Source organism: Xyrauchen texanus, chromosome 1 (genome assembly GCF_025860055.1).
Source record: "Xyrauchen texanus isolate HMW12.3.18 chromosome 1, RBS_HiC_50CHRs, whole genome shotgun sequence".
Classification (NCBI taxonomy): domain Eukaryota; kingdom Metazoa; phylum Chordata; class Actinopteri; order Cypriniformes; family Catostomidae; genus Xyrauchen; species Xyrauchen texanus.
Genome location: NC_068276.1, coordinates 61,577,045 through 61,649,133, shown reverse-complemented (window position 1 = coordinate 61,649,133; position 72,089 = coordinate 61,577,045). Strand labels below are relative to the sequence as shown.

At 40.2% G+C, this 72,089-nt stretch overlaps 2 protein-coding genes and 1 long non-coding RNA gene across 3 annotated transcripts; 2 read left to right on the top strand and 1 right to left on the bottom strand.

The window, feature by feature from the left end:
* The first annotated feature begins 34,193 nt into the window (after positions 1-34,193).
* On the top strand, positions 34,194-42,137 carry LOC127645699 (probable serine/threonine-protein kinase PknB). Its single transcript, XM_052129372.1, has 9 exons — positions 34,194-34,299; positions 37,841-37,965; positions 38,079-38,166; positions 38,494-38,609; positions 38,989-39,072; positions 39,153-39,220; positions 39,299-39,382; positions 39,568-39,622; positions 41,097-42,137. Exons 1-9 carry the CDS (start codon positions 34,194-34,196, stop codon positions 42,135-42,137), a joined length of 1,767 nt encoding a protein of 588 aa, XP_051985332.1.
* Positions 42,138-46,341: 4,204 nt separating this feature from the next.
* Positions 46,342-51,565, top strand: LOC127645689 (uncharacterized). The gene is made up of 4 exons (XM_052129366.1): positions 46,342-46,546; positions 48,755-48,958; positions 49,836-50,552; positions 51,411-51,565. Exons 2-4 carry the CDS (start codon positions 48,838-48,840, stop codon positions 51,563-51,565), a joined length of 993 nt encoding a protein of 330 aa, XP_051985326.1. The 5' UTR covers positions 46,342-46,546; positions 48,755-48,837.
* Positions 51,566-52,072: 507 nt separating this feature from the next.
* On the bottom strand, positions 52,073-63,425 carry LOC127650198 (uncharacterized). The gene is made up of 12 exons (XR_007971400.1): positions 63,195-63,425; positions 55,404-55,557; positions 55,009-55,228; positions 54,789-54,915; positions 54,335-54,626; positions 54,116-54,206; positions 53,917-54,033; positions 53,721-53,796; positions 53,370-53,621; positions 52,823-53,092; positions 52,391-52,537; positions 52,073-52,287 (listed from the first exon to the last, which is right to left on the bottom strand). It is a non-coding gene; the product is annotated as an uncharacterized LOC127650198 (long non-coding RNA).
* Between the last annotated feature and the right edge of the window lie 8,664 nt (positions 63,426-72,089).

Here is a 72,089-nt window from a genome sequence, read left to right as displayed (position 1 = left end):
GGGAACGCGAGCCTGACCGTGCTCATCAAAGCACGCCAACTGGGAGCGCAACACTCATGGGTAGTGCTTCACAACTTACACAGGCAGATCCCTCGAGAGCTGCCTGTGCGTGCTGCGCTCCCAAACAGTTCACACACAAATCGTGCGTGTCCCTACCCGTAATAAAACGAGGGCAGGGGTGCACGCACTTCTTGAACTGCTTGGTGGCCATAATTCTTTTAAATAGGACAAACAACACCAAATAAGACAAACAATATACATAGAGCGTTGCTGAAGAGCTGAAAGCTAATGTGTATGTGTGCCGGCGTCACTTTTATGCATCCGGTTATGCCGTCACATGTTACGTCATGACGCAACACCAATCAAGATTGGAATAGTTTCATTCATACTTCAGAGGCGCACGCTAAGGAGCGTTCCCCAAAGAGTCGTTTTCAACGACGCAGTGCGAGTTCCCTCGGAAGGGAACGTGGTCGTAGACAGGCAGAGTAAGAACACAGGAGATTAAGTAGCAGGTTGATAATTAAACGCTCAGTAATGCAGCCGGGGCAAACAAGACTTCGCAGTGAAGGCACAGACACTACGATAATAGGAAACAGCTGCGTGCAATCGAGCCAGGTATGTGGGGTTATGGGAAGTGTGGTAGAGGTTAGAACTCGGGTGAATTAGATCTCCGGTGGCCGGTTGAGGAGGCGCCTTCACCGGCGTGCGTGACACATAATCACATAGTCTAATTACAATTTGAATGTTCTAATATTAAGCTAAAATATTTTGCTTCATCTTTGTTATTTCAATACTGCACAAGTGTTTTCTGTGTGAAAATGTAAAACAAAATGTCCATGTCAATTCTCGAACTTGAATCATATGAGGATTTTCTTTCCCTCCAATTATCAACGAGGAATATATAAAATATTTAGAGCATTAAAAATCAGGCAGTTGAACCATGTTTTACACCTGTCCTGATGTAATGCAAGAAACACGAGTAAGAGGTAAAACATGTATTAAGCATGTATGTGTCAAGCAATAATAACCTGATAACAGGATTCTATCATGCAATATTCCTGTTTATTTTTTATTTATTTTTTCCAGTACTATCACTTTCAGTCAGTCACATGGTTTACAGGCCATGAAGCGCAAGTCTGGTAAACAGCACTATATGACTGCTGAAAATACTATAAATCCAGTAAGATTGGACTGTAATCACACATATTTATGATTACTGGTATTCAAAGTGTTTATTTAAAGAGAGTGCATATTCCTAGAATATGTAGCCTGTATAAAATGTAATCTTATGAATGTTTGTTGAGCATATAGATTATGTGTGTGCAATATTTTACTATTCTGTTATATTATTCCAACATCAATGAACATAGATACACAGAGTTTGTGTCCACAATTATTGTCTTATTTCTGTATATTGTAATAAATTGAGTTGTACCAAGGAGGTGAGTGAACCTACTTTTTGGAAGTCTATTATGATATCCATTTCTATATTATGGCTTCATTTCTAATCTTATTATTTTGGTGCCTCTGTGACTTTAATTGGATCATGCCTAATGTTTTTATTTCATTTTTTAATAAAATATATGTGGTATTTTACTGTTTGTTTTTTGTTTTTTTCATAATTTTTCCAGGTAGACTAATGCTTAAAGGAATAGTTCACCCAAAAATGAAAATTTGTTGATAATTTACTCACCCTCAGGCTTTCCAAGATGTATCTGAGTTTCTTTCTTCATCTAAATAGAATTTAAGATTTTTAGTATTTAATTTCAGGTCTCCTCCTTTAAACAATGCAAGTTAATTTTTTTGGATTGTCCAAAATGCACATTTACGGTGTATATGCAAAATAATCCACACAACTCCATATGATTTTTAACTACAAATGTTCACTCCCGTACATCTCTGTGACGCGCACTCATGAGAGGGATGACGTACCACAAACCATCAGATTCATCCTCAAAGATCATCTGCAAGATACATAATATTTTATGTTTCAACCACAGTTGGCAATAGAGAGGCAACAATTATGTAGTGCAGCTTTAAATTGAATATTCAATAAAAACATTTTTTAAAAATCAGTTAAATTACAAGATTTACACATTCTCTGCATGTACTGTAATTAACATCAGTACATCACTGACTGTAGATCAAGATTTTTTACTTGAAATTGAGAAGAAAATATTGTACTGAAAGCAGACTGTAAAAATACCCCAAACCACTTGAAGAACAGTTCTTGTAAACGATGAACCCCCTCTGCCTTAATGTGTATAACACACTGTCACAAACATTGAGAGCGCCTCATCCCCCTCCAGCAGTCGGAGATCAGATTCGCTGGAGTATTGATCATAGACTACATTTCCCATAAGCCCACATACCTAGGTCTGATTGCTCCACAGCTGTTCCCTGTTTCCCCTCCACTATTTAATGAACTCTGTAACTCACACACTTTGTGAAGTCTGGTTTTGCTCCGGCTACAATTCCAAGCGTTTACCCTGTTTATCATCCTGTCTTTCGTGTACCGACCCAGCTTTGTTCCTTTACCTTGTTTGTTTGCCGCCTGCCCTATATTACTACTGCCAGTTCTAGTTTATTGAGAGACTCGCATTACTAACACTGTTGGCTGACGTCATTGGACTTCCTGTTGCTGACGGCACAGCCCGCATGCACGCTGCACGAGAGTTTGTTTGTGGCCTGCTTAGCACTGCTTATTCTCATACGTTCAACGTTATAGTCATCGTTCATAGTTATCCTTTGTCATTTTATCGCGTCGTTCATTGTTATATCCTTTGTCATTTTACCGCGTTTCAGATTCTTCCGCTTTTTCTCCCATTTCATTTGCGTGTATTTTACCGGTTGCTGCTGACACCTAGCTAGAGTCTGTGTTTGTAGCCTTTAATCCTTAAACATCTGCCATTTTTAAGCACGCATCAGGTCTTCCCATATTATTCTCTTATCGGGATTCAACTGCGCGCATATTCCACCTGCATCCGCGTTCTATTTTTATCGTGATTAAACTGCGTGTATTTTTTCAGCGCGCACCCGTTTTTTCTCCTCTGCAGTACACAGATTGTTGCATCGATCTCAAAGCACCGCTTACCAAGAACAACCACCACCAACAACAAACAATTTTGTGAGGGATTCAAATCAACCTCAAAACCCTCACCGCTCAGGAACAACGAACAATTTGCGGTAAGTCATGGCATCGGCTCATGTTATTTGTTCATGCATTGCATGTCACATGTTTAAAATGGCCTCCTCCATCAGCAGTGAGGGATTCACTTGTGATAAATGTAAGGAATTAGTCAGGCTGACGGAGAAGGTTAATGAGTTAGAGACTCGCATCCGAACGCTAGTAGAGGTCAGTGAGAAAGAGAAGCCGGTAGATACTGTTTTGGATGCGGGCAGTACAGAGAGCAACACACACACTTTGGTTCCGGCTATAGAGCCCCTGCAGCATGGCATTTGGGTGACGTCTCGGCGGCATACTCATTCAGCAAAGAGACACCACTCTCCCGCTCCGGTTAGGGTTTCCAATAAATTCTCCCCACTCAGTGATACACCCACTGAGAATCATATTGAAAGAGCCCTTGTTATCGGTGATTCTATTGTAAGGAACGTGGAAATAGAGACTCCAGCCACTATTGTTAATTGCATTTCGGGGGCCAGAGCGTCTGACATCAAATCAAATTTACAAGTGCTGGCTAATGCTAAACGTAGATTTTCTAAAATTGTTATCCACGTCGGCACTAACGATGTCCGGCTTCGCCAGTCAGAGATCACTAAAGATAATGTTAAAGAGGTGTGCAAATTTGCAAAAACGATGTCAGACACTGTAATATGCTCTGGTCCCCTCCATGCTCGTCGTGGAGACGAGGTTTATAGTAGATTAGTGTCACTGAATGGCTGGATGTCTGAGTGGTGTCTGCAGAATAAAATAGGATTTATAGACAATTGGAGGAGTTTTTGGGGTAGACCTGACCTGCTAAAGATAGACGGACTCCATCCCTCCAGGGAAGGTGCCGCTCTCCTCTCTAGTAATTTGGCTCATAGACTTAATAATGATATTAATTGACTAAATGGGGCCCAGGTCAGGAAGCAGACAAACTGGTTAATCTGAACGTCTGCTAGCTGCCTTGAGACGTCACACAGGTCACATAAACTACAACACATAGAGACTGTATCACCTAGATATCTCATAGAGACTGTGTCTGTTCCCCGAACTACCAAACACAATACCCTCACTAAATCATTTAGAAAAAAATTGATTAAGGTCAAACTTGAACAAAACAAACAAATTAAAAATAAACATCATATAAAAATAGGGCTACTAAACATTAGATCTCTTGCTACCAAAGCACTAATTGTCAATGAAATGATTACAGATCATAGATTGGATGCGCTCTGTTTGACTGAAACCTGGCTTAAACCGGATGAATATATTAGTTTAAATGAATCTACTCCCCCAGGTTATTGTTATAAACATGAACCTCGTCTGAAGGGTCGAGGAGGAGGTGTTGCTACAATTTACAGTGTAGTTTTTGGTGTTATAAATGTAAGACTTTTGAACTAATAATGCTTAATGTGACACCGTCAAATATAAATAAAAAATCTCTGTCGTCCTTTAGCCTTGCTACAGTGTATAGATCACCCGGGCCTTATTCAGATTTCCTTAGTGAATTTGCACATTTTTTATCAGATCTTGTAGTTACTGTAGATAGAGCCTTAATTGTTGGTGACTTCAACATTCACATAGATAATGAAAATGATACATTGGGATTAGCATTTATCGATATTTTCAACTCTCTTGGAGTCAGACAAAATGTAACAGGACCAACTCATCGCCATATCATACGCTAGATTTAATTCTTTCATATGGAGTTGATGTTGATAATATAGAAATTCTGCAGCAGAGCAATGACATCTCGGATCATTACCTCGTCTCTTGCATGCTGCAATCAGCTAATGTTACTCAATCTACACCACGCTATCGTTCAGGTAGAACTATTCTTTCGACCACTAAAGATAGCTTCACTAATACTCTTCCAGATCTATCTCATATACTCAATAAACCCCAAAGCCCAGAAGAACTTGATGAAATAAAAAAAATTTAAATGCAATCTTCTCTAGCACTCTTGATGTTGTCGCCCCACTTCGATTAAAGAAATAAGCCCTGCACCATGCTACAATGATCACACTCATGCTCTCAAGAGAGCAGCTCGGAAAATGGAGCGCATGTGGAAAAATAAAAAATTAGAAGTATTTCAGGGTGCATGGAAGGATAGTGTCTGTAGCTACAAACAGCACTCAAAGCTGCCAGGTCAGCATATTTTAGTAAACTCATAGAAAATAACCACAACAATCCTAGATGTTTATTCAGTACTGTGGCTAAATTGGTTAGGAATAAAGCCTCAACCGAACCAGATATTACGTCACAGCTCAAGAGTAATGACTTCATGAATTTCTTTACAGATAAAATTGAAATAATCAGAAATAAAATTGGAATTATGCAATCATCTGTCATAGCACCTCAGAAAACAGTGTCGAATAATTTCCCTCATGTGCAACTTCAATCCTTCGCTATCATAGGTCATGAAGAGCTAACAAAACTTATCGAAACATCAAAAGCCACAACTTGTTTGTTAGATCCTATACCAACTAAGCTCTTAAAAGAGGTATCTCCTGTAATATCAGAACCTCTTCTTAATATCATTAACTCCTCGCTATGCTTAGGACATGTCCCAAGAAACTTTAAAATGGCAATTATCAAACCGCTAATTAAGAAGCCACAACTTGATCCTGGAGAACTTGCTAATTATAGACCGATTTCAAATCTCCCGTTTATGTCAAAAATACTAGAAAAGGTAGTATCCTCCCAAATATGTTCATTTCTACAGAGAAATAGTATATATGAAGAATTTCAATCAGGATTTAGGCCTTATCCCAGTACAGAGACTGCACTTATCAGAGTTACAAATGACTTGCTCTTATCATCTGATCGCGGCTGCATTTCTCTTCTAGTGCTTTTAGATCTTAGTGCTGCATTCGACACGATAGATCACGACATTCTCTTGAATAGGCTGGAGAATTATGTTGGAATTTGTGGAGTGGCATTAGCATGGTTTAGGTCATATTTAGCAGACCGCTACCACTTTGTCTATGTAAATGAGGAATTGTCAAACCAAACAAAAGTAAAATATGGAGTGCCACAGGGATCAGTTTTAGGGCCTCTGCTTTTCTCCATGTATATGCTTCCCCTGGGAGATATTATCAGGAATCGTGGAATAAGTTTCCACTGCTATTCTGACGATACACAACTTTATATTTCTTCAAAACCTGATGAGATTTCACAATTCTCAAAATTAGCAGTGTATCAATGAAATAAAAAATTGGATGGCCAGAAATTTCCTTCTACTTAATTCTGACAAAACAGAGGTTCTAATTATTGGACTAAAAAACTCTAAAAATAAGCCACTAAAATATAATTTGACTCTAGATGGGTGTACTGTTACATCATCTTCAACAGCGAAGAACTTGGGTGTTATATTTGATACCAATCTGTCCTTTGAAAATCAAATTACAAATGTTTGTAGAACAGCATTCTTCCACCTAAGAAATATTGCTAAATTAAGGCATACGCTCTCGGTTGCTGATGCCAAAAAACTAATTAATGCGTTCATGACCTCAAGACTAGATTATTGTAATGCATTACTGGGAGGATGTCCAGCAAGATCAATAAATAAACTTCAATTGGTTTGAAATGCAGCAGCCAGAGTGCTGACGAGAACCAAGAATTATGATCATATTAGCCCCATTTTATCATCGTTACGTTGGCTACCTGTTAAATTCCGTATTGATTTTAAAATTCTGTTAACTACGTACAAAGCTTTGAATAGTCTAGCTCCGCAGTACTTAAGTGATCTTCTAACACGCTATATTCCAACACGTTCATTAAGATCGCAAAATTCTGGCCTATTAATAGTTCCTAGAATATCAATCCACTAAAGGAGGAAGATCCTTTTCATATTTGGCTCCTAAACTATGGAATAGTCTCCCAAACACTGTTCGAGATGCAGACACACTCTCTCAGTTTAAGTCTAGACTAAAGACTCATCTATTTAGCCAGGCATACACCTAATTTATCCACCAACCCACAATTAGGCTGCTTTAGTTTGGTCTGCCGGAACCAGAAACCAGAAACATTGAGCATGATCTCTAACTCTGCAATAAATTAAATGGCATCTACGCTTACATCTTTTTATTTGTTTCCCTGTCTCAACCTCGGGACTCCTATCCTGAGGTCACCAGAACCGGCTGGATCCAGCACCATTCCTGCTTCATGTTGGACTCCACTGCTACATATCGCAGAATGATGATGACTAAATGCAGCGGGTGCCAGCCAAACATCACTTCAATCTATTATGACGGACTTCAGAGGATAAAATGATGCCAACTCCAACATGCATCACCTCGGTCTAATTATGGACTACGATCTTGAAATGAAATGCTATTGATTAATGAAACTATTGCCAACAAAAGCCTTCATCAGCCAATTAACAAGGACAATTGCATCTATGTGAACTTCTGCAATTAATCAAGATTGACTTCAAAGACTTTGGTCATTAATCTTACAGTTCAAACACAATCGATGTTTAATAATTTTAAACCATGATTTTACCTATACATAATTAATATTTACATCACATTCATAATGTTAGCCAGAGGGGAACTGGCCCCCACAGTGAGTCTGGTTTCTCCCAAGGTTATTTTTCTCCATTAATCTACATCTTATGGAGTTTTGTGTTCCTTGCCACAGTCGCCTACAGCTTGCTCACTGGGGTTATTAATACAATTATCATTTAATTATTTTTAAACACTATTAAAAATCGTATTTTATCTAAATTACACAATGATGATTAATCGAATTTATAGACATTACAGTTTTTATCATCTATTAATGCTGATATTCTGTAAAGCTGCTTTGAAACGATGTGTGTTGTGAAAGGCGCTATACAAATAAAATTGACTTGACTTGACTTTGCTGCCTGCCCCGATCTTCTGCCTGCTCTCACGCTGATTCTGCCTGCCTCCTACATACCTGTTTACCTGTGCTTGACCATTGCCTGTACGACTACTGTGTGTTCTATTAAACACTGCTTATGGATCCCAACCAGCCTGTGTCCTCGTTACAGAAGACTTCGCCAAACACCGTGAACAGTTTCTGGCTCTCCGCCAGGGCAACCGCATGGCGGCGGACTACGCACTCTCCTTTCGTACCCTTGCAGCACAAACCGGCTGGGTCGAATCCACCCACAAACTTCTCTTTCGTCAAGGATTAAATGCAGAACTCCAATCCGAACTGGCCTGCCGTGATGAGGGTGTGCCACTCGATCAATTCATCGCTCTGGCAATCCGCGTAGACAACCACATTCGTTCCAGACGCCCGGGCCGTTGGGTCCCGCCTTCCTCTACAGTGTTCCCATCGAACGACACAGCGGAACCCATGCAGGTCGATCGCACACACCTTTCTCCCGAAGAAAGAGAACGCCGCTTCTCCAATCGCCTCTGCCTCTACTGCGGTAAGGCTGGACATCAACGCGCCAACTGCCCGACGCGCCCGTCACAAGTGCCACGCCCCGGGGTAAGTCTATTGATTTCCTCTACGTTAACTGGAACCTGCCTCGAAGTACCCGTTAAGCTCACCTACCTTTCGACCAGTACAGACACTCATGCTCTGATAGACTCCGGGGCGGCGGGCAATTTCATTGATGAGAGTTTCTGTGAAAGGTACCAAATTCCCCTGACCGCTTGTAATCCTCCCTTGACAGTGGCGGCGCTAGATGGTCGGCCTCTGGGATCCGGCAGAGTGTGCTTCACCACCGGCGACATCACCCTGCAGGTGGGCGTACTACACTCTGAAACAATATGCTTCTTCATCATCAACTCCCCTCACAACCCCGTAATTCTTGGGTTTCCCTGGCTCCGAACACACAACCCACAAATTTCTTGGCAGGAAGGGCAAATCTCTCAGTGGGGTCCAGTCTGTTCCACTCAATGTCTGCGAGTCGTTCGACCTATCACCGTGGGAGCTACCCACGCTAGAAAAAACCCTGACACACCCCCGCGATACCCCATGCATACACCGATCTCAGTGAGGCTTTCAGCAAGAAGGCTGCACTACTTCCACCCCACCGCTCCAGCGATTGTGCTATTGAGCTCAAGCCCGGCTCTACACCTCCTGTTGGCAGAATTTACCCCTTGTCTGAGCCAGAGTCGCTCGCCATGAAATCCTACATTGAGGAGGAACTAGCCAAGGGCTTTATCCGTCCCTCCACTTCTCCAGCGGCAGCAGGGTTTTTCTTCGTCAACAAAGATGGCTCTCTGCGTCCTTGTATTGACTATCATGGCCTGAACGATGTCACCATAAAGTTCCGGTACCCTCTACCACTCGTTCCCTCTGCCCTAGAACAACTGAGATCGGCAAAGTTTTACACCATGCTGGACTTACGAAGTGCCTATAATTTGATTCGCATTCGGGAGGGGGACGAGTGGAAGACCGCGTTTTCTACCACCTGTGGCCACTATGAATATTTGGTCATGCCGTTCGGCCTTTCCAACAGCCCCTCAGTGTTCCAATCCTACATCAACGATGTCTTCCGGGACATGCTCAATAGGTGTCTGATCGTTTACATCGATGACATCCTGATTTACTCCGACTCCCTTGAAGAACACATTGCCCAAGTCAGAACGGTGCTGAAACGCCTGATCCAACGCCAACTATACGCCAAGGCTGAAAAGTGTGAATTTCACCTAAGAGCAGTTGCCTTCCTCGGCTACGTCATCAGCCCGGAGGGGGTGGCCATGGATAGCAGCAAAGTCCAAGCCGTGCTAAACTGGCCTCAACCTAATATGGTTAAGGAGCTCCAACGTTTCCTGGGATTTGCCAACTTTTATCGGAGGTTTATCAGGAACTTCGACACCATCGCCTCACTGCTCTGGTAAAAAGGGGACAGACCAAACTTCATTGGTCCTCCGATTCTCTTCAAGCCTTCAACTTAACTCCCTTCAAATGTATCCTGGGATACCAGCCTCCCCTGTTTCCTTGGTCCGGCAAACCTTCGGAGGTCCCCGCAGTAAACGACTGGCTTCAACGCAGTGAGGTGTGGTCCTGGTATGGGACCAGGCCCACATCCACCTACAACAGGCAGTGAATCGCTCCAAGGAACAAGCTGACCGTCATCGTCGCCCTGGTCCCAACTACGCTCCTGGCCAATGGGTCTGGCTCTCCACCCAGGATCTCAGTCTTCACCTCCCCTGCAAAAAACTCTGTCCTAGGTATGTGGGTCCCTTTAAGATTCTCAGACATATTAACCCAGTTTCTTTTCGTTTACAACTTCCCACTATCACATTTCTCTCACTTTTCATGTCTCCCTGCTCAAACCGGCTGATGGTCCGAGGGCTGAGGAGGAGGTGTGTTCCAGGCCCCCTCCCTTGATTGTGGGCAGCGAGGAAGCTTTCTTGGTGCGGACCTTACTAGACTCCAGACGACACCGGGGTCAGATCCAATACCTGGTGGATTGGGAGGGGTACGGTCTGGAGGAAAGATCCTGGGTAAATACTAATGACATACTCGATCCCAATCTCATCGCAGAGTTCCACCGGACCAATGCGGAGAGACCGGCCCCTCGACCCCGGGGGAGACCTGACTTGACTTTGCTGGGGGGGGGGAGGGGGGTGGTCTGTCACGAACATTGAGAGCGCCTCCCCCTCCAGCCATCGGAGATCAGATTCGCCGGAGTATTGATGATAGACTACATTTCCCATAAGCGCACATACCTAGGTCTGATTGCTCCACAGCTGTTCCCTGTTTCCCCTCCACTATTTAATGAACTCTGTAACTCACACACTTTCCGAAGTCTTGTTTTGCTCCGGCTACAATTCCAAGCGTTTACCCTGTTTATCATCCTGTCTTTCGTGTAGCGACCCAGCTTTGTTCCTTTACCTTGTTTGTTTGCCTACTGCCAGTTCTAGTTTATTGATCGTTTGCTGCCTGCCCCGATCTTCTGCCTGCCTCCTACATACCTGTTTACCTGTGCTTGACCATTGCCTGTACGACTACTGTGTGTTCTATTAAATACTGCTTATGGATCCCAACCAGCCTGTGTCCTCGTTACACACACATCATAAGTGAATGCTTACTACTGATTTGCTCATCAGATTGCATATTTTGTGGAGAATATATCATTTATCATTCATCAATATTTCTATTTCATTACATTCTAATGAATGTTTACTGAGCTCTTTGCCACCAAGTAAACTAGAGTGGACTTGTCTGTGCATCACCAATTTAATTGTATGTATTTATAACACATAATGAATTAATTACTGTCACTAACATATTGTAAAACAGTGGTCAAATATTGAAGCTAGCATCTGAAGACCTTTAAAATATTTTACACTTTGTCAAGATTAAAATTATTTATAAAGGTTTTAATGGTAATCGTGCAGTAAATGTAAACGAAGCATTCCTTTCTCTGTGCTCCAGTGCAAGTTGTAGTTGACAGGAAAATACAGCAATATTAAAGATGCACTTGGCTTCTCTATGGCAGATGTTCTACACCTTTTGGACTCCAAGGCCCCCCATTGTCTGATCAAATATCCGAAGGCCAAATTATCACAAGAACCAATGAAACAAAGACAATGACAAGAACTTCAAAACACAAGACATGCTGGGAACAATAAACATACATGGCAACTACTATTGATCATCAGGGTAGTCATGACACCTGCATATCACGTGTTGAAACAAAGAAGTCCCCGGATACACCATCACTTTTACACCATCACTGTTACATAAACCCTTTGCTTCTGAAAACCCCAAGTAACCAAAACTCAATATCTGCTCCATATCTTCAAAATCTGTAATGTTTGACTTGCTTTATTGGTGAAATAATCCAATGTTATTTCTCAGATATCTACAAGAAAAATCAGGATAAACAAACCATGGCAAAATATGTTATGGATTATTAATGAAGAAGTGTTATAGATCACCACGAGCATAAATGAACTGGGCTCATTTGTGATAGACAGTGTCACTCACATTATGAGTTAGGATGAGCGAGACCATGAATGCCAAAAACTGCACAGGGTGGATTAGACTTGTGTTGGGACCCCCCAAAAATTTGATTGTATATGGAAATAAGCCTAAAACAGCAACCCACAAGTGCCCATAATTACTTACAACTTAATGGGGGAAAAAACAAGGACTTGGCAACTGTGCCTGTCAGTTGCAGAATATACAGTAGCCAAACATGTGATCGCAGCGTTAGTCGAGGACCACTGTAGTCATTTATGTGTTCGGTAAGAGTTCAGACAATTCAACATAAAGTAAATAAACTTTTACACAACATCAGCATGAACTATAATATACTTACATATTTTATACATTAGTATACCAAATGCTGTTCATTAAATGTCACGCGTTCATGGATGTAATTAAACATGAGGACTGAACAATAAAACAAACAAATACATCCAGGGACAAAAACACAATGTTATTTAATGTATCATACAGTTACACAGAAGTGAAGTGAAACTGAGATGACCAAAGTATTGAACACAGAAGCAAACACTTATTAGTGCTCATGGGCTCTGAGTCCAGTCTCTGTATTTTAAATGTGCTGACTCAGAGGTTAGAATAACTGTTGCCAAACTTTCTGAAGACCAAGCAGGAATCCAGGCATAATTCCCAATGCTTGATTCCTGCAAACCACGTGACTTACTGAAAGTGAAAGTCAAGCCATGTTAGATGCCTATAAAAATGCAGCATATCCCGTTCTGTCAGTTGGAGGGCTTGGATGTGTTCAGGCGGTGCTCTGTTTCATCACAAGGAAATCAATGTCACAGGGTCATTTTTAGCTTGCTGTTTGTTTTTTTATTTTTACATCACACAAAAAATGTCATACTCTTAAATATGATTTTATTTTATTTAAAAAAACTTATTTTTTTTATTATAGAAATTTAAGGAAAGTGTGACTTTCATACTCCAGGTAAGACTATTAGTTATTATTATTATTATTTAATTTAGCAATTTATTTGCTTGTGAATTTATTTTCATTCTACAATGACCTTCACAAATGAAAACTTTCACAGATATTTAATGTCAAGTTTCAGCACACATTAAATGGCATTTATTTTGATTTTTCATCTGAACATTTTCATTTATGAGATTAATTCCATCCGAACAGTTTTGAGGCAATATTTTATTAATTATTGGACAATGGTGATGCAATTTTTTGTATATTAAAAGGTTGTTAAAGAGGAATTTGTGGACACAATAATAAGATATAACTTAGCCTAGTTGTGCGTAATTGGGCTCGAAGTCACAATTTACGCACTACTAAATATTTGACCATTGCAGCATTAAACTTGGGTAGGACGTAACCCTACTTATAAACTAAATATTTACAGAAGACTCCGAGCAGGTGTAACTGATGGAGTAAAAAAGCAGACGGATATTTTATGACATAAATGAGCTCATGTTTTACATGACAGGCATCAATCATTTCGATATACAGTAGATCAATAGAGAGATTACATGACCAATCTCCCAACAGCAATAACTAGCGTGTACTTTACTGATTATGCTCCTAAATGTAATATCAGTAATCACCAGGTGATGGCTCTTACCCCTTCCTCTCTCCCCAGTGACAGACACAGGACCGCATTCCTCTCCACAGTAATGTTGTGACATTAACAATTTTAGCCAGCAGGTGGCTGCAAAAGACCATTTTTTTGTGTGTAATATGAGTCAGGTGTTTAGTGAGTCAGCATCAATTAGTGTACTGAGTAGGGAACACTTGACATTGCCTTGATTAATGCATTTGGGGAGTGCCTTCTTCCATGACCTAGTTGAAACCTCTCTACGATAAAGCCAGTATGGAGTTTAAACCCTGCCTGTTTTGGTGCGAAGCTGTCTGATATTAAAGCAGTTGCGCAAACACCATTTTCTCAGAATTTCGTCCTTTAAGAAAATCAATTCATCTCTTGTATAGAAGCCCTCCACCATTCAGCAGAATCCCATTATGAAAAGTTGTAAAAGTATTTTTTAAAATTTTGATTCATCATTAAACAGTATGCCAAAATGTTTGTAGTGGGCGGGGCCACTATTAGTTAAATGTTATAACCAGTGGTATATAGTAACGAAGTACAAATCGTTTGGTTACGTATGTAACCTCCGTTCCCCGAGGGAGGGAACGACACGTTGTGTCGGAGAAGAGACACTAGGGGTCTCTCTTGAGCACCGATATTCACCTCTGACCTATTAAAAAGGGCCAATGAGAGTTGGCAGTCAGTATTTGCATACCCCGCCCCGCATACGGGTATTTAAGTGGGGCAAATACGGAAGTTTAGTCAGGATTTTTCTGAGGAGCCGGAAATGGTCCAGCCACAACAGTGGCTCGGTTCAGCGACATGGCGGAGGAAAGACACAACGTGTCGTTCCCTCCCTCGGAAAACGGAGGTTACATACGTAACCAAACGTTCCCCTTCTGTCGTTCTCTCCACGTTGTGTCGGAGAAGCGACACTAGGGGACCCATTCCAATCTTGCCATGTGCTGAACCATGTACGTGAACCGCCGATACGGAGGCGGGCAGGGATTCATCCAGTGCCGCGCATCGTCTGTACCGGGCTGCACGTACCCTTCCCCAATGCCACATAAGAACATCGGAATCCTTCTAGTTACCCTGGGAGGGGAACAAAGCGATGTTTGCCAATATGGGAATGGGCCAGCCTGGCTGGGCCTCTTTTCTCTCTATGTTTGTCGCATAGAGCAATCACGGCCGGGGCCCTTACATGCATATAGGGAAGGGGGTCTTACCCAGACCCTGCGGAGACCACGCCTGCCCTTTTTCTTGGGGAGGAAAAGTGGTAGACGGCCGTCTTCGTGGCTCGTGTGGAAAGTATGGTGCGATGGTAGATCCAGCCTCGAAAGGGGGGATTTGCTACAGCACGGCGACCGGGGCAGCTGTAACTGCCTAAGGGAGACACGGGGGTCCGCTCGTAAGGGGACAGAACCGTGGAATTACAGCACAGGGGGCGTCCGAGCAGGAGGCCTTCTTTTACCTGTGGAGCACCTATACCAGTACAGGGTAGCCATCAGGGTACCCGCAGTGGCTTGGGTCGGCGAGTTCCTCTGCTGAACCACGGACCCGGAGGGCTAGGGAGGAATCGACCTGGGGCCTGACTCGGAGTGGGGCGCTTCCTGGGAAGAAGGCGCACTACTTTACCTTGACATCAGGAAAAGGGTGCTGGGCGCAAGCGATCCACCCGGCCGGTCGGTCTACATGTTACCGAGTTCTACGGGCTTAGACCTGACAAAACACGAGACGGAGGTTGTAAAACCTCGCGAAGGTGTTGGGTGTTGCCCAACCCGCGGCTCTACAGATGTCTGCTAGGGAGGTGCCCCTGGCCAGTGCCCACGAGGACGCAACACCTCTTGTTGAGTGAGCTCGGACCCGTAAGGGTAGGGGCACGGCCTGGGTGTGATAAGCCAGTGTGATGGCGTTGACAACCCAGTGGGCGAGCCTCTGTTTGGAGACGGCATTCCCTTTCTGCCGTCCCCCAAAGCAGACAAAGAGCTGCTCAGAGCGTCAGGTGCTCTGTGTGTGGTCGAGGTAAATGCGCAGGGTGCGCACTGGACATAGCAACGAAAGGGCTGGGTCTGCCTCCTCCCGGGGCAGCGCTTGCAGGTTCACCACCTGATCTCAGAATGGTGTGGTAGGAATCCTTGGGCACATAGCCCGGTCGCGGTCTTAGGATCACAGACGTATCTGCCGGACCGAACTCCAGGCAAGTGTCGCTGACAGAGAATGCTTGCAGGTCCCCGACCCTCTTGATAGAGGCGAGCACGATCAGCAGGGCCGTCTTAAGAGAGAGGGCCCTGAGTCCAATTGATTCGAGCGGCTCGAAGGGAGGTCTCTGGAGTCCTGCCAAGACTACCGAGAGATCCCAGGAGGGAACTAGGCCTGGCCGGGAGGGATTCAACCTCCGGGCGCCTCTCAGGAAACTGAGGATCAGGTCACAACTCACCCAAAGACTTGCCATCTACAGGATCTTGGTGGGCGGCAATAGCGGCAACATACACCTTGAGGGTGGACGGGGACAGCCTCCTGTCCAGCCTCTCCTGTAGGAACAGAAGCACAGACCTAATCGCGCATCTCTGCGGGTCTTCAGCTCGGGAAGAACACCAATCTGCGAACAAGCGCCACTTTAAAGCGTAAAGGTGCCTGGTAGAGGGGGCTCTGGCTTGGTTGATAGTATTCACAACGGTCGCCGGTAAGCCGGCTAGCTCTTCCGCGTCCCGTCCAGGGACCAGACGTGGAGGTTCCAGAGGTCTGGGCACGGGTGCCAGAGCATGCCCCGTCCCTGAGAGAGGAGGTCCTTTCTCAGAGGAATTCGCCAGGGAGGAGCTGTCGCGAGAAGCCTGAGTTCCGAGAACCAAGTCCGAGTGGGCAAGTAGGGGGCCACCAACATGACTTGCTCCTCGTCCTCCCTGACCTTGCACAGCATCGGTGCAAGAAGGCTCACTGGGGGAAATGCGTACTTGCGCAGCCCCGAGGGCCAGCTGTGTGCCAGCGCGTCTGTCCTGAGGGGAGCCTCTGTTAGGGCGTACCAGAGCGGGCAGTGGGAGGTTTCCTGGGAGGCAAACAGGTCTACCTGGGCCTTGCCAAACCGTTCCCAAATCAGCTGGACCGACTGGGGGTGAAGCCTCCACTCCCCACCGGGAAGGCGTTGTCGTGATAGCGCATCCGCTACGACATTGAGCTTGCCGGGGATGTGAGTGGCGCGCAGCGACTTGAGTCGCTGCTGGCTCCATAGGAGGAGACGGCGGGCGAGTTGTGACATGTGGCGGGAGCGCATGCCGCCTTGGCGATTTATGTACGCCACCACAGCGGTGCTGTCCGATCTCACGAGGACATTTTTGTCCCGAACTAACGGAAGGAACTTCCTGAGGGCAAGAAGGACGGTCAGCAACTCCAGGCAGTTGATGTGCCAACGCAGCGGGGCCACTTTCCAACGGCCCGCTGCTGCGTGCCCGCTGCACACGGCACCCCACCCCGACCGGGAGGCGTCGGTTGTGACCAAAACGCGTCGGGACACCTGCTGCAGGGGCACCCCTGCCCGTAGAAAGCAGAGGTCTGTCCAGGATCGGAGTGTTTTGAGGCAGGCGGGGGTGATCCTTACCCGATGCGTGCCGTGGTGCCATGCTCGTCTCGGGACTCGAGTCTGGAGCCAGTGCTGGAGTGGTCTCATATGCATAAACCCCAGTTGACCTGACGCCCCAAGCGGCTGAGGTGCCAGAGCACCTGGTCTCTGTGTGTGCATAGTAACTCTCGAGAGTGTGCTAGGATAAGCCAGTCGTCGAGGTAGCTGAGAATGCGGATGCCGGCTACTCGTAGCGGGGCAAGGGCCGCCTCTGCGACCTTCGTGAAGACGCGAGGGGACAGAGACAGGCCGAAGGGGAGGACTTTGTACTGAAACGCCTGGCCGTCGAACGCGAACCGTAGGAAGGGTCGGTGTCGTGGCAGAATTGAGACGTGGAAGTACGCGTCCTTCTGGTCTACCGCTGCGAACCAATCTAGATGCTGAATGCCAGCCAGAATATTTCTCTGCGTGAGCATTTTGAACGGGAGTTTTAACAGGGCCCGATTGAAAACTCGCAGGTCCAGGATTGGTCGTAAGCCACCGCCTTTCTTGGGTACAATGAAGTAAGGGCTGTAGAAACCCTTCTTCATTTCGGTTGGAAGGACGGGCTCTACCGCACCCTTGGCTAAGAGGGTCGCGATTTCCGTGCGCAGGGAACTGGCATGCTCGCCGTGTACTGCAGAAAAGCGGACGCCCCTGAAGGGGGGCGGGAGCCGGGCAAACTGAATTGCGTAACCGAGTCGAATGGTCCGGTGCAGCCAACGTGATGTGTTGGGAACCGAAATCCACGCTTCTCAGCTCTGCGCTAGGGGCACCAAAGGGACGAGTATTTGGGACGTACCCGGCGGGGCCTCGCAGCGGGGCGGAACAGGTAATTCAGCGTCGGGCGGCTTCGTTGCGGCCTGAGGCTGAGGTGCTGAGAATAGACTCAAAGCACTTACCTTGCTCCGCGTGCCCGGCAGGGGGCGGGTTCGTGACTGAGGAGGAGGTCTGATGTTGGCGTCCTCTGGACTCGTCTGAACCGGCCGGCCGGGGGACAGTCGTGGGCAGGCGGAAGGCGGGATAGCCGCGTCAGGTGTACCGGGACTGTCGTGATCTGAAAGCACATTGCCGTGAGAATGGCATTTGCGGGCCAGGTGACCCAGAGGCAAAGGAAATAGCTCTTTTATTGAGAATGTGGGTACCAAATTCCCCGTCAGGGGGTGTGGTAAATGAAAAAACAAAGGATTCTCCTCCACCGGGGGACGGAGCGGTCTTAGCTAACGTCTTCGGCTCTGGGTCGGCTGTTTCAGGAACGCTTGGGAGCCTTCTGGGTCCTAGAAGGGGTTCGTGAGACAGGGGGCGTGCGCCGCCTGCGGAATGCTCGACACTGGGGCTGAGAGCTGGGCCCGGGTTGAGGCGGAGCAGGAGCTGGTTTCTTCGCAGGGGGACGCCCTCGGCGAGCAGACGGGGCAGGGCCCGTAGCGGCAGGTCTGCGGCGGGGCATGATGTGCGAGATGGCCTCCGTCTGCTTCTTCACCGCGGAGAACTGTTAGGCAAAGTACTGTACTTAAGGGCTCGCTGACCGTGGCAGGCGTGAACTGGGGAGCGGAAGCCTTTCCTCTCCTCCTCCTCCTCCTCCTCCAGGCGGACGAAGCTGGCCGAGGACTGGCTTGTTGGCCAAGGACTGCGTGGGGAGCCCAGAGGCGGGAGCCGGGAGCGAGAGAGGTGGTTCCCAGGCAGCGAGTTCCTTCACCACGAGACCCACATACTGCTGCCAGGTGTAGTCTCCGGTCTCTGGCAATTCCCACCATCGGTGTTTTGGTAGTCCGAACCGGTACGCTACCTTCAGGGCCTCGTCATTCCAGCCGCCGTAACTGGCCACGGCAGAAAAAAAGTGGGTGAACTCCTGAACTGATAAGTGAGCTCTTTAAGGAATGCCGCTAGATCCATATTTGGTCGATCGTTCTGTAACGTAAGTAGGAGGAGGCAGACGAGGAATGAGGATCTAAACGCGGGTTTTTATTGATCAACGTGAAAACAAATCAGACAGGAACAAAGGAAACGTCCACGAGGGGAAAATGAAACCAAAACATGAAAACATCCAAAGGGTACAAAAACTGGGTAAACTAGGCAAGACATCCACAAACAACGATCGACAATGACTTGGGAACAAACAGGGTTTAAATACACAGGGAGAGTGATGATCAAACGACAAACAGGTGAGAACAATGATTGAGTGCTGGCAGTGATGAGGGCCGGGAATTGTGGGAAATGTAGTTCATTACAGGTGACAAGAGAAACACGGGGCAGACAACAGGGGATCGTAACAATAGCAAAGGGTGAATATAATTAAAAAATGACTCCTATATATTTTTATTAGCACTGTCCCAACTTTTTGTATTTTGAGTTTGTAAACACACCAATTTGACTTTAATTGTGTTAATATTATTAGGGACTTCATATTAAAATCAAATATTGTCAGTTGGACTGTGATATTATAAACATTTCACATCACTCATTGCACTCTTTAGTTCAGGGCCGGCCCAAACCTTTATGGGTCCCTAAGGAGAATTTGATTTGGGGGGTCCCTCAGTGCCATCAGTACAATTGACTATTGTCAATGCTTGATTATTTGCACACTATAAATATAACACACCCATTATCAATATTATTAGTTGTAGCTGTGTTGCTTACAACATACAAGTGTGTGCCTGTTATGTTTTTACCCTTCTACGGTTTTTATTTGTAACAGTAGCAAACCCAAAGTGAGTGGTCAGTTGTTAATTTGCACTTTAATATTCAAAGTCTTACAGTACTAAGTGGCATACTTTATGTGGAGTACTGAAAAGTAGCAAAATAAACCAGCAGACAGTTAAGTTAACCACTTAAATTGCTTATGGTTAAAAAAAAATTAGCAACATGCAAAAGTGCAGAACAATCAGCTACAAATAAAATAACTTAAGATAAACAGTATTATATTAATAATTATAAATATTAATCTCAGGATATTCTACAGTAAACTTACTGAGCAAATACAAAGGCTGCTATTCTATTAACTTACCTGCCACATCTGCTGAGGTTGAAACAGACATGGAAGAAACAGTAGGATCAGTGGATGCAGGTGCTGGTAAGTGATCCTCACCTGCAGAGGATGGACCTGATCAAAGATGAAAATAATAATAATTATAATAATAATAAAAGCTAGCCATGTTAGATGTCATATTAGAAGGTAATACAACGGTCTGTCAAAAAAACAAAAAGATCTCACAAAAGGCATGTTTTATCCACATAAATATATTGATTTGGGTTTGTTGAAGACTCACCTGCTGTATCATCACCAGCTGTAGCACTGGCACTTGGGGCAGGTGGCGTTGGTTGTGCCCCATCTCATATTTCAACAGTGCTACTAGGGAAGTTTCATGAGAGTACATAGTTGACGGAACAGAATGTTATTTTAACAACATAAATTGTTATACACAGCAGAAAGCCATCAGTACACCTAAAACAACAACTCTTAATATATTACAAGCTAATTGAGGCATAATGATATTGGAATATGATAGCAAAGATCCAGAAATAGTAGACTAAATGGTAGACTAATGTAAACAATTTTAAGATGTTATCAGTAACCAAGTTTATGGAACAGAAGCTTATTTTTATTATAAAAATATATACCCAAGAACAAGTTTTTTTACATAGAAAACAAAAACTTTCATCTAAAACTAGCTAAGTAATATGTTGTATTATAATATATTAATATGTCAAGGCTATTTAAGGATGATTAATAAAATGTGAGCTTTCCAAAAAAAAGAAGAAATGGTATATAGGCTATGTTAACTAACTAGCTCGCTAACTTTAGCTAGCAACATCGCCTAGCTACTTAACATACCTTTATCTTGCTGTTTTTTTTCTCTTCCTCGGTTTTATTCTTTTTACTTTTCTCTGCACCAGAGATATTTTTTTGCTGCAATGCTGCCTCTTCAATCAACTTCAATCATCATAGTTGTAATAAAGGAGCAGGAGTGGTATTAGTATCCATTTGCAGATTTATTGTAAACAACAGAGGATATATATATAGCAAGAAACCGATGGAGTGCGTACTCCAGGTAGGGAAGGAGGTATTGCCCCAAGTGAAGGAGTTCAAGTACCTCGGGGTCTTGTTCACGAGTGAGGGGACAATGGAGCGGGAGGTTGGCCGGAGAATCGGGCAGCGGGACGGTATTGCACTCAGCTCTATCGCACCGTTATCACGAAAAGAGAGCTGAGCCGAAAGGCAAAGCTCTCGATCTACCGGTCAATTTTTGTTCTTACCCTCACCTATGGTCATGAAGGCTGGGTCATGACCGAAAGAACTAGGTCGCGAGTACAAGCGGCCGAAATGGGCTTCCTCAGAAGGGTGGCGGGCTTCTCCCTTAGAGATAGGGTGAGGAGCTCAGTCATCCATGAGGAGCTCGGAGTAGAGCCGCTGCTACTTTGCGTCGAAAGGAGTCAGTTGAGGTGGTTTGGGCATCTGGTAAGGATGCCACCTGGCCGCCTCCCTAGGGAGGTGTTTCAGGCACGTCCAGCTGGGAGGAGGCCTCGGGGAAGACCCAGGATTAGGTGGAGAGATTACATCTCCAAACTGGCCTGGGAACGCCTCGGGTCCCCCAGTCAGAGCTGGTTAATGTGGCTCGGGATAGGGAAGTTTGGGGCCCCTGCTGGAGCAGCTGCCCCTCGACCCGACCTCGGATAAGCGGTTGAAGATGGATGGATGGATATATATAGATATATATATATATATATATATATATATATATATATATATATATATATATATATATATATCAGTCCAGGGTAATAATCCAAAACAGTAGAAACATGCAAAGGTCAGTACACAGGGAATTCAGTCCAAAGGGATTTATAATCCAATATCGGAAAACAGGCAAGAAATCGAAGCAGAGAGTGATCAGTGCAATAAGTAAATAAAATCCGAATCGTGAGGCCAAATAAACAGAATCCAAAACACAGCAGTGTCAAACACAGAAGATGTACACTCACCTAAAGGATTATTAGGAACACCTGTTCAATTTCTCATTAATGCAATTATCTAATCAACCAATCACATAGCCGTTGCTTCAATGCATTTAGGGGTGTGGTTCTGGTCAAGACAATCTCCTGAACTCCAAACTGAATGTCAGAATGGGAAAGAAAGGTGATTTAAGCAATTTTGAGCGTGGCATGGTTGTTGGTGCCAGACGGGCCAGTCTGAGTATTTCACAATCTGCTCAGTTACTGGGATTTTCACGCACAACCATTTCTAGGGTTTACAAAGAATGGTGTGAAAAGGGAAAAACATCCAGTATGCGGCAGTCCTGTGGGCGAAAATGCCTTGTTGATGCTAGAGGTCAGAGGAGAATGGGCCGACTGATTCAAGCTGATAGAAGAGCAACTTTGACTGAAATAACCACTCGTTACAACCGAGGTATGCAGCAAAGCATTTGTGAAGCCACAACACGCACAACCTTGAGGCGGATGGCTACAACAGCAGAAGACCCCACCGGGTACCCATCCTCTGATGGCTACTTCCAGTAGGATAATGCACCATGTCACAAAGCTAGAATCATTTCAAATTGGTTTCTTGAACATGACAATGAGTTCACTGTACTAAAATGGCCCCTACAGTCACCAGATCTCAACCCAATAGAGCATCTTTGGGATGTGGTGGAACGGGAGTTTCGTGCCCTGGATGTGCATCCCACAAATCTCCATCAACTGCAAGATGCTATCCTATCAATATGGGCCAACATTTCTAAAGAACGCTTTCAGCACCTTGTTGAATCAATGCCACGTAGAATTAAGGCAGTTCTGAAGGCGAAAGGGGGTCAAACACAGTATTAGTATGGTGTTCCTAATAATCCTTTAGGTGAGTGTAAGTCATATAATAAATGCCAGGGGCAGAACAATACTTTGCACTGATCCTATAGTTTTCAGTGCTTAAATAGTCCACAAGTGATTAAACTAAGGAAAAGCAGGTGTAACAGTTTTAGAATTTGGGTGAAAGAGCCCTTTGGTAACATTCAGGAGAAGCGACTCATTCCAAGGGTGTAACAGAGCATCCCCCCCCCCCTTCTGTGAGCGGCTCCTGACACGAGGAAGCTGTCTGCGAGCAGGATGATCTCGGTGGAATTCCATGATGAGGGTTGTGTCCAGGATATCCTCGGTGGTGACCCAAGAACACTCCTCCAGTCCATAACCCTCCCAGTCCACCAAATATTGCAAAACACGACCCTGACATCTTGAGTCTAGAAGCTTGTGAACATCTGAACACCTCCTCACCGTCAATCATCAGGGGGTGGTCTCTGGTCATGAGTCAAGTCATTCACCCTCGGACCACCAGCAGTTTTAAGCAAGGACACATGAAACGTAGAAGATTAAGCCGAGAGGCGAGAGCTGAAGTCTATAGGAAACTGGAGTAATCTGTTTTATAATTTTGAATGGACCAACATATCTTGGACTCAGTTTTTTACATGGCAGACAAAGATCCCGAGTAGAGAGCCAAACCCATTGTCCAGGTTGGTAATCAGGGTTTGGTCGACGATGGCGATCAGCCTGTAACTTTTTATGACGTACAGCCCTGAACGTGAAGTAAATCCCATACGGCCTCACTGCGATGCATCCAGGAACATCTGAAGGTTCACCAGCCCATGGAAATATTAGAGGTTGAAAACCTAGAATACATTTAAAGGGAGCTGTGCCAATAGAAGTTTTGTGAAGGGAATTCTGGGCATACTCTTCACAAGGTAGATACCAACTCCATTCAGACTGATTGAGATATTCTATCTTACCATTTGACTGAGGGTGATACCCAGAAGTGAGACTCACATTGACATTTAACTGTTTTAAAAAAGCCCTCCATAAGTGGGATGTGAATTGTGAACCTTGGTCCGAATCAATGTCCTCAGGTAGTCCATACTATCTGAATTCTAATTCGAATAGTAACTCAGCAGTTTCGAGAGCAGTGGGTAACTTGGGTAGGGGAATCAAGCGGCAGGCCATGGAAAAATTATCAACCGGACTATTGAGCGCACCTGAATTTAAGCCGCACCTACTGAATTTAAAAAAAAATATTATTTTGAACATAAATAAGCCGCACATGTCTATAAGCCGCAGGTGCCTACCAGTACATTGAAACAAATTAACTTTACACAGGCTTTAACGAAACACGGCTTGTAACAAAAATAAATAGGCTTTAACGAAACATGGCTTGTAACAAAAACTAAAAAATTAGCAGTAAACAGTAGCCTACCAAGAAAGTCACTGGTCACTATCTTCCTCCTCCTGTGCACTGAAACCACTGAAGTCATCTCCTTCGGTGTCGGAGTTGAATAGCGTGAAGTGCGTTTTTTCATGCCCAGTTGTTTTCAGCCTGACGGATGATTCGCCTTTCCTGTTGACAGTCAGAGTGAGAGGCAGGTCAAACGTCAGAGGAACCTCATCCATATTTATGATGTTGTGCGGGCCAATGGAATGCTCCGCTATCTTTGCATCTGTGAATTTCCAGAAGTTTGAAACTTTTTCCTCGTAGTCGGGAGGGAGCTGCTGACACAGACTCGTCCGTACCCTGATGGACAGGCCTTTACGTCTCATAAATCTGAGACACCACGATGGTCCAACTCTAAAATCCTCAAACTTCATTGAGGTGGCGATTGTTTTGGCTTTCAGTCAGATCTGCACAGTTGAAACACCTCGGCCGTCTGCGCTCTGTGTGTTGACCCAGTCTTTCTTCCCTCTGAAAGCTTTAGTTGTCTTTTTGCACTGAGTAAATTCATCACGCTGCTGTTTCCAACGTCTTATCATCGACTCATTAAGACCAAGCTCCCGTGCAGCAGCTCTATTTCCTTTTCCAACAGCCAGATCAATTGCCTTCAACTTGAAAGCTGCATCATATGCATTTCTCCGTGTCTTTGCCATGATGAGGGTGACAAAATGACTACCATAATCAGAATGATGGGAAGTTTGAGCTTGCTCGATTTAATCTAAACATTAAACAAAAAAGTTGTTTGACCTTAACCCGTTCAGCAATTTCATTGGTCTAATGAAAGCTTCATGCCGCCAAAATACTGAGCACGTCACAGAATATTATTATTTTTTATATAAAATTTGAAAGCGGGAAAAATACATATATTAGCCACGTCATTGTTTAAGCTGCGAGGTTCAAAGCGTGGGAAAAATGTTGCGGCTTATAGTCCGGAAATTACGGTAGATGATTTTGAGATAGCGCATATCTCACAGCTGCAGAAGAAGGTACTTGTATCCTGCACCAGAGTGTTCCACCAAAACTGATTTTGAAGATGTTTGATGGCAGCCTGAATGCCAGGATGGCTGGAACACAGGGAATAATGAACCCAGTGTATCACACAAGGTCGTAAGACCACTGGTACATAGATCTTGTGAGGAGGACAATCGTTTGGAGGTGGGTGTGTGGTATTGGCTCAAGAAATCTCCTCCATGATCTCCTATCGAACAGGATCAACCATGATTGAGGATGGAAGAATCATCTCTCTGGTATGATGTTCGTTGATTTTCTCATGAACTCGAGAAAGTGCATCTAATTTAAAATGCATCTTACCTAGGACGGTAAGAAATGCAGAAATCAAATCTAGTGAAAAATAATGCCCACCTAGCTTTGCGAGGGTTCAGTCTTTTGGCTGCACGGTTTTATTCCAGGTTTAATTGATTGAGGTTTAATTCTTCATCTCTGCAGGCTAACTCTGATTGCAATGCAGTACTGAGTCCTTGATGGAACAGAAGTTTCAGCGAGTCATCCCCCCAATTTATTATATTATACCCCCATCTATTATTATAGAGTGCGAAATGACAAGGCGTAGTCGGCAGCGGAATGTCATCCCTGTTTTAATGTTAACAACATCTCACCAGCATATTTTCCTCCCTCAGGATGTTCAAACAGTTCTCTGAATCATTTTTGAAAGCGTGTAAAAGAGTAAAGGAGATCAGGTTCTCTTTTCCACACAGCTGTAGCCCAGTTTAGTGCTCGACCAGTTAGAGCAGACTTAACTAAGAAACCTTGGCCTCTTCTGAGGGCTGATGTGGTTGTCCATAATTTTAATATATATATATATATATATATATATATATATATATATATATATATATAAATCAAGCTGTCATTTCATGTGCTCTTGGGGGCCCCTGGTGCAAAAAAAAAAACAAAATATAAATGTATACATTTTGTCTCTAAAGTAAGTAATGTTTTGCGTGTGCTCTCTATAAAACATTGTTATTATTTAACAGTGTTCAGACATCTTTTTACTATAACCAAAATGTGACGAGAGTGAAAAAAGAACAATTTTATTTTTCATTGCTGCCTAAAACATTAGATAAAAAAATATTATTATCTATTATTTTTATTATTAGAGGAGCGAGGAAACGAGGATGCAACATGTAGGAAATGAGAAGCACACTTTCTGATTGCTGTCTTTGGAAAGCAAGATTTAAAAAAAAGAATAAAGAGACTGTGTGCTGAAAGGGATGATGCAGTTTAATTCAGTTGAGAAGTCTCACAAAGGTTTGCAAAACAGCTAAATTACAACATTATATCACCAAAAAACACAACTGTATGATCTTTTAGTTTAGTCGTTTAAATGATCTTCAAATTTATCAACAAACAAAACAAGATGCATCTTTCAAATTACCCTTAGAAGTGCGGACTGGAAAATGGTACAACAGTGCAATGTGCAGTACTGTACAGTCATCACACTATCCTATATTGTCTAGATACATATACAAGCAAATTATAAAACCTCTGACACTGCCATGAGGTTCTCTGTCAATTCTGAGAGTAGAACGTCAATACACTAATGATACTATAAGAACTGGACAATAAATGTATAATAAATATGATAAAATGCACTATTATATGCTGTAATGTACACTTCTGAAAGAGACACTGCCTCCCTCTAAAACTTTATTCTCTGGAGTTGCTGTTTGACAAATACTTGAGCAAAATGAGCTGTTTACAAACTAAATTATATTATATTTTATAATATTTGTATTACATTTATTTTATTTGTATTTGATTCTAAAGTAATATGTACCAATAATTTCACAGATGAACGAAAGTATTTTATTCCAATATTCAGTTTTATAATTTTATTTCATTAGTTTATTTTAAGTTCTGTTTTTAAGATATTTTTGTTGTCCCAACAGCATCAAAATGAGTAATTCGGAACAAAAGTCTCCTGATGAGCGCAGAGCAGGTGAGAATAACACACACCCATGATCAGTCATATTACACTGCACTTGTTGTTTATAATATATTTGCCATTAATTGTGATTCAGTAAAATGAATTGACTCAAGTTGAAGAATCTTTGATGTACAGTCAGAACACTTTATTTTCTCAGTCCATATGAACAACTAAATGGGCTGCTGCTGGGTTTCCATAATTATATGCTCATTTTGGGATATTGCATAAAAAACTGCTGGATGGAAACACCGAGATGCAAATACAATCTCCAAAATGCTCATAAACCCAACCAGCAGACCAATCATCCCATCTGAAATGTCGCTCTGGTCATCCTGAAATAATGGTGTCTAGAAAATGTAAAGCCTGTTTAGAGTTTGCAGAGCAAATAATTCAGATACAAACTTGAACTGCGGTGAAGAGCAGATTTATAGTATAGATCCACATAAGAATCAACTCACACACATAGAATCAACACACACACATAGAATCAACACACACACATAGAATCAACACACACACACATAGAATCAACACACACACATAGAATCAACACACACACATAGAATCAACACACACACATAGAATCAACTCACACACATAGAATCAACACACACACATAGAATCAACTCACACACACATAGAATCAACTCACACACATAAGAATCAACTCACACACATAGAATCAACACACACACATAGAATCAACTCACACACATAGAATCAACTCACACACATAGAATCAACTCACACACATAGAATCAACACACACACATAGAATCAACACACACACATAGAATCAACTCACACACATATAATCAACACACACACACATAGAATCAACTCACACACATAGAATCAACTCACACACACATAGAATCAACTCACACACACATAGAATCAACTCACACACACATAGAATCAACACACACACATAGAATCAACTCACACACATAGAATCAACTCACACAGATAGAATCAACTCACACACATAGAATCAACACACACACATAGAATCAACACACACACATAGAATCAACACACACACATAGAATCAACACACACACATAGAATCAACACACACACATAGAATCAACACACACACATAGAATCAACACACACACACATAGAATCAACTCACACACATAGAATCAACACACACACATAGAATCAACACACACACATAGAATCAACTCACACACATAGAATCAACACACACACATAGAATCAACACACACACATAGAATCAACACACACACATAGAATCAACACACACACATAGAATCAACACACACACATAGAATCAACACACACACATAGAATCAACACACACACATAGAATCAACTCACACACATAGAATCAACACACACACACATAGAATCAACTCACACACATAGAATCAACTCACACACATAGAATCAACACACACACATAGAATCAACTCACACACATAGAATCAACACACACACATAGAATCAACACACACACATAGAATCAACACACACACATAGAATCAACACACACACATAGAATCAACACACACACATAGAATCAACTCACACACATAGAATCAACACACACACACATAGAATCAACTCACACACATAGAATCAACTCACACACACATAGAATCAACTCACACACACATAGAATCAACTCACACACATAGAATCAACACACACACATAGAATCAACACACACACATAGAATCAACTCACACACATAGAATCAACACACACACATAGAATCAACACACACACATAGAATCAACACACACACATAGAATCAACACACACACATAGAATCAACACACACACATAGAATCAACACACACACATAGAATCAACTCACACACATAGAATCAACACACACACACATAGAATCAACTCACACACATAGAATCAACTCACACACATAGAATCAACACACACACATAGAATCAACTCACACACATAGAATCAACACACACACATAGAATCAACACACACACATAGAATCAACACACACACATAGAATCAACACACACACATAGAATCAACTCACACACATAGAATCAACACACACACACATAGAATCAACTCACACACATAGAATCAACTCACACACACATAGAATCAACTCACACACACATAGAATCAACTCACACACACATAGAATCAACTCACACACACATAGAATCAACACACACACATAGAATCAACTCACACACATAGAATCAACTCACACACACATAGAATCAACACACACACATAGAATCAACACACACACATAGAATCAACTCACACACACAGAGAATCAACTCACACACATAAGAATCAACACACACACATAGAATCAACTCACACACACATAGAATCAACACACACACATAGAATCAACACACACACACATAAGAATCAACTCACACACATAGAATCAACACACACACACATAGAATCAACTCACACACAGAGAATCAACTCACACACATAGAATCAACACACACACACATAGAATCAACTCACACACAGAGAATCAACTCACACACATAGAATCAACTCACACACACATAGAATCAACACACACACATAGAATCAACACACACACACATAAGAATCAACTCACACACATAGAATCAACACACACACACAGAGAATCAACTCACACACATAAGAATCAACACACACACATAGAATCAACTCACACACACATAGAATCAACACACACACATAGAATCAACACACACACACATAAGAATCAACTCACACACATAGAATCAACACACACACACACATAGAATCAACTCACACACATAGAATCAACTCACACACATAGAATCAACACACACACATAGAATCAACTCACACACATAGAATCAACACACACACATAGAATCAACACACACACACATAAGAATCAACACACACACATAGAATCAACACACACACATAAGAATCAACACACACACAGAGAATCAACTCACACACATAAGAATCAACACACACACATAAGAATCAACACACACACAGAGAATCAACTCACACACATAAGAATCAACTCACACACATAAGAATCAACACACACACATAGAATCAACACACACACACATAAGAATCAACACACACACATAGAATCAACTCACACACAGAGAATCAACTCACACACATAGAATCAACTCACACACATAGAATCAACTCACACACATAGAATCAACACACACACATAAGAATCAACACACACACAGAGAATCAACTCACACACATAAGAATCAACTCACACACATAAGAATCAACACACACACATAGAATCAACACACACACACATAAGAATCAACACACACACATAGAATCAACACACACACATAGAATCAACTCACACACATAGAATCAACTCACACACATAGAATCAACACACACACATAAGAATCAACACACACACATAGAATCAACTCACACACATAGAATCAACACACACACATAAGAATCAACACACACACAGAGAATCAACTCACACACATAAGAATCAACTCACACACATAAGAATCAACACACACACATAGAATCAACACACACACACATAGAATCAACACACACACACATAAGAATCAACACACACACATAGAATCAACTCACACACACATAGAATCAACACACACACATCGAATCAACTCACACACACATAGAATCAACTCACACACACATAGAATCAACACACACACACATAAGAATCAACACACACACATAGAATCAACTCACACACACATAGAATCAACTCACACACACATAGAATCAACACACACACATAGAATCAACACACACACATAGAATCAACTCACACACATAGAATCAACACACACACATAGAATCAACACACACACATAGAATCAACACACACACATAGAATCAACTCACACACACATAGAATCAACACACACACATAGAATCAACACACACACATAGAATCAACTCACACACATAGAATCAACACACACACATAGAATCAACTCACACACATAGAATCAACACACACACATAGAATCAACTCACACACATAGAATCAACACACACACATAGAATCAACTCACACACATAGAATCAACTCACACACATAGAATCAACACACACACATAGAATCAACTCACACACATAGAATCAACACACACACATAGAATCAACTCACACACATAGAATCAACTCACACACATAAAATCAACACACACACATAGAATCAACACACACACATAGAATCAACTCACACACATAGAATCAACACACACACATAGAATCAACTCACACACATAAGAATCAACTCACACACATAGAATCAACACACACACAGAGAATCAACTCACACACATAGAATCAACACACACACACATAGAATCAACACACACACATAGAATCAACACACACACATAGAATCAACTCACACACATAGAATCAACACACACACATAGAATCAACTCACACACATAGAATCAACACACACACATAGAATCAACTCACACACATAGAATCAACACACACACATAGAATCAACACACACACATAGAATCAACTCACACACATAGAATCAACACACACACATAGAATCAACTCACACACATAGAATCAACACACACACATAGAATCAACACACACACATAGAATCAACTCACACACATAGAATCAACTCACACACATAAAATCAACACACACACATAGAATCAACACACACACATAGAATCAACTCACACACATAGAATCAACACACACACATAGAATCAACTCACACACATAAGAATCAACACACACACACATAGAATCAACACACACACATAGAATCAACTCACACACATAGAATCAACACACACACATAGAATCAACACACACACATAGAATCAACTCACACACATAGAATCAACACACACACATAGAATCAACACACACACATAGAATCAACTCACACACATAGAATCAACACACACACATAGAATCAACTCACACACATAGAATCAACTCACACACATAGAATCAACTCACACACATAGAATCAACTCACACACATAGAATCAACACACACACATAGAATCAACACACACACATAGAATCAACACACACACATAGAATCAACTCACACACATAGAATCAACTCACACACATAGAATCAACACACACACATAGAATCAACTCACACACACATAGAATCAACACACACACATAGAATCAACTCACACACACATAGAATCAACACACACACATAGAATCAACACACACACATAGAATCAACACACACACCTAGAATCAACTCACACACATAGAATCAACTCACACACATAGAATCAACACACACACATAGAATCAACTCACACACATAGAATCAACTCACACACATAGAATCAACACACACACATAGAATCAACTCACACACATAAGAATCAACACACACACATAGAATCAACTCACACACACATAGAATCAACACACACACATAGAATCAACTCACACACACATAGAATCAACACACACACATAGAATCAACTCACACACATAGAATCAACTCACACACATAGAATCAACAGACACACATAGAATCAACACACACACATAGAATCAGCACACACACATAGAATCAACACACACACATAGTGCTCCCAGAACTTTGAAGCTCTGTCACTGCCAGACATGAGTTCTTCCAGAATGTTTTGTGTGTGTGCTCTAAACCGCAAATACTTTGTGGCCGGGCTGGGTCGTGATCTTACACACCCGGTCCCGTATTACTAGCCTAATTAAGCCTCCGAGGGATAAAGGTCGACTGCAGAGGATTGTGCGGGAGAGAGAGATCATTTATGGACATGTTTTATTTTATCATTACAGTTTTACCAACTGCTTACACACATTTTTAAAACTAAGTCTCCTTTTTTCAAAACTCTACACACAATTCTCAAAACTGCACACACAAAATGCAAAATGCCTCACATCTCCTTCAAAATGCAACACTGCATTCAAAATGCCATAAACACATGTCAGAATGAAGCATTTGCATCAAATGGCAAACACTTCTTTCATAATAAACTTTTGCATATACCATGTAAACACTGCTGTTCCAAATCTAAAGCTCTTTGGTCTTTCATAGGCTTATATCTACATTTCAATACAATGTTCTACAGTGAAAGTAATCTGCTGAGAGGAGTAACAAGTACACCGGAAACGCCAATGCAATGTAGAAACAGAAAATATTTATTAGGCCAAACATTACTGTTGTATACATTAGCATACAACAAAACTATAAACATTTACGTAAACCAAAAGTATATTCTTTACAGTAGAATAGAGTAAATTGTGTGTGGGGTCCCGGTCCAGGATTTGGCAGGGGGGGAGGGGGGGTGCAGTCCCCAGTGCTAAGCTTCATCTCTTCTCCGAGCTGGGTCTGGCCACAATACTTCGTCCACATCACAAGATACGTTTTCTCTTGCCAAACATCGAGGGAAGTATCTCCTAGCATGGCGTATCCAACCTTGGACAGAGGAAACCTCTATGTCCCCACATGCGTCCTCCATTGCCTGGAGAAGCGGCATGCAGGCATAGGGTTGGCGATCATACACTTTCCAGCGCCAGGCTGAGAAGAATTCCTCTATGGGATTTAGAAAAGGTGAATATGGAGGTAGGTACAAAACTACAAATTGTGGATGCGTGGCAAACCACTTTTGGACCAGAACAGCCCGGTGAAAACTAACATTGTCCCACACAACCACAAATCTATCTGGATCAGGGACAAGCATTGTGTAAATTGCATCCAGAAAAGTGAGTATATGGCCGGTGTTGTACGGACCCAGTGTGGCATTGTGAAGGAGGACCCCGTTTTGAGTGATGGCAGCACACATGGTTATATTACCCCCACGCTGTCCAGGGACATTGGTAATTGCCCTCTGTCCTATTACATTTCGTCCACGGCGCCTGGTTTTGGTGAGGTTGAAGCCAACCTCATCCACATAAATAAATTAATGGCGAATTACATGGGCATCCATCTCCAATACTCTCTGTAACGGACAAAAAATATACAGATGAGTAAATATGGTATGTCTGAAGTACTGGAAGTAGTGTTGCATACATACCTCTACACAGTCATGTCGCAGATTCTTGACTCTGTCAGAGTTTCTCTCAAATGGCACCTTGTAAAGTTGTTTCATCGTCACTTGGTGCCGTTGGAGGATGCGTTGTATGGTCGACAGGCTTACAGCATTGATGTTGTTGAATATGGTGTCATTATTCAAGATATGCTCTCTTATCTCTCGAATCCTAATTGCATTGTTGGCCAAAACCATATTTATAATTGCAGTCTCTTGTACATTTGAAAACAAGCATCCTCGTCCTCCATGATGTCTTTGCCTTTCCACTCTGTACAGAATTCAAACAGTATGTGTTCAGCATAGGAACTGTAAATCATTTACAAAAAAAAAATGTAGTACAGCATGATAACCAACATCATTCATTCAATGCAGTGCAGTAAATGGATGGCTTAGAGTTACAAATGTTTATGCAATACTATGCAGTCATACGTATTTTACAGTACATTACTGTAATGCTAAAATAGTCATTAGATAGTTGCATACCTGTTCTCATTTCTGAAGGTTCGAATTATAGACGGCACTGTAAATCGACTCAAGTTGGTCTCTCTCATGGTCAAACCGTGGTTGATTACATGATCAACAAGTGTTGCCCTAATCTCATCAGAGATGGCTCTCCTTCCTTCTCTTATTTGCCCTCTTCCTCCTCTTCCCCTTCCTCTTCCCCTTCCTCTTCCTCCTCCTCCTCCTCCTCCTCTTCCCCTTCCTCTTCCTCCTCCTCCTCCTCCTCTTCCTCCTCCTCCTCCTCCTCTTCCTCTTCCTCCTCCACCTCCTCCTCCTCCACCTCCTCCTCCTCCTCCTCGTCCCCTGCCTCTTCCTCCTACTCCTCTTGCTCTCTGTTCATTGTTAGCATCCATTGTTCAAAACAGGTAATCTGACCTTTGACCTATTTATAGGCAGAGGTTAAATTGGGGCGGAGCACACCGGAGCACAGCTCCGCCTCCTTAGGTCCACAACACACCCTGCCGGAGCTCAGCTCCCTCTCCTTCAGCACCAAATATTGTTATTCCACTTAAATTATTTTTCATCTCCTGACTCCTGGAAAATACATGGCATATGAGACTGAATAATTAGCAAGACTACACAGAGACACCCAGGCTACAATTATCAGACGTCATAAATGCATTAATCGCTGGTTCAGCACCCCGCCCACAGCCATCAAGGGAAAACTGTCACTATTCTAAGCATAACAGCGACGTTACCATGGAAACCCGCTAACGGCTAGAGCGATAGAATATATCCTGCTCCTGTCTGTAACTTTATCTCAGCGCTTCTCAACTGGTTTTGCTTCAGGACAGATTTTACATTGGAAATCAAGTGTCGACCTGCCATAGATTAAACATAACCTGTATTTAATGTATCCTGGGTCGCATTTCCTTTTATGTTTCATAGATTTGTTCATGGTTTTCCAGTACATGAACATGCATCAAGTGACATTATTTTTGTTGTTGATGTCAAAATCTACAGAAACTGTACTTATATGGGCCCATTATTATCTCATTTATTACATAATATTACATATTTATACACATATTACAGAGAAGGAAAGGCTCTTCATTACCATGGTTAGGTCAGTGTGCTAGTCTTAATTTATGTATTTATGAAAAATAAATACTAGCTGAAACACATCTTGAAACTTTAAACTGCCACTGTTGATGTCTAATAATAATTCTAATAATTCTAGCTTTAGATTATTTCATATGAAACTGAAACATTTTACTTTTACTCGTGTAAAATCCTGAAACAAATTTGTAAAGGTGATGTGTGTAATTATTAATATTTGTAACTATTTTGGTAAAGGGTCACATCGGGCTGTAAGTAGTGCATAGGGGGCCACATTGAATTACTTTTGAGATACAATGTTCTGCATTGATTTGGTTTTTGTAACTTTTAAGGCCAGGAATAGTTGTGTACTCAATTTTCTGAAGTGTCTGTGACTAATGGGACTATTCTGCAATTAACAAAAGTATTATATTGCTCTCAAAGATAGATACTTTTCTATCAGGCATTACAAAACTCAATAAAGGCGGAGATTATACATTTATTTTGCCATCTCTACTTCCCTGTTAATTTATTATTCATTTTTAATAATAATTTAAAAATGTATAGAACGAATAATGTTTGTCGCAAAGCGGACAAACTTTTACACTTTTTTTCTTTCTAAAACTTGTCATGATGCGGGTCTCCTCGATGGTTTTTCAACACTCAACAGAATAACACAGGCTGCATGAATATGATAAATAATTACTGCAAGAGTTACATTAACATTCAGGTGCGAAGGGACTTCAACGTTTCTAAATTGCACAAATAAAAAATTAATTTACATATTCGTCTCTGGCTTGCAATATTTTCAAACATGTTCCTTTCATAAATTTTCCGAGGGTGAAATCCGTTGCCTGCCTGTTAACAGTCAAGATAAAAAATAATAATAAAATAAGTGAATTGTAAAGTATTTGTCTTTGTTTGAATAACTACTCAACACTACCTTACACATTAATACTGGAAAAAGAGCCCCTTTGGTGTAAAAACCATAAGTCATTTTACGGCGGGATTTTGAATGATGACCATTCACCGTAAATAAGGGCTCCCCCTCCCTACAAAAGCCAATTTAACCACTGTTTATAGGCCTATCTATACTAAAGTAAAGCAGTGATTGGTTAGTGATCAGTTAAGCAATTAGTGTTTAGATGTGAGGAGTGTATCTGTGTGACCTGGTGAATAAGTGTAGCATTTTGATTGGTTGTGTTTGGAAAAGGAAAGCAAGTCACTTCCTGATAGATCTTTGTGTTTTAGGTAGAGAATTGTGTGTAGTGTTTTGAAAAAAGTGTTTTATGCAATTGAGTCAAAGGCTGAGAAATAGCTTATGGTTTTGAAGATTTGGCATGTAGTTTTGCACTTTGAGTGAGAGATTTCAAAAATCGTGTGACATGAAAAGATTTTGTGTGTAAGCAGTTGGTAAAAACTGTAAACTATTATTTATATTGAAAAGCCGGTTCTCGCCTCCTCCTTTCCATTGATCCCTTTACACTGGTGCCGAAGCCCGGGAATGAGGAGGGATACGCCGTAGTAGAGTTCTCTCCACTACCGTCCACCCCAACTGCCGGGATGAGGAGCCCTGCTACATACTTATTTATAAAATGGTCACAGCGACTACAATTTCTCCAGAAGTGAGGATTTTGTTGTTTTGAACACATGGGATGGAAACGTGAATTGAATCGAATGAAATTCACTTCATGCTGATACAATAAAGTCACTGAATCACTTCTGCAAAAACGACTGTGAATGGACGACAATAGAGAGTAATATACTCATGATACTCTAATTGGTTTCAGAACTGTTCACAAAACAAAAATACACATTAAAGAAAAAACTTGGACAAGGAGTCTCAGGCACAGCATTTCTTGTGAACAACAAAGAGGAAGAGTTGTATGTAATCAAAGAGATTATCTGCAGAGATGTAAGTACAATCAGGAATTTACTAAAGCCTCAACATTAGATGCAATTTACAGTTGTCACTTTTAGTAAGATTTTAAGTCCTCATATTCATAAGCGATGTTTTCCCCTCTAAAGAAAAGTTCTGATGCAGTCAAACAGGAAGTTGATATCTTAAAGGATCTGCATCATGCATATATTGTTGCTTACGAGGATTCATTTGAAGGTATGTTGGATTGTATTTTAGAAAGAGACACGATGACAATTAATAACATTTAAAGTTAAAGTTTTTTTTGTTTTTTTTTTGTTTTTTTACAAAATGAGAGAAAATGTAAATTAATTCTGCACATAGAGTAAAAGATAATAAAATAAAAAAGGATAATAAAATCTACATAAAAAAAATGTCTTTATTTACTATGTTATTGTTATCAGACTGGAGGTTTGACTGAAATGCTGCAGTATTCATTATAATTACAGACAGAGTATTTAAACACATGTATTAATGTAATGCAGTTTGTTTGACTGGATATTTATGTTATTGTTGTTTATGTAGACAGAGAAGCTGGACTGTTTTATATAGTGATGGAGTATTGTGCAGAAGGGGATCTTTACAAGAGGATGCAAACACAGAAAAGAAATGAGTTCACAGAAGAGCAGGTAACATATGAAGTTATTCATGCAAGTATTTACTGTGTGCAAAAGAATATTCATGCATATCAATGCATATAAAAAAGGGAAATACTATATCGTTACGTTTATGAATAGGTAAGAGTAGATATTCTCATTAGAAGATCCCTTAAATAATAAAACATTATATTGAGATGTATAAAGTCTAGCTTCATCACAATAATCAAAATTATCACTAAATACTTCAAATGTGACTAATGACTAAAGTTTACTAATATAAAACTGATAAATAAATAAATAAAACATACAACCTTAAAAAAAGTGTAATTATTTATTCATGACTCATTAGCTGACAGAGGACTATGTAGTATTTTGCACTACTGATGGGTTTGAATAATGAAAGTCTTTCATCTGTGTGTAGATCCGTGACTGGTTTGTGCAGATTTGTCTGGCTCTGCAGTGTCTTCATGAGAAGAATATTCTTCACAGAGATATCAAGCCGCAGGTAGACACTGACACAACTCAATCAGTCATTTGTAAACAAGCCCAGTTTCTGTCTTACGAACTTGTTCTGTTTTTATTCAGAATGTTTTTCTGACTGCGTATGGATACATCAATGTAGGGGATTTTGGATGCGGAAAAGCATTGGAAAGGTAAAAATACATAAATAAATCAATCAATAAATAAGTGATTTTTGTCAAATGTCAGTTTATTTCTTTATTTGTTTTTAGAGCTGATCAATATGCACAATCAGTTGTGGGTGCAGAACTCTATGTCAGCCCAGAAGTTCTGAAACAAAGATGCACGTCTAAAAGGTATGATTGCTGTAAAGGGTCTGTAATGTCTATAAAATGTAAAAACGAATGTGTCAGCAATTATAAAATACAATTACTATTAAGAAATAAAATGTAAAGTTAATATTAACTATTAATGAAAGCTACACTTTTTATACTGAAGGTGATTATTAAAGTTGATTATTCTCTTGATTATTTGATTACAGTGACATCTGGTCTTTGGGATGGTTGATCCATGATCTGTGCATGCTTGATATCTGGGTAAGATTTTATGTATTCTCTCTCTCTCTCTCTCTCTCTCTCTCTCTCTCTCTCTCTCTCTCTCTCTCTCTCTCTCTCTCTGTGTGTGTATATATATATATATATATATATATATATATACACTGATATATATATATATCAGCACTGTATTATGTGATACTGTACATAATGTAAACTTTAGAAAACACAAGACCAGAGCACATAATTTCTGAGATCTCAGGAACTGAAATAGATTTGAAATGTTACTCATGAGATTTTATATTTCAATAATAAAGAAAACACGTTCAGTTATTGCAACTTCTGATAATTTATTAAACATTGATTCTATTCTGTTTGACTAGTCGACTGGTAAAATGAGCAGTTGTACAAGCCCCCCTTGACAGATGAATCTCCTGCTGCAATCGTAGAGGTGTTTTCACACTCAGTCAGAATCTGAGTTCATTTCCTCGCCCCTCCTCCTGCTGATCTCTGTTCACATCGTGTTTTTGGGTCGAACTACAGTCTGATTGTGTCATTAATGCAATTTTAAGCAGTTGCTGTTCACCAATTTAACTGTGTAATAAAACATCAGCATCATGACGTTACTGAAAAACTTTTTCTTTGGATTTTTCACCAAATCTTTACATGCACATCATGACACTTGCATTTCTCTGGTGCTCTGAATATGCAAAGATTTGAAGAATGTTTGTGTTAGTCTGTCGTGCGCTCGTGGATGCAAATACTGTGAAGAATGTTTGTTTTAATCTGTCGTGCGCTCGTGGATGCAAATACTGTGAAGAATGTTTGTTTTAGTCTGTCGTGCGCTCGTGGATGCAAATACTGTGAAGAATGTTTGTTTTAGTCTGTCGTGCGCTCGTGGATGCAAATACTGTGAAGAATGTTTGTTTTAGTCTGTCGTGCGCTCGTGGATGCAAATACTGTGAAGAATGTTTGTTTTAGTCTGTCGTGCGCTCGTGGATGCAAATACTGTGAAGAATGTTTGTTTTAGTCTGTCGTGCGCTCGTGGATGCAAATACTGTGAAGAATGTTTGTTTTAGTCTGTCGTGCGCTCGTGGATGCAAATACTGTGAAGAATGTGAGCTGCGCTCTGAAGGCATTTATTTGGCATGCATAATTGTGATCGGGGATCTGCAAACACACATAATATACTGTATGTCATCAATAATGGTTCACTTTCACGATTTCGAGTGTTTGAGTTCATATCTGCAGTGAAACGTACCAGAGTTCACATGAACCGTATCCCAGACCACCTTTCAAACAGCGTTCACATAACCCAAACAAACCAAACTCAAACATCAAACTAACCAGAGTGTGCATCAAAAGTGAAACATAATTTGTCATAGACCGCATTGACGAGTGTTGGAACTAGTTGACAAGTTTGTGCAACCTGTAATATACATATCCTTTATATATAAGATTAAACAATCTCAGTGGGAAAGATCTAGAATAACAAGATTTTCCTTTGTCTCCACAGTCAGATATTCTAGAGCGTCGCTTTCGACATGCCAACAGCATGAGAGGAACTCCTCCCGACATCTCAGAGGAATACTCAGAGGAACTACGACAACTGATAAAAGAAATGCTCAGCTGCAACCCTAAAGACAGACCTTCAGCCGATGAGATTTTAGCAAAACCATTCTTAAATGACGCAGTAAACAGAAATAAAAATATTCCAGAAGCATTTACACGGAAGTTCATGAAGTCCATCATGACCTTTGATCAGGCCTACAACAAGCATTATAATGAGCTGGAGATCTTAGTCAGTGAATGGAAACAAGCAACAGATTCATTAGAGGGTATTCATTATAACTGCACTGCAGGCAGTCTGTCAGGTGCAGTGATTGGAGCCGCTGGTGGGACCACTGCACTGGTTGGTGCAGTTTTGGCACCATTCACTCTTGGTGCCTCTTTGATTGTAACAGGTGTGGGTGTTGGTGTAGGAGTTGCAGGTGGTGTAACAGGTGCTGCCTCCAACATTACCAATACAGTAAAACAAAAGTCACTCCGTGAGAGCCTTCAAAAAATTGAACAGACCTATAACAATGCAAGTGCACCTATTCTCAATTCACTGAAAACACTGAAAAAATGTATGAAAACAATTGCTAGATTCGGTGTTTTTGTCAGTGCATCAACATCGGATATGGTACAGATGTCATGGAGAGTAGGCAGAAGTACAGCAGTGGGTGCCGGAGAAATCGCGCATCTATTGGCAAATATCGGGCGATTTGGTGCTCAAGCTGCCAAAATAGGACGAATGGCAGCAGCAGTTTCAGGTGTGTTAAGTGGTCTCTTAATCATAGCTGACGTTGCCTTCATTGTTAAAGATTCAATGGAGATTCATGAAATGAGAACTAAGAAAACAACAGATGATCCTGAAACGTTTAATTCCAGTCTACTCAAGTCTATTGCACAGATGAGAAAAACACACGAAGAGCTCTGCAATCTCTTGAACGAGATAAAAAATGCAAAAGAGGAACTAAATGAGTATATAGAAACAGCTAGAGAAAACCCATAAACATACGATTCTGCCGATACTTTGAACATTTGAATTTCAGGCCGTAGTTTGGGATGGTGGCATTTCTTTTGTACATTTATACATAAGGACTCATTGTAGTGACGTTACTGTCGTGTCATTCTCAACTCAGTTCAGGTGATTATTTACAGGATCAACAGTCTTCGGATGTCATCACATATTTAACCACAATATGTTTAATTATGCATATACAGGTAATTTATTATTTTAGTCACATTTAAACTATCAAAACAATATTTTAGATATTCCCCAACCGTAAACGTAACCACTTTTAAACAAAAAGAACACGCAAATAAATGTTCGGTCGCAGTAACTGATTCAAGAAATTGTAAAACAAGCACCTCAAAAGTATTTCAAACTACTTGTGTTGCATTTAAAGTTTATACAGAGTGAAAATAAAAGATTTAATCACTGAAAATCTCTGTGAAGTCACATCTCATTTAAAGATATACATCCGAACATCAATCGGTCACATGGTCTACTTTCTGACTGTTGTCACAAGTTCTATAAACAAAATAAAAAACTGCAAAACTGTCAATTATTCCTTGAATACGCACCTTAAAACTTAATTCTGATTGTACAATCTGTAGATAAAACTTGTTAAAATGTATACAGTAGCTAATATTCATAAAACAAAATATCATTGTGGATTTTTTGCTTTTATTAATCAATTTTATTGTCTCAAAGGTTCTTGTTTCATTGTATCACTTGTCGGTTGATGTTTTCCTGCAGAAACATTGACTTAATGAAAGAGAAACTAAACAAACTGAAAATTAAATAATTATTTACATTGTTGTAATTCAATTTACACACAGATCACCCTTGATAATTGATAATAGATGAAGTCTTTGACACAAGTGATTTTTTACTGTATTATAAATATTTTTGTTGCAGATTTATTTCATTAACCAAGTTTTCAAAGTGGAGGACTTTGTACAGGTCATATCAAACATCATCAGATAATTAACATGTGTTGTAACAAACATAGTTAACCAAAACAAAAATAAATAGTTGTTTTTCCACCATCGGGCCGAAAACTCGTCACTAACCGATCTGTGCCATTCTCAGAACCGTTCGGCACAATGATGGAAAAGCTTGTGACAGAGTGTCAAAAGAAAAGTCAAACAAATCTCCACAGCTTGCTGCATCCAAATCGCCCCAACAGCAATTCAATATATTGGTATTAGGGAGGCCAGCAGGGGGTGCTCACCCTACGGTCCGTGTGGGTCCTAATGCCCCAGTATAGTGACGGGGACACTATACTGTAAAAAGGCACCGTTCTTCGGATGAGATGTTAAACTGAGGTCCTGACTCTCTGTGGTCATTAAAAAAAATCCCAGGATGCTTCTCGTAAAGAGTAGGGGTGTAACCCTGGTGTCCTGGCCAAATTTCCCCCATTGGCCCCTATCTATCATGGCCTTGTATTAATCTCCATCCCTGAATTGGCTACATCACTCTACCATCTCCTCTCCACCAATAGCTGGTGTGTGGTGGGCGTTCTGGCGCACTATGGCTGCCGTCGCATCATCCAGGTGGATGCTGCACACTGGTGGCGGTTGAGGAGATTCCCCCTATACTATGTAAAGCGCTTTGAGTGCCTAGAAATAAAAAAGCGCTATATAAATATAATGAATTATTATTATTATTATTATAATATATTAAAACCAAATTATCCTCAAGCAATGAGTCATCATATTCCAGTGCACAGTTTAGGGAAGTGCTGAAACTAGGTTTGAACAGGGACTTCCTATCTTCTGCATGGATTGAGCTTTAAGAAGGAATAAAGAAGAACTGAGTCAGCGCAATCAAGAGAAAGAGTTAAAGTCACAGATCATGATATCTGTTAAAGACGTGGAAAACACTTTGCAGATCAACTCAAAAAGAGTCTGGATGAGTGAAGAGACATAATAAACACAAACTCTAAGATTAATGAGTAATGGCGGTAGTGTATGTTCCCTCATCTATGATATATGTTATTATTAATTATTATAGTGGCGATATGGTGATTTAGGAGACGGTAACTGTATATCTTGTGTTTTCATGATGATGCTTCTAAACTAATAATGTCTGTTAGGAATCACTCAGTGAGAACTTCTGAATCAGGGAGGAATAAATCACTTCATTTAGCTTCAGATTTCTGTTATATCAGCAGCTGTTTTAACTATGAAACACATTTATATTGGGCTGTTTTCTACTTTTTTTACCTTTTGTTTCCTTCATGTTTTCTCAATCAGTCAAATGGAAAATGTACGCTGTTGATTTTTTCTTCGGTGTGCACATGTGTGTCTTTTGTGTGTGAGTGTGTTAAAAGTACATTTTCTTTTTGCATTATATTTACAAAAGCTATTGTGGTGTATTTTTATCAAGTTAAGTACACATTAATCAAGTATAATCAATGCCATTTTATTCTACAGTTATTTCTGATGGTCAAGCAGGTCTTTTACTATGTGAGTGTGTTTTTAGAGGCCTGTGCAGGAACAGGAATAGCCTCACATATGTGCTCTCATGACTACTGAGAAAATATATGATGAGGCTCTTCCACAGGTGTCCTGTCCACTTCTTAAAATCATTAGACCAGAGTCACAGAATAGGATGATGGATAATGGTGACGTTTGGAATGTGTTAGCCACGACTTGTTAGAGGACATTTACTTAAGTGAACAAAAACCAGAGATGCTTCAGTTGTTCTGCAGTTTATTGTCTGATAATAAAGTTTATTCTTCTGAAATCAAAAACTCCAAGTCTTTGAGTGATTTTTCACAGAGATGGCACAAACCACAACACTATATATTTTATAACAATACCTATTTTTCAATATTGCATTATACTCAACTGTCTCGTGGATATTTTGGTCTGTAATGTGTTGAGCTGATGACAGCAATCACACATTTGACATATTCAGTTAGAAGACATGTTAGAATATGATCTTGTCTTCCACAAATGTAAAAATAATAAAAGAAGAAAAAAGGGGATGTTTTCTTGACTTTATTTAATTATACAAACCACAGTTCCCAAAAAGTTCAGACAGTATGTAATATCATGCCCATGACAGATGCTGCATATTGAACATTACATTGGTACAATAGTCACTTAAACTCTTTGACCTTAAGAACAATTCATTCATATTTTCAGAAATCAATTATAAAGGTGCACCACAGCACAATGTTGGACTTTACAGCAGTCTATCTCATGATATGCTCGAGTCCAGAGAAATTGTCAGTGTTTCTTGAGTTCCCACGGGTCCTTGAAATCCTTGAAAGTTTGTGAATCTGAAAAATAAAATTCAAGGCCCTGGAAAGTTCTTGAAAATAAACATACATATACAGGTCCTCGAAAGTGCTTGAATTTATTTTGTGCAAGAAGTTTTCTGGAAAAAAAAAAAATCTGTCCATTAATTTTTTATTTCGCCAACACTTCGTGGCTTATGCTGCATACTAGCCTGCTTGATTTACGTTAGTTACGCGCATTTACGTTAAGTGTTTCCCGCGCGAGGTACTTTGTTTTGTACGTTGCCATGACGTTCACGCGCGCTGGTACCTCAACGTTTCCCACTCACAGACATTGCAAAAATAGGCTGAAACGTGATGCCTGGAAAATGTAAATTTCAGGATATTTGGCTCACCAAAGAAAATTATAAAGAGTGGCTTGCCAGAGATCCAAAGGGCCATCACTTAGCCAGGTGCAAATCCTGTTGTAAATCAATCAAAGTGGATAGCACGGGAGAAGTGGCGCTCTCAAGTCATGCGGCTGGATCTACACACAAGACGGCACTTCGGAAATCGAAAGCACGTAAGTCCTACCATCGGGCCCAGTTCTACGGGGGTGCTTAGCACCCTCAAACAAAAGTGAAAGCACCCTCAGATTAAATTTTTAATAGCCCACATGTAAACGAGATTTTACCGACAATAGAAACACAGACGGATTTCACACTCATACATATACACAAAATAAATCCATTAACACGATTTTTCAAATCAGAAATTATTTCATAATGCTTTATGCATTATGTTTAATGCATTTGATTGGTTGTGTGTCCTTTCACGATCGTGATTCGCATAGGTGAAGCTGTCTCTTTAATTGCCCACTTTGCTTGCGTGTGTGCGTCCCGCTCAGGAAATTCGTTAGCTGAGTTTGAGACGGGGCTTTAGGTAGCCTAAAAATATGAGTAGTCCATTGTTAATGGACATACGAAATTGGCTCAAGCAAGCTCAAACCTCTACATCACAAAAAGACGATATTACACCGCCTGCCGATGACAGCAGCGAACCCCGCCCTACAACCTCACTCTCACCGCATGACACCCACTCAAACACCGGCGATAAATCCCAGCAAGTGCCGCGGCCGATGGTGCCGACGCCGCCGAGTGACCTAGGTGATGAAGAGCCCTTACAGGTGATGTGCTTGTTATACCCCAGTCGATCTTTTAGTGGCAGTGGAAATAATCGTTCATTTAGCAGTTCTTGGTTTAAAAATAGAGATTGGCTCGAATATTCTGTTGAACGCGATGCTGCATTTTGTTATGCGTGTCGTAAATTTGGCTCCGCTGGGACAGATGATGCCTTCACCACCTCTGGTTACAACAATTGGCGCCATGCCCTCGTTCAAAACAAGGGATTAAAAATACACGAATCCAGTAAAGAACACATGTCAGCAGTGGTGCTGTGGAAGGAGAGGCTTTCTAGAGTCAAGAAAGGTACTGAGATTTCGTCTCTTGTTAATTCACATCAGCTGGAAAGGAACCGCGCTTATCTATCTGCTATTGTGGACATAATCGAATTCATAGCTGTGATCCAGCTGCCTTGTAAAGGACAAAAACTCGTACAGGGCATTTCCCCCCCATATTTTCAATTTTGGCCATTCTAGCTGCATTTAAACCGTGCAGTAAAACACTAAATGCACGCGCCATGGTCTGAACTATAGGGTAACATCACAGTATAGGCTATGCGTGGCATGTTTTTGTTTGTTTTCTGCAAAGTGAGGGACATAGGCTACTCGATTATGCCAGATCGTATATCGTTTAACATAAAAGCAATTACAATATTGTCGTAGACAATAGGTGTCGCTCAGCCCTATTTTGAGGTACTATTTTCAGACTGATAACAACTTTGGGAGCCATTTCCTATGTTTATGTAAGCACCCTCACTATTTTCAGAAGCACCCTCAGTGATTTGGTTCTAGAACCGGGCCTGCCTACCATAGCCTGCATCTGACAGAAATGTTGATTGAATGTTAGCTGCTAGATGTTTTTTGCTGTTACTTAAATGTGTAGCTGTGAAATGTTACGCCCGTTTCACACATACTGCGTGCGTGTGGTACAGGAGCAGCACGCGCTATAGCGCTTTCACATTATGCTGCATTTGCAGTGCGCAACTGATCCGCGGCTGTACCACAAACACTTACTCACTATTTGTATTTCAAATCCAGAAGTTATCAGCAACTTTTATTTTAAAAAAAAGTTGGCACCAGTGCGATTCTCTTTGTACACATACTCTTTAATAGACGTATTTACGTTTAACACAATTTAAACAACGTATTATTCAATGCATTACTTCTATATAATATAGATTATATTTTAAGTTGCTCAAGCAAGTGGTAACATATTGAACAATGTAGTTATATTAAAATCGCAAACATTTTAAATTAAAATTGACAAAAACAGCAGACTCATACCTTTTCTTTTGCATAATAAATCTTTATACAATAAATATTGCATCACAAAGAACTTGTTTTTCCACTTCCACGAATGAGACGAGTGTCATTCATTATGTCACCTTGAAGTAAATTGTAGTTTTCCTCGCTTTACCCTGGTCTTAAAGTAAAAAGATGACTGTGAAAAATAGTCGTATTTAATTAAATGCATGTATGGTGAAATGACTACATTTTCATGTTAATTTTGAGCAAGAACACTTTAATTCAGCGTTTGCAGCACAGAAGAAATAGACTCGGTGTGTAAACGATCTCTGCACTGCTGTATACGCACTGCATCTGGAACGGATCGCATACACACTGCAAACGGAGTATGTGTGAAACGGGCGTTAGTCGCGAAGGCTGTTGAGTTGAACAGTGAACTTAAAAAGGATCGGCACTCCAGTCACATCAAGTTCATTTATATAGCGCTTTATACAATAGATTGATCTAAAGCAAGCAGCTTTACACAATTTTTTTAAATACCTTATTTATTAGTTAGAATGTGTAACTCAAGAAAAATGTGTAACTATACAATTAGTCAATAATTGTTGTAATAATCATTAGATTAATCAATTATCAAAATAATCGTTTGTTGCTTCCCAATCAGTGGCATCAGTAGGCTTACCAAGATATTGTATGTCACCCATTGTAAATCAAATATTGTGTTAACATATCTAGGCTATAAGCTAATTAGTTTATGATGATGCATATATAAATACATACCTGACTATTTACCACCACAGGAAATAGTTGTATCAGCTGTTACTGGATTGAGTGTTTTTAAAGGTATTTACGTTTTTAAGGTAATTTAAGTCCTTGTTCCCCAACGGTGTTATATTTAGGTGTCATATAACAGTTGTATTACAATAAGTCAGTGTTATTTCTTACAATATGTCTTACTATTTCTCACAGCGCCCACTTTAGTCAACTTTGTGGAAAGGTTGGTGACAGCAACTTCTCCACCATGTACACCTGCAAAGACTAGCACCATCGCCATGTCCTCCAAACAGTCAATAATCACAGGCGTTCCCAGAGAGGACACATTAAAAGCTGAGATCCTGTGGTGTTTGAACATGATGGAGTCTCACTACTCTTTCAATTCCAGTGAAGGGACAGGTAAATTAAATGATTTTAACTTTTACCTATAACATCATTTTGAGATTCCAAGGCATTAAGTTTGATTTAATGCAGTCACAGATTTGTATGCAAAGATTTGTATATGTATGATTTTATGTGCTTCAAAATGATTTCACACAGTCAAGGAGGTGCTGAAATCTGACTTTGTGGTGGCTGTACTTTGAAAACACAGTCACACTAGGCTTGCTACGACAGTCGGTGACGGTGTTACCGGTGTTCAGAAGCAACACCGGATATCAGTTGCCCACCGTCGATTTGATTATTTTTTTTATTTTTATAAAATCATTAGTTCAGTTAGAGAACAGACACTAAAATTAAAAACTGAACGGTGTCTGCCTAATAAATCACAAGCTGACAGAGTCGCAGAACAGATCAGCAACAGGAGTCAGATTTAATTTTTTACGAGAGTAAAGAGCTGACTGACAAGATGATGACGGAATATTTGGTGTCAAATCGAAATGTAAAAGCGCCTATTTAAGAAAATTTTTCATTGTGCGGTTTTGTTGTTGGGATTTTCATTAAGAATAATAAGCTAATAAACTCACCATTCAAGCAATCCACCCCTGAATTGGTCCTAATTTGAAATCGAAACTAAAAAGCGCACAGCCGCACGTGTCGACGGGCAGAACAGAGCGAGCGTTCTCAGTTCATTCCTATGGAAAAACCAAACACTCGCCTCACCATTATGAATGCCTGTGCGGACACGCGCATTTTACTTTAGCCTCCAAATTTGCGATTTAAAAGCGGTATTACCGGTGTTGTCACACGTTGGTTAACCAGTGGGAAAATACAGTCACACCCACACAAATAAAAATGTGTTTGATTTCAATCTCTTTCTTTTTTTCTTTACTTTTAGGTGTGCTATTTTCTGCAATGTTTCACGACAGTGCAATTGCGAAGACTTTTGCCTGTGGAGCAACAAAGTCCATGTACATTTGCAAGCATGGTTTGGCTCCGCATTTCAAACACTTGTTGTGCAAAAAACTTTCTTCTGGTAGGGAGGACTATGTACTTCTCTTTGATGAGAGCCTTAACAGAAAAACACAATCAAAGCAATGTGACTTTCATGTCTGTTTATGGGATGGGAACAAAGTTGTGACAAGATTTTATGACTCAAAATTCATGGGACACGCAACTGCAGTAGACCATAAATCAGTCTATAAGAGGAGTACTGAAAATCTGCCAAAAGAAAACATGGTTCAGATCTCCATGGATGGACCAAATGTGAATTGGTCTTTTTATTCAAAGGTTGACAAATCCCTCCAAGATACTCATAATGTGCACCTTATCAATATTGGCAGCTGCGGCCTCCATATTGCACACGGAGCCTTTCTGAGAGGAGTGGAAGGGACAGACTGGAAAGTTGGCAGCATATTGCAATCCATGCACCAGCTTCTGAGCGATTCTCCAGCTCGTAGAGAAGATTATTTCAACATAACAGGATCAGGTTCCCCAACACCACTAAAGTTTTGCAGGACAAGATGGCTGGAAAATGTGCCTGTACTAGAAAGGGCATTGGAAGTTTTACCACACATGGCTGCATATGTCAATGCTGTTAAAGAGCAACATGCAGGTTGGACACCCCTATATAGCATAGTGTATGTTGATGATAAAACAACTAGATTTTCTGAACTGGAGTAATATATATTTAGCCATTAACGATATTTTGAGATAAATTGTGATAAAATAACTTCCGCGTCTATAAAGCACTTACCGGAAGTGACGATGGCCGAAGGAGTCTGGTCAAGTTCAAGCTCAGGTTACAATGGATGCGAATGAAGAAACCGAGTTCTCCGGTGTGGACGAACATGCCTATGGTGGCCCACAGGCCTATAATTATGAGCCTCCTAGGCGATATAGAAGCCAGGGGGAGATCAGGGGAGGAACAATGGGCAGAGGAGAGAAGTAGAGTTGTGGTGTCAAGAAAACCAGTGGCGAATAGGGCAAGTGACTTGGTGAGTTAATGTAAGTTAGCACCGTGGCTAACGCTGGTTCATCTACTGTAGGGCTAGTACCTTGGTGTTATGCAATAAATCTGCTTTAGCAAACATACGTTCGACCTTGTTCTTGATTAAACATCCATTTAGATTGTCTTAATTTAAGCCAGCAACGTTTTGTCTTCTCATATTCTACACTGACAGTGATTATGCAGTCCATCCAAGCTGGTTAGCACTATCTACACATTGACCTAATGTTAGCTACATTGACTAATGACCATGCCATAACAACAAATAAATAATGACAATACCTAAGCTACAATAACAACAGTCTAATGGCGCTTTTCCACTGCATGGTATGGCTCAGTACGGTTCGGCTCGCTTCTTCTCTGATGGCTTTTTGTTGGCTAGGTGTTTGTGCGGACATTGTGAATCTATGGCGTCGGCGGTGGACAGCATGTGTTGTCGAGAGGTGGATGCCTATTGGGCCGTAGTTGAGGGTTTAGTTCCGGCCACGGATATTACCTGCCTGACGCTCCATCCCGGCTTTGATGCATGTTGCCTCAACCCGTTTTCGCTGCAGGTAGCATACCTCAACTTCAGGCAGGAGCATGGCCCTCTCCAAGTCAACAGACCAGAGTATGTTTAGACGAAGTTTTAACACCACTATTATATTATTATACACCTAATCTATTTTAGTTGTCAGTTTTCTACACAAATAAACTTTGTGTCAAAAGAATGTGCATTATTGATGCTGAGGGTTTAGCAGATTTTCAAACTCAGATGTGCATACATACTTGAGGCTCTACAATTAACATTACCATTATGGAATAGAATAACAGAAAATGTTACATCAAATACTTCCATCACTTGAGTGTAGTGACTATAATAGGATTGTTAAATATTATGATTGCCCCCTTCATTGCTCTAGGCAATTCCGATACACAGCCTACAGGCAGGCGGTCCGATGGGCATATGGGTTTCTGGGCAGGGAGATCAGGAAGGCGATACCTGCTTGTGTTGTGGTCGCAATTAGGAGGCAGTTTCCAGAGGAAGGAGGAACATACAGAGGCTTCCAATGGCCCCATATGGGAGGCAATCAATAAATATGTATTTTTGTACAAAATAAACACAAAATCACACAAATTGTCTTGGTGTATAAAATGTATTTCTAATTTCATTGACAGTAATTAGGACTTAAAACGTGAATGACATTCAAGATGGTGGCCGACTGCCTCATCCTTGGCGATTTTGTGATCGTGGAAAGAGGGGCAGGTGCAGCTGAGGACAGGATGGCGCTGTCTTCTTTGAGGGCCTGTGGTGACCTTATATATCCCTCTCTCAGGGAGACCATCAGGGCCGATGCATATTCTTTATGAGGGAAACAAATATTGAGATCACATTCAGTTAACTAGTTGATTCATTGAGACACCTAAACAAATTATCATTAGAAACTGATCATGAAACTGCTCACCGTATGATGGTTTCTCTTTTATGGGTCGGACGACCCAGCCACCCTTACGAAACCGGGGGTAACGGACTGCATAGCGCGCCTCACCATTGTTCGTTCGAGCCAAGTCTCTGTCTCCATTGTTATTGAAGTGGAGGGCTGCTAAGAAGTCTGTAGTAAAAATGGTACACTTGAGTATTAGTATGTATACATGGTTATTTATTTATTCATGTTGTACCAGTCCAAGACTGTCAGTTGAAATGAACCTTATATTGTAAGAAAACTTGTTTTATTTGTTAAGAATATTTTGAGCCGTTTTCCCATAACTTTTGTAGTTTTACATACGTTTAAAAATATCAAAATTAATATCGATATCGCAATATTCATTATCGATGTCGCAATATCACTCTTTGTCAATATCGTGCACCCCTACCATTAACCTTCATCAACATTTACCTGCTGTACATTCCAAGAAAAGAGAAGCCGGTGCGCTTTGGCGCAAAGTGCAGGATAAGTGAATGGAATGCCTCCAAGGAAAATGTTTCGTTGATGTAGATGTTCAGTGTGTGTGTGTGTGTGTGTGTGTGTGTGTCTGCAGCAGTAGATGTTCAGTGTTTGTGTGTGTGTGTGTGTGTGTGTGTGTGTGTTGTGGTGAGAGCTGTTGAATATCCTTCAGCAGGGCCTTTCTGGAAGCAACACTTTCCAACTTTATCGCAGCTGTTGATCCTGTATAAAACAGTGTATTTTATAAGTACTATTATTATTATTACAAAACACTGACAAGGCATGACTACATTTAGTTCACATTTTTTACTTTTAATCTTCAATAAGGCTATTGAACAAATATATAATTCAGACATGATGGGACCTGCGGAATGTCATTCTTCCTCTACAAGTGGTTATGAGTTACATCTCTAAGGCAATTAGTAGTATACTCAAACAAAATCTTTGACAAGCACAATGCAAATGTGACCTCTGACCCCAATTGTACACTCTATTGTACCTGGTTCAAGCCACTGCTTGTTTCTTCCCTCTCCTTTCAGAGGTGGGTGTGCACATTGTGGAAATGAAGGGTAGCTGTGTTCATGGATATCCTGAACATGGTTCAGCATGCTCTGCCACTTGGCCTCCATTTCATCAGAATCACCATTTGGGGTGGAAGACGCAGTCCAGTATAAATGGTTGATGATGGCGGGTCTCCATAGCTTCAGGTCCTCACAATCCTTGGCCACAGTATCCAGTGCTTTTTGTAGACCTGTTCCAGAGCACAAACGTAAAATATTGAGAAAGCTACTAGAATCACAAATAACATCCAAACTAAGCAAAACTACGGCACCGACATTACGTTACATACTTTTCCCAATATGCCAGATGTCGTAGAAATGCCTTGTTCCTTCAGGACACAACTCCTCACGGACCCACTTAGCAACCTATAATATGCAACACATTAAGAATGAGAACATTTAATTCAAGTTCACAGTACAGTTTTACAGTATATCTTATGATATAGAGGTCCATCTATCTATTCTGGTCTGTACAAGCATCTTTACCTGCCGATTTCTGTCAGTTATTAGGGCTGACACCTGCATGCCTTGGTCCTTCAGGAACCGCACACTGCGCTTCAGACCCTCTATCTCACACCAGGTGCTGCTTGGGACCTCTGAGCTCTAACAAAAAAATAAATAATTTGGTCATATCAGTAGCTTTTAAACCTGACACCTGATTTATGTGTCTAGGATATTAACCTACCTGGACAAGTTGAAGATCCAAAACCTTGTTCATTCGGTCTTCAATCAAGGAATACGTTCCATATTTGGCACAATGTCCAGGAGAGTCTGATCTATGAATGTCAAAGACATTCAGATGTTTGTTTTTTTTGTTAATGAAAAAAAAAAAAACACTTTATGTAACTGTTAATACTGTGTTGGCCTGTTTTCTGTATCAGCAATAAGAGCCAAATCATACTACCAGCAGTCACCAGAGAGGATCAGTCCACCCCCAATCTCCTTCAGCTCTCTGATGATCCCTCATTCTGCCAGGCCTGCAGGATGGTAGGAATTGTGTAGAGGTGCTGATGGCGGAAAAAAGTGCTGGGACTGATGCACTGCAGCCCAAACAGCTTCAGCATTCTGATGGTCTGAGTAGCCATGCAGCCTGAAATGTGAATGGCACCGCTGAGTAGAAGATTGCAGGCTGGCATGTTTCGGTGCAGCATATTTTGATTCTGCCAGTGACGCTGATAGCCACATGCTGTGCAGGCCTGACCAATGTATATGAAACAGGAAATTAATACAACTACTAATACCAATAATGTATACAGTATTTACACAGACCAAATTAAAAGTGGCTCACGCTTCCTCTGGATTTCCAGGGTAAGGCCATGATTCAACTCCAGACAAACAGTTCAAAAATATTATCTTACCTGCTTGATTTTTATGCAAGTCCCTTCCTGGTACTCTATTTGTCCCTGGGTTTCCCCACAACAGACCGAGCAAACAGTGAACAGACACATCTGCTGGCTTAGGCAAACAATGAACTTGTCAGCCACACTGGAAAAAGAAAAGGAGAATGCTCATTAATGCTGACAGTGACAATTTGTGGACACACAATCACAATAAAAATAGGTATTATTTTTTTTTTACTTGAGGTCATTGAGTGATTCCTGTATTGGCTCTTCTGGATTCTCCTCATCAGATGTCTCACTACTCATCTCCTCGTCTGGGATCCATGACAGATCAGAATGGTCCATGACATCAGAGGATGATTCGTCCTCACTTTGGACAGAACTGGGCAGTGATGTTTGTTGCTCAAACCATTCAGTCTGAGTCCAAACACTAACCATTTCAGGCTTTACCTGAACAGCTAAGATAAAAATAGATTAATGTTGTTAGTTGCACAACATCACATAGTCAGTGGTCACAACACATGCACTGCCACACCACTACAGTCCAGTATGAAATGTCTTCTTTCTACCATTAGAAGTAATTTGTAAATGTTTGTGCCATATACAGCTAATGATACATACAAGTTACACTACCTGATGAACGTTGCAGACATTTGATGTTGCACTATGACCCACGATGAAGGACTAATGGTTCAGTATTGTGTAGAGAGAAGCCCTCTGTAGCTTCAAAATCTACAGTGCTAGGTGCATCTATCCCTTCATTACTGGCTGCACTCTCTGCCAAAATCTGAAAACACAGAGAGAGAAGGAAAAAAATACACAATAACATAGAATACAAGCTTAGTTACCAACTGGATCAGTAATAAATCAGTAAATAAAAAAAAGAGATATAAAACCAAAGCAACTCTGACAAGTCAAAAAAATCTAGGGGATTTCTACATATTGAGTAATACATTTGGACCTTGCAATTTACTGGAGAGTATAACGTTAGCCTCACGGGGATACAAAATCAGACGGGAGGGCGGAGGAGAACAGTTTGAATTGAAATGCGGGGAAGCGGGAGAGTTGGGCTAGCTTCCTGCCAATAGCTATAGCATTGTGCAAACTACTAAATTCATTTCAGAAGGCAGACAATTACGTTACGACAACCTGTCCTAAAGCTCAGTCTCTCTCCTCTCTCTGTATTATTATACTAAATAAATATTAAATATTTAATATTATAAAAAATATATTATATAAAAATATTATACTATTATTATTACGAAATTACACAAATTAAGAGGTAAAATAATTAAAAGTAAGACTTACTCTGCTAAGTGCTCGTTTTCGTTGAACAGAATGTCTGCTAACGTTAGCACTTGGTCCTCCAGAGAAGAAAGAGAGATGATGCGGAAAAAACAGTAAGAGAAAATATGTGCTGGATGAAATTGAGGAACTTAAAATGAAGAAAAAAAGACTGAAAGATGACATGGATGCACTTGAGACCTCTGCTGACAAATTGGCTCTTGAGGCAGAGAAAACAGGCAAACTAACTCTAATTGCCAAGTCTAACAGCTTAAGGAAGGGAGCAAAGGAAAAGAGAGCAGAAATGGTGGAAGTGGAAAAATCGCTCGACAAGAAATTGAATGAATTGAAAAGCAAATGAAGACAAAATCAACAAAGCGACAATCAACTTAAAAAGGAAAACCACCACAGAATACCTCAGGGAACGTTTTTGTTCTGTTACATATTTTAAGCTGACCTTGTGTTTTTTTTTTTATTGTTTAATATTGTTTATCCATTCATGGACTTATGTTAATGTCCCATATTGGAATGTTTTATAATGTATTTGATCTGCACTATGTTGTGATATGTTTTCAGTGCTTACACCAAAGCCAAATATGTTCAGTCAATGACTGTATATTGTTTTCAATAAAAATTAAATATTTGGGCAACAGATTATCACAAATGTTTTATTTAATGTAATGTTGAATATAATGTAAACCCATGAGGCAAGAAAAACTTAAAAGTATTTTAATCTTACTTCTGGTTACATGGGCCTAAGCTCTTTTCAATGAAATTTCAAAAGTTAGAGATCATTTTAGAGTACAGTATAGGATGTACCGAATATTCTTCAGTTTTGTGCAAAACAGAAATACGACAAATAGAATATCAGATCTTTGTCAAATAGATCAAAATAATGCAAAACAAAAAGCTTTTTTGCATAGTTGTGTTTGACACATGAAAACTGTAACAATGTATCTTATAAGGTAACACGATGCAACCTTGCTCTAACTTGAAATGTGTGCCCACATCCACATTGAATTTGAGGATATTGGACCTGGAAAGTCCTTGAAAGGTCCTTGAATTTGAAGTTAACCAAGGTGTGGGAACCCTGAGTAACTTAATAAGACAAACTGCCTTTACTGACACAATAATTTTATTAAGAACAGAAGCATGTGCGCATTAAGAGCCTTAATAAGGGCCCAAAGATAATTCAGGAATCCGACTCAAAGACAATTCAGTTTTGATTTTCTGCCCTTTGTGCAGAGAGATTTGTCTAGATCATCTGTATCTTTGAATTATTATAATGGACTGTATATACTATACTATACTGTAATATACTATACTATAATATAATATAATATACTATACTATAATATACTATACCATACTATACTATAATATACTATACCATACTATAATATACTATACTATACTATACCATACTATACTATATACTATACCATACTATACTATAATATACTATACCATACTATACTATATACTATACCATACTATACTATATACTATACCATACTATACTATAATATACTATACCATACTATAATATACTATACCATACTATACTATATAATATACCATACTATACTATAATATACTATACCATACTATACTATATACTATACCATACTATACTATATACTATACCATACTATACTATAATATACTATACCATACTATAATATACTATACCATACTATACTATATAATATACCATACTATACTATAATATACTATACCATACTATAATATACTATACTATACTATACCATACTATACTATAATATACTATATCCCCTTAATTATCATACACTGAGAAATATTGTTCTCACAATGTTGGTATTTTTCCTCACCACATTTTTCCCCAAAATTGTAAACCTCAAACCATCCATGCTCATAAACAGTTGATTAGTTACAACAAGAATTATCTTGTCTTTGTATTTTTGTAAGTTATTTTTATTTCTATTTTTTAACTGATGTTTGTAAATAACACTATCTCATTACTTTTTGTCTTATGATTCTTTTTTTTTTTCACATAAAGGGAATTGGAAATTAATGTATTAGACTACAAAATGTTCTCAATCATGGGACGTTAACGTCTTTAAGGGTTAGTTCACCCTAAAATGAAAATGATCCCATAATTTACTCACCCTCAAGCCATCCTAGGTGTATATGACTTCATTATTTCAGCCAAACACAATCAGTGTTATTAAAAAATATCCTGCTCTTCCAAGTTTTAAAATTCACGGGCAATCAGAGAGGCAAAGCGCGCACACGCCCAGAGAATCCACAGTCACTTCCAGGACAGCGGTGACACGCGGCGCATGTGGCAGGGCATCCAGGCCATCACCAACTACAGGACAACATCAGTTGCCTGTGACAAAGATGCCTCCCTTCCAGATGCGCTGAACGACTTCTACGCTCGGTTTGAAGTGCAGAACGACGTGATGGCGAGGAAGTCCACCCCTCCTCCCAACGACCAGGTGCTCTGTCTTAGCACGGCAGATGTGAGGAAAACTCTACATAGAGTCAACCCACGGAAGGCTGCTGGACCAGACAACATTCCTGGCAGAGTGCTCAGAGGATGTGCAGACCAGCTAGCAGATGTTCTTACCGACATCTTCAACATCTCTCTGAGCAGCGCCGTTGTTCCAACGTGCCTCAAGGCCACCACCATCGTCCCCATGCCAAAGAAGTCTTCAGTGTCCTGCCTCAACGACTACCGTCCCGTCGCACTTACACCCATCATCATGAAGTGCTTCGAGAGGTTCGTCATGAGGCAGATTAAGACCCAGCTGCCCCCCTCACTAGACCCACTGCAGTTTGCGTATCGTTCAAACCGTTCAACGGATCGATGCCATCACCACAACCCTCCATCTGGCCCTCACCCACCTAGACAATAAGGACTCATACGTTCGAATGCTGTTCATAGATTTCAGCTCAGCATTCAACACAATCATTCCCCAGCACCTGATTGGAAAGCTGAACCTGCTGGGCCTGGACACCTCCCTCTGCAACTGGATCCTGGACTTCCTGACTGGGAGACCTCAGTCAGTCCGGATCGGGAACAGCATCTCCACCACCACCACACTGAGCACTGGGGCCCCCCAGGGCTGTGTGCTCAGTCCACTGCTGTTCACTCTGCTGACTCACGTCTGTGCAGCAATGCACAGCTCGAACCACATCGTCAAGTTCGCCGATGACACGACCGTGGTGGGTCTCATCAGCAAGAACGACGAGTCAGCATACAGAGAGGAGGTGCAGCGGCTGACGAACTGGTGTAGAGCCAACAACCTGTCCCTGAATGTCGACAAAACAAAAGAGATGGTTGTTGACTTTAGGAGAGCACAAGGTGAACACACTCCGCTGAACATCGACGGCTCCTCTGTGGAGATCGTCAAGAGCACCAAATTCCTTGGTGTTCACCTAGCGGAGAACCTCACCTGGTCCCTCAACACTTCTATCACCAAGAAAGCCCAGCAGCGTCTCTACTTTCTTCGAAGGCTGAGGAAAGCACATCTCCCAACCCCCATCCTCACTACATTCTATAGAGGGACTATTGAGAGCATCCTGAGCAGCTGCATCACTGCCTGGTTTGGGACTTGCACCGTTTTGGACCGCAAAGCCCTGCAGAGGATAGTGAGGACAGCTGAGAAGATCATTGGGGTCTCTCTTCCCTCCATCAAAGACATTTACAAAAAACACTGTATCCGCAAAGCAACCAGCATTGTGGACGACCCCACACACCCCTCACACAAACTCTTTACCCTCCTGCCGTCTGGCAAGAGGTACCGAAGCATTCGGGCCCTCACGGCCAGACTGTGTAACAGCTTCTTCCCCCAAGCCATCAGACTCCTTAATACTCAGAGACTGGTTTGACACACACACAAGTGTCCTGAGTTGCACTTTAATTACTGTCACTTTATAACTGTCTGCTACCTCAATAACCGCTATGTGCATAGAACATTATCTCATAGTATGTTATGTTTACATTTTTAGAAACTGTCATCTTTTTGCACTACTGAGTACTGGTCGGCGCTGCACTGTGTCTATTGTCCTGTTCATTGTCAGAAATTTGTTGTACTGTCCCGTACTTTGCACATGTTTGCACGTGCACTTTATATAGGTATATATATATATAGGTATTTTATATAGGTATTTTATTTCCTTGTGTTGTCTCATGTGGTCCTGTGTTGGTCCTTTGTTGTTTTTATGTAGCACCATGGTCCTGGAGGAACGTTGTCTCGTTTTGCTGTGTACTGTACTAACTGTATATGGTTGAAACGACAATAAAAACCACTTGACTTGACTTGACTTGACATCTTACCTGTAATTCCCATTTTATCAAGTTTCATTAATAAACCCTCTTTCCACAACATATCGTAAGCCTTTTCTATATCGAAGAACACTCCAACTACTACCTCTTTATTTACTTGAGCCTTCCTTATTGCTGCTTCCAGACTTATTACAGAATCCATAGTACTGCGCCCCTTCCTAAAACCACTCTGGTATTGTGAAAATAAGCCCTTCTTCTCAATAAAATATACTAACCTTGACATTACCATTCTCTCCATAAGCTTACATAAGTTTGATGTCAATGCTATTGGCCTATAGCTGCTTGGTTGAGCTTTGTCTTTCCCTGGCTTAGCAATTGGCACTATGACCCCATGTTTCCACTCAGAAGGAAGTTTCCCTGTTTCCCATACTTTATTAAACAATCCTAGAATTATCTTTAATGATGTTTCTGATAAATTTTTTATCAACTCTACACAAATTTCATCCTTTCCTGGAGAAGTTTTTCTTACCCCTGAGAGTGCTCTCTTCATTTCATACATTGTAAACTCAGCCTCTATTACACTACCCGAATGCCCTCTTTTTTCTAACATTCTAGGGTTTTCTCTAATGCGTTGTCTCCTATATTTTCTCATTTCCTGAGGAATATTATCATTACTATGCACCTTCATAAATGTTTCTGCTAATACTTCTACTTTTTCTTTATCTGAAACTGCTGATTTCCCTTTATCTGTTAAAACTGGTATGCTACTATATCACTGAATTCCACTCATCTTTCTAATCATCCCCCATATTTTGTTTATTTCAACATCTTCACCAATACTTTCACAAAATTCCCTCCAATATTTCCTCTTTGCTATTCTTATTACACGCCTCACTTTTGCTTGTGCCTTTTTATAGTTTATTAAATCATTAAAATTAATACTTCTTACTTTCCTGAGCGCTTTATTTCTTATATAAACTGCCTCACTACATTCCTCATTCCACCAAGGAACTACCTTTTTTCTATTCCCTGATTTCTTTTTCCTATTGCTTCTACTGCTGCTCTCCAGTATTGCATTACAGATATTTTTATTCAACTCATCTACATCCTCTATTACACCCAAAAACCCCTCCAAATATTCTTCACAAATCTCCTTAAATTGCTCCCAATTTGCCTTGTTAAATGCCCATCTTTGTATTCTCTCTACCTTTTCTTTTTGAATATCTATTCCTATTTTACTTAATATTGGAAAATGGTCGCTTCCTATATTATTATGAGTTATTACTTTCCAAGTACTTTTCCTTGCTAAATTATCTGATACCAAAGTTAAATCGATAGCTGACATCTTTCCACTTCCTATATCAATTCTGGTGCCTGACCCATCATTTATACACACTAATCCTCTTAAATCTAACATTTCTTCCACTACCATTCCATTATGATCTGTATGTTCACTCCCCCACAATGTATTATGAGAATTAAAATCTCCACACCATACCATCTTTTGTTTACCATTCTCATCTATTTTTTCCAAATCTCCTATATTTATTTTCTTACATGGATTATAAAGATTTACTATTTTTATACTTTCTGTTCCTTCCCATATTTCAACTACCATTACCTCATGTTCCTGATTAATCTCAACTATCCTGTATCCTATAACTTGTTTTATGAAAGTTACTATCCCCCCTCCATTTCCACCTGGTCTGTCTCTACGTATTGCAATATATCCTTGTAATGTAAAATTAAGACATGGTTTCAACCAAGACTCCTGAACACATATTATATCTGGGCATCTTTCTTGTTTTAATATAAAGTTCTTAAATTCCTGTCCATTTGCAATCAAACTTCTTGCGTTCCATTGCAATATTAATAACTCCATTGTGAACCACCACATGTTGTCTGGGTGTTTCCTACCTGTACTTTTAGTTTTTCATTTATCATCTCCACATTGATTCCCTCTATTTCCAAATACTTTTCTGCTGCTCTCACTATGATTTTAATTCTCTCTGTTCGACTTTCCGTTTGTGCTGAGCAATTTACCACTTCAACTATAAATGCTACAAAAGACACTTTATCAATCTCCAGAGTATCCTTCTCAGTCTCTTCTATGCCTTTATTCATTCTCTGAGGTACAACTCTCTCAATTTCTTTTGTTTTTGTTTCCTGTTCCACTCTCTTCAGGGCCTCAGCATATGTTAACCCATCTTCCACTCTAACATTTTGTACTTTCAAGACTTTTTTTCTCGCTTGGCATCCTCCGTACCCTGCGCTGTGCTCTCCCCCACAGTTACAACATTTGGGATTTACTCCTTGTTCACATTTACCATAATCATGCTCTCCTTCACATCTTGCACATTTTGCTTCCCTCTACAAACTGCTGCAACATGACCAAATCTTTGACATTTAAAACATCTTAACGGGGGAGGTACATAGGGTCTAACCATATAGCTCATGTATCCTAAATATATCCTTTCAGGTAATTTATCCTCATCAAAATGTATCATTACAGATAGACTATCCTTCCTTTCTTTGTCTTTGACATACTGAAGTCTTCTCACTTCCTTCACTTCTGCTCCCGAAATATTCTTTTTGATTCTTTCTGTTGTCATGTCAATCGGAATTCCTGTTATTACTCCTCTTACCCATTTCTTCTCTTCTGGAATTGAACTTACTTTTTTCCCCAGTAACATCTTCATTCCTAGTGCCTTTTTCTGTTGCTTGTTATCTTTATAAAATAATAACAATTTACCACCCCTCAACATTTTTGCATTGTCAATCTGCCCTATCTCGTCATTATTTGCTTTTGTTAATTTCAGCGGATTTATTGCAGATTCAAATTCGGATGCGAATTTTATCATTACCTTGTATTCCTCCTTTTTCCTTCTTAACTGATGTCTTCCGTTTTCACTATCAGAATCTGAAATCTGACCCCAGTTTTTCTTTCTTTTTCGATTTTCAACAACATTCCATTCATTACCTCCGTTCTCCACGCCACTTCTTCCTCCATTTCCGGATCGCTTCCCGAGTCAACTAAACTTCCTACCATGCACACTCCACTCTCAATCCAGCTGTTGCCAAAAACCGCCGCCCTGAGCAAGATGATGAAAAGTACAGTATCATATGACTTCGGTCGCGTACTGCACATGCTTGTGAGCTTACATGTAGCTCCTCCTCGCTGGACGTCTAGCTCCTCTCGCGAGAGGCTGCTCACTGCAGAGCAAATGGGTGGAGCTTACGTTTAGCTCCCCCTCGCTAGACTTTCAAGTGATGGCGCACAATAGAATGATCAGTCAAGCGAACAGTTGATTTAATACACAACAGAAAAGAAAAGCCTCTGACATGAATGATAACTAAAAGAAAACAAGATCCCAAAATAAAACGATTCAAATGAAAAGGGTGCACACTCTACAAAAGTGTTTTTACCAAGCAAAAGAGTTTGTGCGTTGTCGAAGTGCGTTACCCCGTCGGAACTTTCTTGTTTTTTTTTTTGTTTTTTTTGTTTTTGGTTGTGCTGCTATTAAGTTTTGACGGATTGTATTAAGTTTTACGTTTACTGTGGCTTCTTTGTATTTTCATTCAAACTATAAAAAATAAATAGATACAATAAATAAAAAATTGCGGAACAGAGGAGCAGAGTTTTTCGACTGGACGAGGTGGAGCAAGATGGCGTACTAGATGGCAGCATAGTTAACAACTAGCAAAGTCCCAAAGTTTATTATTGTATTTTTAGACTTTTCCCCAATTCGTTTTTTCAACGTAATACATTTCTCATCGTCTAAAAATGGCAAGCAGAGCAAAAAAATCTGAAGATAAGATGGTGAGTAGTAACAGAAACGAGCACGATTACGCCGAAGCGATGGAGGTAGCTGTTGCTGCAAGTATGAAGAAAGTGCGTCCTGAGCAGGAGGAAGAGATTTCTAATGCGGATATCCTCGAGGCTATTTACTCTCTCGGAAGGAGGTTTGACCAGCAGGAATTAAATTTGGAGGAGTTGTCAAAGAAAATGGAGGAGAACTGTAGTGTCATCTCCGAGGTTAAGGGAGAGCTGAAAGCTCACAAGCAGAAGGCATCTGAAATGGATCTGAATCTTTCTGTTCTCAAACAGGAAAATAAAGAGCTGAAGGCGAGGGTAGGAGAACTAGATCACTACAAAAGGCGTTGGAACTTACACATCAAAGGCACGCCAGAGATCAGAACGAGAACATCAGAGCAGAGGTGATTTCGCTGCTTCCAAAGATTGCTCCTGGAGTGCCCTGGGAAATGGAAGAGGCGGTTGACACGGTTCATCGAATTGGCAGAAATGAATGAAATCGCATGCGGCAGATCATCATTCAATTTTCAAAGATAATCCATAGAGATCAAATGTGGGTGTTGTCAAAGGGATCAACCGTGTGCAAGGAGGCAGGCATTCGTTTCGCAGAGGACTTAAACAAAGAGGACAGAGATGCTCGAGAAGTGCTTTCGTGGTCCATTTTCTTTCATCGAGGGGAAGCAGATTTTTGGCTGATGATGGAACTTGGAAAAATGGGAATTGTGCTGATCTTTGAAGGACATTGTTTTTGTAACTGTTGCAGTTTCATTCTTCTGATCTCGACTTATTTTGTACAGTCTTATGTCGTTTGTTCACTGTGAGTTCCGGTGAGCTTATGTTCTCTTTAAAGTCTCGTTTATCTTTTTGCTCGTTAAATGCAAGGGGACTAAAGGACATTGTAAAACGTAAAAGTATATTTATGTTTTGTAAAGGGCAGAAGTCACACTTTGTTTTTTTGCAAGAGATTCACTCCACTGAAGAGGATGCTGCTGTTTGGAAAATGCAGTGGGGAGATATAATTTTGTTTAGTCAATCGGTCAGCAGGTGGCGCCATATGCCTTAACAACTTCCCTGGGAATGTTGTGACTTCTCTGGGTGATCTTAATGGGCATTGGCTTGCTGTGGTGGTTAATATTAAAGGTATTTTTCTTATTTTAGTTCATGTTTATGGCTATAATAGTGATGGACAAAACAAGATTTTAAAACAAAATTTAATACACATTTTTTACTAATTGGAGGTGATTTTAATTTGGCACCTGATGAATGGCTGGATAGATATCCTTCTAGTTATACTAATCACCATTTTAATAACATTATTCAGGAGTTCTGCAGGACAAATTCCCTTTAAGATATTTGGAGAGTGAAGTATCCTAATCTTAGTCAGTTTTCATGGGTCAGGCCTAATGGATCCTCTAAATCACGGAGAGACTTTTGGCTTATTACTGACGGATTCTCTGAAGATATCACTGATGTTTCAATTTCCGGTGCACCATTGACAGACCACCGTCTTATTTCATAATCTTGACTTCAGCAATAAGAAATAATCATAGAAAAGACTATTGGAAGTTTAATGCAGACCTTTTAAGGGATAAAGATTATTGCAAGGAAATAAGAAATTTGATTGATGAGAATAAGGATGACATCACCTTAACGTCTAATGGGAGGAAGTGGGAGTACTTTAAATTCAAAGCAAGGGTAATTTCAATTGAGTCTGCTAAACGAAAGAGTAGAAAACAGAAGCAGATGGAATTAAACTTAATACAGGCAATTAATGCCTGCTGTAATACTAAAGAAATGATCAATTAAAGTATCTTCAAGCTAAACTTGATCATTTGTATTTAATGAAAACACAGGGAGCTTTTGTAAGATCTCGATGAATAGAATGGATAGAAGAAGGGGAGAATACAGCTTATTTTTGTCATTTAGAAAAGAGGAGACAGGAAAACAATGCAGTGCATAGTTTAATTATTAAGGATGAGGTAATCACAGACCCCAAATTAATATCTGAGGAAATAAATACATTTTATAGCGATATTTATTCATCATCTTATTCTGAAAAAAATAGTAATACATTTCTTGAAAAGATAAAAGATGATATCCCACAGATTGATACGGGATTTAGAGAAAGTTGTGAAGTAGATCTAAGAATGGAGGAACTGGATTCTGCTATTAAAGATGTGGCTTTAGGAAAATCTCCAGGTCAGGATGGTTTGACCACAGATTTTTATAAATTCTTTTGGGAGGATATAAAGGGTCTGCTGTTTGAAGCTTTAAAGGAACGTTTGGAACTTAAATCTCTACTGCCAACAATGAAACAGGGGTTGATTATTCTTATACCAAAGTCAGGTAAAGACAAGAGAATTATTGATAACCTCCAACCGATTACCCTACTTAATGTTGATTTATAAAATTCTCTCGGCTGAGTTTGCAAACAGATTAAAATTTAACTTAAGTCAAGTTATAAGTGAAACTCAATCTGGTTTTATTAAAGGCAGGTTGATACACAACAATATTAGACTTATTTTGGATTTAATTGATTATAGACATCGGATTATGGTTTTATTTTGTTTCTTGATTTCTACAAGGCTTTTGACGCTGTAGAACATACATTTATTTTACACGCACTGGAGCTTTTTGGTTTTGGAAACAAGTCTGAGTACTTTTAATCATTTCTGGTTTCAATTTAATCGAGGAGAGTTGTAATAAGGAGAGCATTTGTAAATGCACAGACTTTCCCTTTACACGTCAGAAAGAAGCCCCTTGTTTTTTATTTTTGTAAAGAGAAAGTGGTTCAGAACAAGGTTTCTATATTTCCCTCTTCTACCGAAGGCTAAAGAGGTTCAGTTTAAATGATGAATGACTTGTAATGAGTTCCTCAGACATGGATTTAATATGGACTGCAATCAGTGCAGCTTCGGTGAAGCAGACATAGAGTTATTGGAACATTTATTTTACTCGTGCACATTAAACAAATAACTCTGGGATGAACTTCATGTTTGGTTAAGTTTGAAATATGTAATATCTGACTTTGACTTTAAATCTATAAAATATGGGGTCTTTTTTTCTCAATGGTGATGTTGAATTTTTGGTTAATAATATTGTGGTTTTGGCCAATTACTTTATACATAAATCTAGATTGTTACAGAATCATCCCACCCTCTTGCATTTCCAGAACGAATTGGCGATCTTCCTCAAATCCTTAAAATGTTTGCATAATAAAAAAAAACTTAAATTGTGTAAACTTTTGGAGACATACTTTGATAATTAACCCCCTTGTACAATATTATTTTGGTCTTTTTATTTATCTATTTATTTATTTATTTTTAATTATTATTTATTTATTTTTGTTATCCCTTGGTCATTTACGTTTACTGTGTGTATTTTTTTGTTTGTGCTGCTATTTAGCTTTGATGTTATGTATTAAGTTTTATGTTTACTGTGACTCCTTTGTATTTTCATTCAAGCAATAAAAAAAAAAGAAAGATTACATTTGTGTTAACGTACGCAAACCCACAAGTATTCCACCTTCTCTTCCGGAAAAGGGCAGGAGGAGGGGCTTCTACGACAATTTATCTTTCCGTCATCAACCATGGCCGATATCACAATGATTGCTGCTCTCTATCTGATGTGGAAGTCCCAGATACGTTGACATTGTGTCATACAATGGAGTGGTGGTGGCGTAGTGGCTAAACCACATAACTGGTAATCAGAAGGTTGCTGGTTTGATCCCCACAGCCACCACCATTGTGTCCTTGAGCAGGACACTTAACTCCAGGTTGCTCCGGGGGGATTGTCCCTGTAATAATTGCACTGTCAGTCACTTTGGATAAAAGCATCTGCCAAATGCATAAATGTAAATGTAAATAAATGAAAATACAATTCCAGGTACCCACACAACGCTACAACCATTTTCTCACCCATTTGTCCTGATTTCTTCTGCTACTACGTCAATATGTCTGAAATCAGTACAATCTCAATGCTGATAGGCTTTCTTGACAACGCGTCATACGGATAATTTCACTTGAGTTGAAAATGTTAATCTCCTCCTATTGGAAACTTAATAACTCTACTTTAAAACATGACCTAGTAATTAAGAAGGTCCAAACATTGATTCATTGTTTCTGGAACAAGGCTTTAATAGAAAAATGCTTTTCCAGAAACTGGGAGCTCTTTAAATTTGAGGTGTCAAAATTCTTAAGAGAGTACGGGTCCTTTTTATCCAAATCCAGAAAAGCGGAGGAAACAAGGATAATTACCAGAATAACTGCTCTCTTTCAGATTATGCCTGAAAAGCTATCAGAAAATGACAAACAGGATTTAATTGTACTGCAAAATCACTTGAATGAAATATACAGAGCAAAAGCAGAAGGAGCCTTTGTGAGGTCAAGATGTAAATGGTTAGAGGAAGGAGAGCAAAACACTGCCTATTTCTTCCAATTAGAACGATCCCGCAGTAAATCCAACTCTATTCAAAAACTCAGCATTAATGGTGTTATTACTGATGATCCCCAAAATATAGCTAATTACTGCTCCAACTTTTATAAAAATTTGTATAAATCTCAGTATAATGAGGTAGCGGCTAACACTTTTTTAGGATACTTCACTAAAACAAAGTCAATCTTGAATGACCAAAAAGATCTTTGTGATAGCCCAATAATTGCAGATGAAGTCTTGTCTGTCATTCATCATCTAAAACTCAACAAATCTCCAGGTGTTGATGGCTTATCCTCTGAATTTGATATTGCTTTTGCAGAACAACTTGTCCCCTTCCTTCACCACGTGTACACAGAAAGCATTGAAAATCAAACTCTCCCTCCCACTCTATCTCAAGAACTTTTAACCCTTATTCCAAAACATAAGAAAGACCCGCTATGCATTGACAACTGGCGGCCAATTTGCCTTCTTAATAATGATTACAAAATCCTAGCTCTAGTTTTTGCCAAAAGATTAAAAGCTGTTTTGGGCCAAATTATTGATGAAAACCAAACCGGGTTTATGAGGCATAGACATATATCCAATAAAATCAGGCTTGTGCTGGACCTCATTGATTATGCTGATCTTAGTGACGATGATGGCTATATACTGTTTCTAGATTTCTGCAAGTCTTTTGACACAGTCGAACACAACTTTCTCTTACGGGCCTTAGATAAATTTGGCTTCGACACTTACTTTTGTACAGTCATTAAAACCACATATAAGAATGCAAATTGTTCAATTAGACTGTGTGGAGGCACCTCACCTAGATTTGACCTAAAGCGTGGCGTCAGGCAGGGGTGTCCTGTCTCACCATACTTGTTTCTGATCTGTGCTCAATTACTCTCTGATTTCATTAAGACCAGCCCCTTGAAAGGTATCACAATAGCTAAAAAAGAAATAATCATTAGTCAGCTAGCTGACGATACTACCTTATATTTAAAGGATGCCTCACAGGTTTCAGTTGCTATTGATACAATTAAGACATTCTCTAAAGCCTCTGGTCTATACTTAAATATCAATAAGTGTGAGCTGCTCGCCCTTAAAAACTATAACGTTCCGTCTATTTCTACCATTCCAGTGAAAGAGTCTGTCACCTACCTTGGAATTGTTATTAACAAAAAAACGACACCAGATGCTCTTTAAATTTCGACCCAATCATAGGAAAGGTACAGAAAAAAATTATTTTATGGCTTCAAAGAGACTTATCTCTTAAAGGAAGAATTTTGCTAACCAAAGCTGAGGGCATATCTCGTCTTACTTATGCAGCCTTATCTCTAGATGTCAACAAACGGACCTCCATGGTCATTGATAATTTACTATTCAACTCTGTATGGAGAAATAGAATCCATTATGTTAGAAAATCAGTATTAATGAACTCCTATGTAAATGGTGGTCTAAACTTTCTTGATTTCTCTACCCTCAACAATACCTTTAAGATAAATTGGATAAAACAGTTTTTAAAAAATCCAAACTCAATCTGGAATTTTATTCCCAACTACCTGTTTTCAAAGCTTGGAGGTCTTAATTTCCTCTTACTTTGCAGCTATAATGTTGAAAAAATCCCCTTAAAACTATCAAACTTTTACAAACAATTGCTTCTTTCCTTAATTTATAAACACAACTTTTCCCCTCACAAGTACTACATCTGGAACAACAGAGACATTTTATATAAACACAAATCATTGTTCTTGGAAAACTGGTTTGTCCATGGAATTTATCTGGTTAAACATCTCCTCAATTCTAGTGGTGAATTAATGTCATACTCCGAACTTCTAGACAAGTATGGTATTCCTATACCACCGAAGGAATATGCCGTAGTGTTTGATGCAATCCCTTCTGGTGCTCTAATGCTTCTTAGAAACGATATAGTATCTGTACCAACTTTTTTGCCACTGGATTCTTGTGCAACTACTGTTGGCCAGACCTGTTTCTCCTCTAACTTGAGAAACAATAACCGAGCTATACGTACTCTGTTTCAAAAAGAAATAGTCTCTGTTCCAAATGCTGTTCCTTATTGGAATAACCTTACTCCAAATCTGGACTGGAAGACAATTTGGTGCTTATCTTCCAAATACCTAATTTTAAATAAGATTAAGGAAGTATCTTTTAAAATGTTGCATCGCTATTATCCCTCCAAGGTATTTCTACGAAGATATAAGAAGGACATTGATGTGGACTGCTCATTTTGTCAAATGGCTCAAGAAGACCTGCATCATTTATTTTGGACTTGTCCCCACTCTTGCACTTTTTGGCAAGATATCTGTACATTTATCTCCCAATATATTGACTCTGAATTCTCACTTTCCTATGACAATGTATTGTTTGGTTTTTTACATACCCTTCTATCAAGGCAAATAATTTATATATCATCAATCTGATGTTATTGCTGGCAAAATCACATATTCACAAATCTAAGTTCTCCAACCATAAACCTTCCTTTGCCATCTTTGAAAACGAAGTCAAACAATACATTAAGACAATTCTATACTCTAAAAACAGGGGAGCTATCAAGACCTTGGATTGCAGTTTTAAGTATTATTATTATTTGTGTATTGTATTGTATTTGTATTATTATTATTTTCATCAAGATAAATTGCCTCCTTTTGCTCCTTTACTGCCTATTTTGGTAAACAAACACATCAGAGGGAATTCATGCTTTTTACACCATTCATCAACTTTAGTTTTATATCTTAAAAAATATGAACAGTTGTGCAGGGAAAAACTAACAGCAGTGGTACTCATTTAATGTTGGTGTAGGATATGGACCATTGTAATAAATACTGTATATGTCTTTGGAAAACAACATGAACCTTTTTCAGCATTTTAATTTAATTTAGAGCTTTGACCAGCAGAGGGCACAATGTGACTAATTATAGGGCTTGTTAAAACCTAAACAGACTTCTTTTTGTTTAGATATTAAGCACTCAGACATATGTACACAGGTTATGTTACCCTTTTTGATGAAATGTACAGCCTTCCAAAGACTGTCAGGATTAGAATGAAATTTTGTAACTAGGTCAGATAGTAACTGATTTGACTTTCCTGACAGCAGATGTACACTACTGTGCCAAACTCCTAGGTCATCCTTAAAATTCTTATTAAAGCCTAAAACCTGAGAAGTGTTTAGCCAGTTACAGCCTATTATACATAATAAATTATATATATATATTAATGTGGTTCAACAGTTTTAATTGTGCCCAATATTGTGCAAATGGTCTGATGACTCTTGTTAAATAAATATCATTTAGAACATGCTTTGGCTACCTGATAGAAACATTTATGTGGGGTTGACTCAAAATAAACATTTCCTATTGTTTATTGTAATGAAGGAACAGTGTTGCCCAGTGCAAATATGTATAAATCCACTTGTTTAAACTCTTGTGAGAGAACTGCCCAAAGCTAATGTAATCTATATTCTGTTCTATGGCCACACAGCATGTCCAGTGTGTAGGAAGAGTTTAAACGGAGA

Coding starts and splice junctions, on each gene's coding strand:
- LOC127645699 (XM_052129372.1), top strand. CDS start 34,194: ATGGCCGGTGTTGTACGGACCCAGTGTGGCATTGTGAAGGAGGACCCC. Junction 34,300..37,840: donor CACGCTGTCCAGGGACATTG/GTAATTGCCCTC, acceptor AATTGGTTTCAG/AACTGTTCACAAAACAAAAA. Junction 38,610..38,988: donor AAGAGCAGGTAACATATGAA/GTTATTCATGCA, acceptor ATCTGTGTGTAG/ATCCGTGACTGGTTTGTGCA.
- LOC127645689 (XM_052129366.1), top strand. CDS start 48,838: ATGTCCTCCAAACAGTCAATAATCACAGGCGTTCCCAGAGAGGACACA. Junction 48,959..49,835: donor CAATTCCAGTGAAGGGACAG/GTAAATTAAATG, acceptor CTTTACTTTTAG/GTGTGCTATTTTCTGCAATG. Junction 50,553..51,410: donor TGTTAAAGAGCAACATGCAG/GTTGGACACCCC, acceptor ATTGGGCCGTAG/TTGAGGGTTTAGTTCCGGCC.